At 45.4% G+C, this 71,236-nt stretch overlaps 3 protein-coding genes across 3 annotated transcripts in view; 2 read left to right on the top strand and 1 right to left on the bottom strand.

Annotated features, from left to right (window-relative positions):
• TP53TG5 (TP53 target 5) overlaps positions 1-8,780 on the top strand; it is a 9,152-nt gene extending 372 nt beyond the window's left edge. The window contains exons 2-5 of the mRNA XM_053249494.1: positions 2,508-2,576; positions 2,816-2,955; positions 6,194-6,515; positions 8,636-8,780. Of these exons, the coding sequence (XP_053105469.1) occupies positions 2,508-2,576; positions 2,816-2,955; positions 6,194-6,515; positions 8,636-8,647 (543 nt within the window). The 3' untranslated portion in view covers positions 8,648-8,780. The remainder of the gene's footprint in view (positions 1-2,507; positions 2,577-2,815; positions 2,956-6,193; positions 6,516-8,635) is intronic.
• Positions 8,781-22,883: 14,103 nt separating this feature from the next.
• On the top strand, positions 22,884-47,981 carry LOC128323401 (neuritin-like). The gene is made up of 3 exons (XM_053246453.1): positions 22,884-23,418; positions 24,685-24,850; positions 42,632-47,981. Exons 1-3 carry the CDS (start codon positions 23,370-23,372, stop codon positions 42,855-42,857), a joined length of 441 nt encoding a protein of 146 aa, XP_053102428.1. The 5' UTR covers positions 22,884-23,369; the 3' UTR covers positions 42,858-47,981.
• Positions 47,982-48,727: 746 nt separating this feature from the next.
• Positions 48,728-56,361, bottom strand: SYS1 (SYS1 golgi trafficking protein). The gene is made up of 4 exons (XM_053246452.1): positions 56,117-56,361; positions 53,336-53,604; positions 51,737-51,804; positions 48,728-50,309 (listed from the first exon to the last, which is right to left on the bottom strand). The coding sequence occupies exons 2-4, from the start codon at positions 53,495-53,497 to the stop codon at positions 50,069-50,071; spliced, it is 471 nt and encodes a 156-aa protein (XP_053102427.1). The 5' UTR covers positions 53,498-53,604; positions 56,117-56,361; the 3' UTR covers positions 48,728-50,068.
• Positions 56,362-71,236: the final 14,875 nt, after the last annotated feature.

The following is a 71,236-nucleotide window of genomic DNA, read 5'->3' as shown; positions in this document are numbered from 1 at the left end:
GTTAATAGACTTGCCCTCCAAGAATTTGTCTAAGCCCCTTTTAAAAGCATCCAAGCTAGTGGCCATCACCACATCCCATATTCCATAGATTAATTATGCACTATGTAAATCCATGGATTAATTCCATAGATTAATTATGCACTACGTAAAAAAGTACTTTCTTTTGTTGAGAGCATGCACAGCTCTGAACTTAAAGTGAGGAGTGGTGAATAATGCTGATAAGTGATCCATTGACTGATGTTATCAGATGGGTGATTTTTAATGACAGATATTGAACTCTTTTGTAGTTCAAAGATTATTATGGGGCTTTCGTTCTTTGCCTCTAATTAATAGTTCACACTGATGCAACCTGGTAACTAAGCCTAGTAGTCTAATGGACGATGTAATAACAACACTGTAGAGTCGGAGAACTCCAAAGCCATAGCTTTTGTAGTAGGATAGAAATGGGCTACCTAAGAGGTCCAAGCTGTTGTTGGGAAAGCCGTGCATTCTTTCTTGACTCAAATAAGCCGAGTTCTGTGTGCCTTGAGTGAACCATGAGATACCGTCTTATTGATTCACAGCCTGCCAATCATAGAGAAAGAGCAGTTGTGTATACCCCTAACTTTAGCAGGGTTTTTACTTCTCTGGAATTCTCGGATGGGTTTGCCTGCTCCCATATACTAAGACTTTCATTGGAGTCTAAGTTCAGTATGCCCCCACCTTCTGAAGTGAGATCAGTGGATACCATGGAGAGGGCTTTCTTGGAGTGCCACTTTGTTTGTGGTCCATCCCTATATCCATTCATTTGGTGCCTCCCATAGAATTTTTAGATGCTAAGTAAAAACTTAGCTGTTCACTCAGACATTTGGCACTGCTTACATTATAAACAGTTGGCTGGTTTAATCTGCTGCTTCTCTTCTGAGTGTGTTTTTATAGTCTGTTCTTTTTTCTAAAATTGCATTTTAAATTAAGTTGTAGGCCACCTTGAGGCTTTACAGACAGGGCTTCTACCCTGAATCTCCTTCGGGAGAGAGTGTGTGCATTCACACACCAGCCAAATGTACCCCCAAGTCCCTTCAAGATCCTTGGACCCACTCCACAAACGAGTTGGGCTTTGTCTTGCGAATTTTAGCTTATCTTCGAGGTAATTCTGGGTTTTTAAAATGCTGGTTTTAAGCTACATTTTCTGAAAATGCCATAGCAAATAGATAGAGGCACTGAGGTAGAATCATTAGCATAGGAGGGATACTCTCTTTACAAATGCAGATGTAGCTCTTTAGTAATCTCTTCCCCCCACCCCACATTGGCTAGAAGGAAAACACTATTGGGCTATTCTCACGATCAGCAAAAATCGGGCTAGCCTCCACTAGCCCGATTTTTGCTGATCGTGAGAACCACCGGGCTCGGCTGCGAGCCCGGTGGTTCTAGAGTGGGTTACCCGCTCAAGTACCCCTCCCCTTAGCCCAGGTTTGTGGAGCAAGCACTCTGCAAACCCAGGCTATCTGATCGTGAGTAGCCATGGAGTAGCTCCGTGCCGTGGCTACTCATGAGTAGACCCCCGGAAGGGAGGTGAAAAGCCGCCTCCCGGCTCCAGGGGTCTCCCCAGTATGCCCTGAGCGCTCGTGCAGGGTATACTGGGGCTTCCGGGGGCCGCATGGCCCCCGAGCTCCCCAGCCCCCACCAGCTCCATCACAGAGCTGGCAATCGTGTGGGCGGCCGATCCGGCTGCCCAGGTTTCCCTCCCCGCGCACCCTGCTGAACTGGGTCTCACTGATCGTGAGACCCAGTCCTATGTGAACTTGCATCAAAACAAAACCCGAGCGCACAGAGGAGGGGCTCCTTCCCTCAATGCTGCGAGTGTAATTTGAAGTGGCTTAGCGCAACGTTTACCCCACAGCATGAAGCCATGTGCGAGTAACTCCCTTGAGAACTTTGAGCTGGAAGGCAAGGTAAAAATACTTCCAAAGTTCTCAAGCATGATTCTGCACTTGTTGTTGGACTACAGCTCCCATCATTTCCAGCCTCAATGGAAGGCCAGTGTGAGTGGGGATGATGGGAGTTGTAGTTCAACAATGTCTGGGGACCCAAGTTTGAGCCTGGTGTTGGTAATCCTGCTCCACAAGGTTAGGAGAGCCAGCCAGCTTTGGGGAATGAGGCTGTCTTAATTATAACATAATTATAACATAATTATAACATCTTAATTATAATGTTGTACTGACATCTATCTGTCTATCTAAATCTATTTATTTATTTTTACATTTATATCACACTCTTCTTCCAAGGAGCCCAGAGCAGTGTACATGGTTGTGTTTATTCTCTCGACAACCCTGTGAGGAAGACTGAGAGATAAGTGACTAGCCCAGAGGGTTGCATGGTTGAACGGGGATTTGAACTTGGGTCTCTCCAGTCCTAGTCCAACACACTAACCACTACACCACATTGGATTTCATAATACATAAATGTAATATGTGAGTGTGTAGTCTTTTGATTCTCCTCTAACGGTTCTCCATTTTTCTCTTTCTCAGATCAACATTGTGGAGAGTGGGGGAACTCACTCGAGCAATTTGGCACACATAAGGAGCCACCTGAGAAGGGTAAGATGCCATTCTTTCCTTTACTCCCAAAGAGGTTTAAATTATTTGACAAATCCTAAATGAGCTTGGATGTTAAGCAAAAGTGCAACTTCATTATCAGCAGTCTACAGAAATTAGATCCAAAAGAGAGATTCCAGCAACAAAGCCTGATTCCCTGGGTAGCCATTTAAATGATGTATAAATTGGCAGAACACTAATTTGTGAACTTCCTCTAATTCTCACTTTCTATGTCTGGGTAGATACTAAAAAAGTTGATTCTGCTCAAGATGCTCAAGAGCCAGAAGAATCGCAGAATCCAGTGGCTCTGTGACTTAGCCCACAAATACCAGAAGATGCTAGCACTTGGGGGCCCTCTGGACATCCCAATTTCCCCCTCAGGGTAAGTTATCATAGATAGGAATCTATGTGTATGCTGTATATGTCTGCATATGGATCTATTTGCTAGACTAGAAGTCTCTGCAAGTCTGTGAGCCCTTTCTCACGATCAGTAAGAAGGGCTTGAGGGAGGGTGATGGGGAAGGCTGATAATCCATCAGTCCTTGCTGGGTGCGGTCTCCACGCGGAGAGTCCCGGCCCCTGGAAATCTCACAATGCACTGCACGAGTTCACAATGCATTATGGGGATCCCAGCAGAGGTGGTGGTTGCCTGTCACTGCTACAGCGCCAGCTAAAAGCAGCCCATGTTTATTATTGATTGGTTGATTGATTGATTGATCAAATTTGTACACCAAACTTTTGTCTCTGGGAGGTTAATAAGAGCACAAAACAAGTTAAAAACACATAGAAAAACGTAAAACAATTTAAAAATTTAAAAATAAACCTGCGATTAAAACCTAAAAAATTTAGGAAGCTGAGAAAGCTTGGGCGAAAAGATGGGTTTTCAGGTGTTTTTGGAAAATTGCCAGAGATGGGGAGGATCGTATCTCAGCAGGGAGTGCATTTCACAATCTCGGGGCAGTGACTGAGAAGGCCCGTCTCTGTGTAGCCACTAAACGAGTTGGCGGTAACTGGAGACGGACCTCCTCAGATGACCTCAATGGGCGATGGGGCTCATAACGAAGAAGATGCTCTCTTAGATACCCAGGGCCTAAGCTGTTTAGGGCTTTATAAGTTATAACTAGTACTTTGTATTTTGTCCAGAAACCTATTGGCAGCTAGGGGTGTGCACGGAACCGGGCCAGTTCGGTCCAGCCCCCCATCGAACCCTCCCCCCCCCAGTCTGGTCCGGTTCCGGACCGGTCCGCGAATTGTTGTTGGGTTTTTAATTTTTTTTAAAAGTCAATGAGAAGTACCTGTAGCCCCTTCGGGGGGGGGGCTTCCTGAAGCCGTGGGTGGCGGGGTCCCATGCGGGTTCCCTCTCCCCCTGCCGGCCTTCCTCATCACTGCCGCAGCTGGTTATGTAAAGCATTTTCCGCCCTTTTGGGCCTCCATAAGAGCAAGCGGCCGCCATTTTGGCAGCCTACAAATTAATAGGTGTAGTGACAACTCATGGCACCTTACTCTATGGTGCAGGCAGAGGTACCATTGAAAAAGCTGAGATGGGGAAGAAACAGGCTGAAGTTGCAATCCTATGAATACTTACCTGGGAATAAGCCATACTACCATACCATAATAAGCCATAACACCACACAGATTACTTTTAAGTAAACATGCATAGGATTGGACTCTCAGTGTGGGAAACTATGACCTTTTTGCTGGTAGATCCCTAAATGTTATCTTCCCCAAGAACAACATGAAATGGGATTCCCCCAATGCAAAGTTAAGGTGGTTGTGACATCAGCATAACCAATCATCTCCCTTTGCCTTCTGCCTTATATGCATGTTTGAAAATTCTAATCTCATAATGGCCTGGTTTATTCAGGAGACAGAATAAAGTGATAGGATCCTGAGATAGGGATGGGGCTGCAGTAGAGCATTCACTTTGCATGGAGAAGGTTCCAGGTTCAATCCTGGGCATCTCCAGGGCTGATGAAGCCTGAAACCTTGGACAGTCACTGCCAGTCAGTGTAGACAACACTGAGCTAGATGGACCAATTGTCTGACCCAGTTTAAGGCAGCTTCCTATGTTCCTATGAATTAATAAAGTAAACATAAAGTGTGCCGTCAAGTCGATTTTGACTCCTGGTGTCCACAGAGCCCTGTGGTTTTCTTTGGTAGAATACAGGAGGGGTTTACCATTGCCTCCTCCCACGCAGTATGAGATGATGCCTGAGATTGATATAGTACCACCAGTGAAGATTCGAACCGGCAACCTTCTGCTTGTTAGTCAAGCGTTTCCCCTAGGGATGTGCATGGAACCGCAGAGGCGCGGTTCGGCTCCGAGGGGGGGGTCTCGCATTAAGGGCAGGGGGTTGTACTTACCCCTCCCGCCACTTTTCTCCCTCCAGTGCTCTGTTTTTCAACAAAGTTTTGTGGGTGGCAGCATTCCTCCCTGCCGCCCCTGCCCCTGTCGTTAGCAGGAAATGGCGGAAGTAGCCACTACGCATGCGCTCGCTACCGTGCACGTCCATCGTGCACATCGCATGCACACACAACGTGCGAGGTGCACGGCGGATGTGCATGCGGTGGCGGCGGGCACATGTACAGCGGCTACTTCCACCATTTCCTGCTAACAACGGGGGCAGGGGCGGCGGGGAGGAATGCTGCCGCCTTCCAAACTTTGTTGAAAAATGGAGCACTGGAGGGAAAAAAGTGACGGGAGGGGTAAGTACAACCCCCCGCCCTTAAAGTGAGACACCCCCCCCGGCACTGAACCGCCAGACCGGGCCACGTCCGAACCGGTTCAGAGGCCTCTAAAATGGCCTCTGGACTGGTTCGGGCACATCCCTAGTTTCCCTGCTGCACCACTTAAGGTGACTAAATTAATAAAGTAGATCGTACTATTTCAGGCTGCAGGTGGCGGGTGCCATTTTGGAATCCTCCCCCATGTAAAATAAAGCCTCTCCTGGAAGCAAAAATCTAGCACACTAGGGAGAAAGATGCCAGCCTACCCCCTTATATTGACAGAAGGTTTTATGTTGTTCTAACAGGGTATAACTGGGCGTGGGGTGGGGAGTGAGCCTCCTCCTGCAGTCTGAAGTGGCACTGCCCATTCTACCACCTCAGAAGGTGACTACCTCATTCTGCTGCATGTGTAGGCCAGTGGCAAGCTGGGCCATGATGATGCAGATCTCAAACATCTCCATGTTTCGGTGGGCCCCTCACAATGGAGGACATAATATTATTTCACCAACCAGTCTAATATGGTGGAACAACTTAGTGGCAGCCCCATGGCACCTGCTCTCCTTTATACTGTAGAGTTTTCTAGCAGGAACACAACTATTTTGCTCGGAGTTGCTTTCTCAATACAGTCTTTTGGAACCCTTTCCAACTGTTCCTCTTCCAAATGACGGTCACCCAGTCAGTGGGCCCCCATCCTCTTCTCTTCTGCTCCTGTTTCTTGTCCCATGGTCTTTCTTGCTTGCTCAGAATTGCTTCATTGTTAGAGCCACAGATTGTTTCCAAGGGCAGTTCCAGGGGAGCAGCAAGGAGTGGGCCTCACTTTCCATGTCCCATGGTAGGTGGAGCACAAACAATGCAAATGCAGCACAACACTTTTCATCTTGCTTTTGTGATAGGATGAATGTCACCTCCGAGAAGCCTCCCAATCCTGACGCAGACATGGTTAGTGAGCCTGTCATGGATGTTGACGAGGTTACTCTTGACAAGGAGATTGATGCCAGTGCCACGTCTGAGCCACCCCTAGAGTCCACGTCTTCAGAACTGTACAAGGCTCTCTGCTTGAAAGGCCTGCCTCAGCGGCTTCACATGCCTGCACCCAAGATGCTCTGTAGACCATCAACTTTGAGATGGACCAAGCCTTGCTGCACCCGATCATGTTACGAGACTCTGGAGCACATCTTCACTATCCACTACTCAGAGTGTCCAGATGCGCGTCCTGTAAGCAACCAGACTTTGATTGCTCTTGCCTGGGGTAGAGAGAGAGAAAAGGAGGCAAAACCTCAAATGCCTCATTGTTGGCCTGATGTGCTTTGGCAAGGCTTTTATCAAGAGCTCGGGTTCCAATATTTCTCCTTGTAACTAAATTCTAACACAGAGTCTAGATGTTGCTGAACTACAGCTCCCAGCACCCCCAGCCACAATAAATTGTAGCAGGGGGTGATGGGAGCTGTAGTTCAGCAACATCCAGAGTACCAAAGATTGGGAACCCCTGAGTTTAGTCGCAAGGAACAACAGATGACTTCTTCTCTTTAGCCTCTCCTAACCACCAAGATATACTGAAACAAGAGACCTTGATAAAGGCCTTGCTAAAGTGCATCAGACAGGCCTATAGTTCATCTCAGAAGCACTGGAAGCTTCTCCTGCTTTTTTATTTAGCTTGGTGCCTCTCCCTTTCCTTTTTTTGGCTGGGGTAGAGACATTTCAGGGATGCTGCCCCTTGATTTTGCTGGTCTTGTGGTAGCAAGCATGAACTGTCAACTTTGCTAAGCAGGGTCTATCCTGGTTTAATTTGAATGGGAGACTACATGTGAGTACTGTAAGATATTCCCATTAGGGGATGGGGCCACTCTGGGAAGAGCACCTGCATGCCTGCATGCAGAAGGTTCCAAGTTCCCTCCCTGGCATCTCCAAGATAGGGCTGACAGAGATTCCTGCCTGCAGCCTTGGACAAGCCACTGTCAGTTTGTGTAGACAATACTGATCTAGATGGACCAAGGATCTGACTCCGTATAAGGCAGCTTCCTATGGTCTGACTCTGTATAAGGCAGCTCCCTATGTTCCTATCTCCCCCATATACAGGACCCAAGTCTGTTTCTGAGTCTTGTCAATATCCAGAGTGCCAGGGGTGTAGCTAGGGGAGAGGGGGCCTGTGTTCATCCCTCTTCCCGGTGGTACCTCAGAGTGAGAGAGATAATGAAGAAAATAGGGAGAGGTGGAGCTGGGGGCCCCCGAGTTCTTTGAACCCATCCACTCAGTTATAGCGATGCCCCTGCAGAGTGCATTACTTTAATACACTGTGGGAATGTTTCCCAGCTACTGTGACATCTTGGCAACATTCCAGTCCTGCTTGGTCCTGAATTGGCCCAAATGTGGGTCAAGAATTTATAGGAAGCAGCCCATGCCTCTGTAGGTGGCAACTGGGTTCAGTGCTGGTCAAGACGACTTCGGCTAATCAAGTGTAAAAGCAGCCCAAGCAGCAGCCACTGAGTGTCTCCTTGAACCATGTGGTGTTCTCATTCCTGGTAATACAGTACAGTATATACACAGTTGTTTTATAGCTGCTTCCCTTGTAAACACAAAGCAATTTTATGTTTGTTTAACAAAGCTTTATTCAGAAACCACTCCATTTTTCTTCTTCTCCTTCCCCTCATTCTTCCTTTTTTACTCCACCCCCCACATTCTCTAGAGCAGGGATTCTCAGTGTTGGGTCCCCAGATATTATTGGAGTTCAACTCCCATAATTCCCAGCTACAGTGGCCTTCAGCTGGGGATTATGGGAGTTGAAGTCCAATAACATCTAGAGACCCAAAGTTGAGAATCCTTGCTCTAGAGGATCCCTACAGGGACAAACTTCTAATTAATGAAACATAAAAGATTGCCAGATAGAATACAAGTTGCTTAACCAAACTGGCAACAGGGAACAAGGGCTTTCTTGCACAGTTAGTCCAAGGGCACCCCAACTGCATTTTATATTTCACACAGTACACCTGGTGGTCCCTTATGTGTGATGATGCTACAGTATTTCTTTTGCACGTGACAAGTGGAAAGTCTGGGGTGAACTGGCCTGCTGCAAGGCAATGTTTAGACAGATGTTTAATTTGCCCCAGTTGGGTGGGAAAAATGCTTTTTCCAGGCTCAGAATGAGGGTACTTGCAGTTTTAATGTCCAAAGTGGAAAGGAAGTTCACAAGAGGTCTAAACCTCTTCAGTGAAAACAACAATAGCGGTGGTGGTAGTAGTAGTAGTGGGATAATAGTGGTACTTTACAACAGTAATTTGAAAATCCACACATCTGAGAATCCTTTTTTTTAAAAAAAACTGTATCTTCTCTTTTATCAGAAACAAGACTGATTGGACTGATACTCATTTCAGACATTCTGAAGATATTGAGAGGAGCCTTGAAGCCATAGATCTATTCAGTGTCCTATTGTCTCATATTCCTTTGCAATAAAGGGGATATTGAGCATCCTTGGACTAAAACTTGTCTCTGGGTTGCAATAAAGTGTTTGTGTGAAAAGGATTACAGCCTTTATCTCAGAGCAAGCTCACATGAGGGAAAGAAATGCTGAATCATCCCTGCTGAGCTGCCTGGTCAGGCTTCTCCTAAAACTATTCTGTTTATCAGTAGGTTCAAAATGCTGCCACCACCACCCTTTTTGTTTACAGAAACTCTCTGGGCTTGGGGTGGGATAACCCGGGGGGGACTCTTTTAATTAATTAATTAATTAATTATCAAATTTATACCCCACCCAAACTTATGTCTCTGGGTGACTAACAACACTTAAAACACATACAAAAGTTAAAACAGTTCAACATATAATCAACACATATAAAAGTTAAAATAATACAATAATTTAAAAACCATAAAATTAAACAAACAATATTTTTTAAAAACCTGAGAAAGTGTGGGTAAAAAAATGGATTTTCAAATGTTTTTTAAAAATTGCCAGAGATGGGGAGGATCGTAACTCAGCAGGGAACGCATTCCACAATCTCAGGGCAGCAACCGAGAAGTCCCGTCTCTGTGTAACCACCAAATGGGTTGGCGGTAACTGGAGATGGACCTCATCAGATGACCTTAATGGGCAGTGGGGTTCATAGCAAAGAAGACGCTCTCTTAAATATTTGGCTCTTGGGCAAGTACAAAAATCTTCCACATGCAATCCTACACATGGTGAGAAAACTGATAGCTGCTGCCTGTTTGAGGATATGTTTGCATCAGAGAAATACCCCTTCAGGCCTCCCTTTTCCTGAGTTAAATACCAACTTGGAGAGGCTTGTAAAAAGAAAAGAACTTTTTAAAAAACCACCCCGTTTTATTCAATTACTACAGGCTGCTTCCGTCTGAAGCTTTCTCAGCTTTTAGATACAGTTAAGAATACTTAGTAGCATTCCAAAAATAGGTTGTCTTAATGCATACTTAAATATTTTCAGAGGCGTTTGCAGTGCCCTAGGTGTATTGAGTGTAGGCTAGTGTTTCTTATTTCAATTACATTGCAAGTAAACTATAATAGATCAGTATCCAGAATATGCAGAGCACACACCCAAATAAATATAAGTTTCTAACACAAAGTCTGACTAAACAATTTCCCCCCTAAATTAATCTTCCTGAAGCCCAAGCCCAAGATTCCTTTCCAACTCATCAAACTACTGTTGAGAATCAAGCCCCTGTAGTTCTATCTATTGCCACATATCCCCCTTGCTCCTCCAGCACAACACCTCCTTTCTTGTTCCCAGAATTCCCAGCAACAGCTCTCTACAGGGACGTACCATTAATTAGGCAAAGGGAGACAAATGTCTCCTGGCCCACAGCATCTGAGGGACCCCAAGGCCAGTCTTTGCCCTTTCTCTCCCCCCCCACCCCAATTTCTTAATTCTTACCCTTTTTGCATTGCTGCGGGAGCAGCAAAGTGGCCCAATATCCACTTTTCGTTTGCCTCCTGCCTGCCTCCCAGCGTGGCTGCTCCCGGCTGTTCTCTGCGCCGACTCATTCACTGAAGCTGAGAGCATGCCGGTTGAATGACCTCACGCAGGCGCAGCCAGCACAAACAGACAGGAGTCAGGCTGGCAGCAGCAGCGAGAGGGAGTGCTGGAGCTTTGAAGCCGGCTGAGCTGCTGGCTGGAGGCTGCATAAAAGCATTGTTTGTGTTGCTGACAGACTGACTCACAAGATGCCAGGGGGTAAAGTCAATGCAATTTGAGGGCTGCATCCTCCTTGTTCTGCTGTGCTGACTGACTTTCAAGAAGGCAAGGCAGGGGGAGGACGGTAAAAGAAACTTGGGTTTTTAAAAGTAAGCATCGGGTGGAGAGAAGAAATGGAAGGTGAAGAAGACAAATGAAAACAGAGGAAGAGATGATGAGAAAGGGGTGGGGGCTGCCTTGGTACTGAGGAACGGAAGGTAAAAGGAACTTGTATTTTTAAAAGTAAGCATAAGAACATAAGAACAGCCCTGCTGGATCAGGCCCAAGGCCCATCTAGTCCAGCATCCTGTTTTGCACAGTAGCCCACCAGATGCTGCCGGAAGCCACAGGTAAGGGTTGAGGGCGTGCCCTCTCTCCTGATGTTGCTCCCCATGATGGTGGAGGTAGAGAAAACAGTTGGTGTTCAATGTTGGGGTCTTGCAGTCTGAGTCATCCATTTGATAAGGGTCTAAAGAGCTGCTGAATAAATGCTTTTTTTAAAAAAAGACTTGCATCAAAATAAGACTTTGCAAATCAGTTGATGATGGGGATTTTTTTTTTAAATAAAGCTGCCTTTCTCTCCTGCCCCTGAACTGCTTACTACTTAAATCCCAAGAAAATGGGATGACTCCATGTATTCCATTCTGTTATCTGGCTTGAAATCAAATTAGTGGAGGGAGAGAGAGACTATTAGAGATTGTCTAAACTGATTGCTGGTGGGTGACTTCTCTTTCTGTTTGGCATAAATGGCATTGGCATAGCTCAGAGCAGTGTTTGTATTATTCTTTCTTCCTACTTATATTCTTACAACAATCCTGTGAGGTGGGTTAGGATGAGAGAGAGTATCTATTTTAAGGTTGTCCCCTGAGCTTCCTGGCTAAGCATGGAAGGATTTGAACCCAATTCTCATCCAACACTCTAACCAGTACACCACACTGGCTTTTAACTAAGTAGGGTACTGAGTTAGGGTACAAAGGAGACTGAACTTCTTATTTTAGCTATGAAACAAGTACTGGCGTGGCTAAACTTTATTAAGGTTGGGTGGCATAAACTAAAACACACACACACACACACACACACAATAAAACAGTGTTTTTTCATAGGGGCACCTATGGAATCTTATGTACACTGACTCCTTAGTAAACTTGTGTTCACTGGGATGAACTCAAGACTTTTTTTGTCCAGGACTGAATTTGTTCCCTATCAGTTAGTTGAGATACGCGTGAAAATGTGGAGTGGAAGAAAGGAAAAAACTGTGAAATCAATTTTTTCTTTCAAATTTGTGGATATGTGTTTATGTGTGTGTGTACACTTGTATCTATAACGGCAGACAAAATTTGCACACATTGCCTTGATACTGCTGCCCCAAACAAATCTCATTCTGCACATGGATGAAAGAAAACTAGCTGGGCTGGGCACAGAGGATCTGCGCCTCCGGTCAACCCCCACCCCCACCGCCCTCCCCACCGGCATGCTCAGCTTTCCGGCTGGCCGCTCCCCCTCCCCCCGCCGTCTGCTTCCTCTCCCCCCTCCCAAGTTTTTAGCTTGCGAGCTGGCCGGAAAGCTGGCCCACCACCTCCTCCCAACGCCTCTTCCCGGTGGCCGGCCCAGGCCAGCCCACCAACTTCTCCCACCTCCTCTTCCTGGTGGGTGGCCGGATCAGGCCAGCCTGCCACAGCCTCCTCCAGCCAACCGGTGGCCGGGCCAGGGCTAGGCTGGCCCGCCGCCACCTCCTCTTCCCAGCGGGCAGCTGTGCCAGGCTGGCCAGTGCCTCTGGCTGCCCAGTGGCCAGGCCAGGGCCAGGCCAACCAGCCACCGCTGCCTCTTCCTCCCGGCGGGGAGCTGGGCCAGGCCGGCCCACCATTAGCTCCTCCGGCTGACCAGGGGCTGGGCCTGGGCCAGGACAGCCTGCCACCACCTCCTCTGGCCGACCGGCGGCAGGGCCAGGCCAGCCCACTGCCGCCGCCATGGTCTCCCATCCCCATCACTATCCCCAGGCAGCTGCTCTTGTGAGAGCTACCACGCATGGGATTAGCGACGGGTACGTTTAAGAGAATTAAATATATAGATAGGTGGAACACTGGTGCTGAGGGCTGGCTGACAGCCAAAGCAGAAGAGCAGCAGCACAGGGGGAGAGAGGGGGAGAATCCGAGCAGAGGGGCAAAGAGCCTCCGTGTGAAACAGGATGCTGGACTAGAGGGGCCTTGGGCCTGATCCAGCAGGGCTGTTCTGAGGTTCTTATGGGCAGACCAAGAGCCCTGTGGCATGTTAAAGCAGAAGCAGGCATTGGGTAGATTGGCAACAGAAAGTTGATGATTCCTACCAATTTAACAAGAGCCAGTTAAAAAACAAACAAACCCCCCCACATCTCTACCATGGCTGACTTGTGCTAATTGCTTCGCTTTCCGCTTTGGTGTTCATTACCAGCATAGTTCCCTTTAACGAGGTGTTTGTGCAGTTCTCCTTTCCAGTGTTTTGTGTTAGAATCCTAAATCTGCGTTAACTGTGGTATGTGTTTGTCTGTTAGGGATCATGGGGCTCTAGTTCTATAGAAGAGCACATGTTCTGCATGCAGAAGGAAGCGGCGTGTGTGTGTGTCCCAGTTTCCATCCATGGCATCCTCAGGTAGGGTTGGGACAGGGCCCCTGAAATCCCGGAGAGCTGCTGCCAGCCAGTGAAGACAGTACCGAGCTAGATGAACCCCTGGTAGGACTCAGGCAGCTGCCTCTGTTCCTAATTGGGACCCCATGCAATGTGCAATTGGGCAAGACAGTTCACACAACTTCATAGAGAAAGCCCCCCACAGTATTCAAATGTTTTTGCTAATGAAAGTCCGCATAAATATACTTGTTTTGTATTATTACATTCTTGCTGAGTGCAGTTGCTGTTTGTGCCCTCAAGAACCCATGTGTTAAAAATACTGAGTGTGTCTAGTGTTCTTCTAGAAAACAACCTATTAGTGTTCATCAGCTTCCTTTAAGAGGAGGACTCAGATGCGGATTACTGAGTGGGCTGGGCGTTGAATCAATTCCATGCAGGCTCACTATTTTTTAGTAGCATACAAAAATCATATATTAAAGTGGGACAGGGCAGCCACTTTTTCCTTTGCCCCAGTGGCTCCCTGTGTACTGAGATCTGTTCTGCACCTAGTAGAAGGCGAAGGAGAGGAAGGCAGTGAGGGGCCCATTTTAAAATCTCGTCTCCCGGCCCACTCCAACCTTGGTACGCCTCTGGCTCTCTAGATCCCACCCCGTACTGGTGGACTGATTGGGTGATCTCTGTAGGTCACCAGCCTGTCAGTCAAGACAAGAGTTCAATTCTGCTTAACTCTTTAGCGGTACGGGAGCCTGGTCACTACAGTGTGTGTGTGTGGGGGGGAGGGAACAGATTAATTTAATTTGCAAACATGAAGATTGCAGATTGGCAGTCCCTCCATCTTGCACAGTAATGCAGTGGCTGTCTGGGGATCTGGTTGGAACAACAGTTGCCCATGGTTACTACTGAGGAGATGTCCTTATAGAGAACTTGCTTTAGTCCCCATTAAACCTCCACCCACTATAGAACCTGATCAGGGCTGGATTATGACAAATTGAGATTATGACAAGTTTAAACGTCAAGCCTAAAAGACTTCATAGCAGGGGGGAAAGACACCCCCCCCAAAAAAAAACACCTATTGTAACAAAAAGGACAATTAAAATTTAAATAATAAACCTTTATTTTTACTTGACAAAGATGCAACAAAAAACTAGTCAACTAAACAAAACAGTTATCTTGCAATCAGCCTATTTGCATTAGAAGTACAGGTGGCCCTTGTTATCAACAGACTCATGGATTGCGGTTTTGCGTATCCGCGGTTGTGTCTTAGAGACCCATTTTCTTTATCCGGAGATAGAAAAATAGTTGAAATCCGCCTATACACTGTTTTGAGTGGCTGGAAATGACTTCTGACGGTCATTTCTGGCCGTCATTTTACAGCGGACAGCCATGTTGTGGCTCCTTTAAAAATAATTTATTTTTTGGCGAATATTCGCACAAGTTTGGCTGTTCTTGGGCTTTGGAGGGGCATTGTTGGAGAGCTGGATAATAAGGAACTGTGATTTTCTCCTCTTATTTCTTGCCGCCTTGCTCCCCTCCCCTTTAAACAACTGAAAACAGCTCTACGTACAATACTCCCTAGGCTAGGACTTGGGGTTCTGTAAAGTTACATATGTTGTTATTTGCAGGAGGCTCAAGACACTCCAAGGATCTGTCTGGACCACAATAAATTGCAGGCTTTCCCACAAGCTTTCTCACAGAGTGATTTGGCTGGCTGTACACACAGACCCACAGAGATTCACTTTCTTTCCATGTTCTTATTCTCTGGCTGCAGAGATTTTAACCATACTATTTTTGTGGTGATTGTGGGTTAATCACTGAATGCAAGAGTAGCTGGCAGGTGATGCTGCCAAAATCACATGAGCTCCTGGACCCTGCTTGATGTGTGGCGGGAGAGTAAAAATGTGGCATGAAGGAGCGTGGAATTCTGCCGGTCTGTGTGTACAGATAGTCAGACTATACTGGCAGCATATAGGAAAGATTTCAATTTATTGCAGTCCAGAGAGACTCTGAAACAAACCCACAGTCTTTAGCTCTGCTTTCTTTTGCATCTCTTTAAGTGCATGCAGTGCCACCTAATGGCACAGTGGGGAAATGACTTGATTAGCAAGCCAGAGGTTGCTGCTTCGAATCCCCACTGGTATGTTCCGCAGACTATGGGAAACACCTATATTGGGCAGCAATGATATGGGAAGTGCATGCAGCCCTGTTGGGTTCCCTTCAGAATTGTGTGGGTGGAGTTCGTTTTTTTGTTTGTCTTGGTCTTGTGCATGTTTACAGAGTCTTGCTGGTTGTTCTGGTTGATTAAAGAAGTCTGTTGCAGACATTTCATATCCTAGTCACACTTCTAACCAAGTATCTGGTGAGGTGGGACTACCAGAATGATAGTCACCCACAGTCATAGGTAAAGGTAAAGGTGTGCCGTCGAGTTGGTGTCAACTCCTGGTGTCCACAGAGCCACGTGGTTTTCTTTGGTAGAATACAGGAGAGGTTTACCATTGCCTCCTCCAGCTCAGTATGAGATGATGCCTTTCAGCATCTTCCTATATCGCTGGTGCCCGATATAGGTGTTTCCCATCGTCTGGGAAACATACCAGCGGGGATTCGAACCGGCAGCCTCTGGCTTGCTAGGCAAGTCATTTTCCCACTGCGCCATTAGGTGGCTTATACAGTCATAGGAAGACATTACAATTCTGAAGCCTGGTGGTCAAAGCCAATGGGCAGCCAAGCCTTCAACAATGCACATCTTAAGTATTCAGTTAGAGTGGCCAGATAATCTGAGGCTTTTCTGGTTATGGGCCATGAGATTTTTCAGCCTACTTTGTAAAGGGAAGAAGACTTATGATACCATTGTGTCAATCTCTCTCTCATTCTCTGTGCCCCCTTAAACCACTTTGAGTGAGTTTTGGCTGAAAGTGATATAGAAGTATTTTCACAACAACAATTTGATTTCATATACAGTACAGTATAAACCAAATGTACTGTATGGGGGTGGGGGTGGGTGGGTCCTAGGAAATTCTTATGGGGGTATTTTTATTTCAACCTGCCATCTTGAAACAAGATGGCAGACACTTAACCACCCCTTTACACCAACCCTTATGGGTTGTAAAGGGGTGGTATAAAAAAATGGTTAAATGGCTGCCAACTTGTTTCAATATCTTGAAATAAGATGGCAGACTGAAATAAAAATACCCCATAAGAATCTCCTACAGCCTCCTCCCCTGCACTGTACCTTTGGTTTATACTTATATTTGGTTCTCAGTTCAAAGTCCACGAGAAGGTTTGCTAGGGGATCTTGATGGGGGCATTTTTATTTTGACCCACCATCTTGAAACAAGATGGCAGCTATTCAACTTATTAGGACTCCCCCTTTACAACTCAAGCGTTTGCAGTTCACTACATGCCAGAGTCCATGGGAGGAATTCCTAGGTGATCTTCATGGGGGTATTTTTATTTTGAGCCATAATTTTGGAAGGAAAAAAACCAGCACTGGTGGCTACTCATTTTATTAGCACCACCTCTGATTACAACTAAATCTGATTAAAACTGACTACAGATGGTGATGCATCCTATCATGATACCTCCATGGAGTGTGGTAAGATTCACGTGCCGAATGAAGTGGAAAGTCGGCTCCACTAGCATTTCTGGTTTTAGCATCAAATTCTAGGCCTCTACGCAGAGCTGTCTTAAGGAAGGGCTAGGAGAGTGGTAACCTTGGGCCCTGTGATTACAGGGGCCCCATGCTGCAGCACAGCAACAGAGGCTCCTCTAGTTCCAGCCAGGCTGGAACTATATTGATTTATTATGGGAGACCTTCCAAACTATTTTTGCCCTGAGTCCTTCAGAAGCTAGAGGCAGACCGGCATCTATGTCCTTCTCGCCACTACATTTTAAAATGCATGAAGGACACTGATGTCATCATAAGACTCATTCTGAGTGTACTGTAAAGTTCAACTATAACTGATATAGAAAAGAGTAAACTCGATTTCTCCCTGGAACTACAAAAGAAAGCCAGCAGATGGTGCTCAACTTTTGCACTAGACAAATATAAAATAGCAGGAATGTTGTCTGACATACCGTGCAATGGCACATGTACATCACAACAGAATGTTTGCGCAGTAGTGCAAGAGTGCTGTTGCACTAAATGCAAGAATTGCACCAACGCAGCTGCACAAATGACGATCCTCATTTCCAATGGCAGTCAATTGCACAACTGCATTTGTGTACTTATTGCATTTAGAGCAACAGCACTCATGCATGAATGTTACACTGAGGTGCACATGTAACATGTAGTATGTTAGTTGCTATTGTGCTTTGTAGAGTGAAGAGATCACCATATTTTGCTTAACGTTCTTGTTTGCTTAGTACCATATTTTACCTGAATACAAGACAACTCTGAATTTAAGACAAGCCCCTTTAAAAATAGAGGTTAATACAGGTTATACCTATATTTACCCAAAAGGAAGAGGACTCTGAATTTAGATGACCCCCTGATTTCTAACATCAAAGAACTTGGAAAAACCTTAGTTGAGGATTCAGGAAAATACACTAATAAATACTGGAGAGCTAGCTCAAGATACTTGGCCAGAAGAGGTTTTCTTCAATGGGCATTGATGCCTGGTGCCTACTGAGCTGGGAAGCACTCCAGATGCTCAAGTGGGATAAACTGCTGGCAGTTGCAATGTAGCCAGCAAAATATATTCTAGGCTGAGCACTGCAGGGAGTCATTCGCACATGGTTTCATGCTGCAGGGTAAATGTTGAACGAAGCCACTTCGAATTACACTCGCAGTATTGAAGGAAGTAGCCCCTCCCCTTGGCTCTCGGTTTTACTTTTGATGCAAGTTCAGATGGCATGCCTCTGTGTTTCCCTTCTAGCCAATTGGGTGGGGGTGGGGCGGAGATTACTAACGAGCTACATCTGCATTTGTAAAGAGAGTATCCCTCTCATCATGCTAATGATTCTATGTCAGTGCCTCTCCCTATTTGCTCCAGTTTTTTAAAAAAAGTAGCTTAAAACCAGCATTTTAAAAACCCAGAAATACCTTCAAATGAGCTAGAATTCGCAAGACAAAGCCCAACTTGTGTGTGGAATGGGTCCAAGGATCTCGAACGGACTTTGGGGTAAATTTGGCTAGTGTGTGAATGCACACACTCTCTCCCGAAGGAGATTTGGGGATAAGCCCTGTGTGTAAAACCTCCAGGTGATTTGCAAGAAAGAGTCACGTTACTAGTTGGCTCCAGGGGACTACTCAGACTGATGATGTTTTACACATATCTGGCTGAGTGCTTGCCTGCCACTCACACTCACCTTGTATATCTGTCAACAAACAGTTTTTTACCCAAAGCCTCCAGAGCGCTTTCCAGATTAGACCCTGCAAAGGGGTCATGACATATTTGCGAAGTGTGCTTCTGCACTTCCTGTGCTGTGATACCACAGTCCCTGCGTTGTCAGCAGGGTGCCATTCGCATTTCAGATGCCTTGTTTCGGATTTAATTGCTGCGATTTATTGCTATAACGTTGTATGTCCGGCATAAAAAGGTTGCTGTATTTTCCGGTTGTTAGTTTTTGCAAGACTGCTCCCCCTGCTGGTAGCTTTGCTCTTTACATTTTGAATGTGATTTGCCTGAAACAAAGCGTTTTGCCGCTGTTGAGCAGGTAATCTGGAAAGCACCCTGGGCGCTATCTTCACACCAGTAGAGCTCTGAAGCTGCTCAGTATTTTGGGTGTAGAGGTTACATGCTTTTTGTATAGCTACTTTGTATGATGCAGTTGTAGACCCTACTGTGGAGGATCTGCACCGCTGCTACCACGCGTCACGGATCTCCCAGTACTGCTACCACATGTCACTGCCCGGTCTCAACCAGTCCCATGAATTACAAGTTTAACCACTACCACCAAGTAGACTTTTAGGCTTTTTCTAGCTGAGTCTACTACTACAGCCTTCCAAACTTCTTTTGTATTTTAAAAAATGCTTTGATAGATTGGTAAAAGGCTTTAGCCGTGGGGTGGGGAAAACAGAATCTACAATTTTTCTTCAAAAATAAACGAGGAATTTTACTTTGCAATTAGTTCACTTTAATTCAATAGTTGCTTAACAAGATGAGTACGAAGAACCATCAGCCAAAAGAGCACAAGGAATAATAAAAATGTGGACAAACTGCATCCAACTGAACTGACTCTTCCTGTGCTTTTCAGTCACTTCAGACACTTTGGCTTTTCCTTGTTTCAGCCTCAGGTCCTGTTCTTCTTCACAGGTCTGAGGTTCAGCCCAGTCTGGTTCTTTTTTTCTGGTGAGTGGTTTCAGCTCTGCAGAGACGCTCCAGTCTTCTGCAAGTGATTTAGCAGCTCTTGCTAGAGCACCAGCCAGCTCTGATACTCTATCAGGCTCAGCAGTGTAGGGAAGCTGGCGGCTGACATCAGACGTGGGGGATGTGGTCTGCCTCCCAAATGGGGCCACGTGGCTCCGTTTGGAAGGGAGATTAGCCCGTGCGGCGTTGGACAGTGTGGGCCGGAGCAGCTCTCCCTGGAGAGCTGATCCGGCCATGCTGCCAATGCAGCGCAGGCCAATCTCTCTCCTAAACGGGGCCGTGCAGCCCCGTTTGGGAGGGAGATCGATTGGCAATGAGACCAGGAGCGGCTCTCCCTGCCTTTAAGGCAGGAAGAGTCACTCCGGCCATGCTGCAAACGCAGTGCAGTCTGATTCTGGCTCCAAACAGGGCCGCTTGGCCCCGTTTGGGACCAAAATAACGCTCCCCGCGTCTGACATCAGATGTGGGGGGGGCGTGTCTGGGGCCGCACTCGCAGCCCCTGATTGGTGGCGGCCTGCATTCTTTGAACCCGTTCTCCCAATGGTGGCTCCGCCCCTGATCAGGCTATACGGGCAATTCCTTCCTTGGATTCTTCTCTGATCCATGCTCACCAACTTGTCTTCTGACTTTGACTCTTTAATCAATAATCTTCTGAATCCCAGCTCTGAACTACGCTGTGCTAAAAGCAACCTCCTTTTATACACAAATCTCTTCAACACCTTTTTTAAACAACCCAATCAGCGTAAATAAAATTCCCTCTATTTTTCCAAACACAACCAGGGATGAAGAAATGTTGGCTCCATTGATCAGCCAGGCAAAATATCTTACTCGTCAAGCTATGTTGGTACATTGCCGTTCAGGACTTTTTTCACTCGCCAGGCATCATTTTCCACTTGTCACAGACTAGTGGACTAGTGGATTTCTGCAGCTCTGAACCAATAGAATCAAACCTCCCTTTCTCTCCAAAATCAAACCAGTATATTTCATCATCCTTAATTGAACAGCTTGAGCAGAAGCTATGAACGTTTGACTCTGCCCGCTTTCTTTGCAAGGCAAGTTACACATACAATCCTTTTTTTAAAAAAAAGAGTGTTAGGAATATCAATGCAATAATACAAGGGCTTATTTGCAAAAAGAAGATGTTGGGGCCTCGTTCCTCTACACCTACACTGGCTGCAATGTACACTCCATTTCTCTCCCACATCCACTGTGTGTGTTCGCATGCAGTAAAAATAGCATTGGAGAGGCTCAAGTGTGATTTTGAGTGCTTCGGAATACAGCTTGCCAAATGACAAGGTGAAAAAGCAAAACAAAACAACCCAATATGTTTGTGTGTGCCTGCAACAGCAGCCTGATCCACGCAGAGATCACCTTTTCAGGACATGGCGATAAGCATGGCTGCTTGCTAAGTTTAGTTGCTCAAGCTGCTGTTGAAGGTACAGGAGCAGAGGCTGGCAGTCCGATCTGAGAACCTAACAGTCTCACTGCAGGAGCCCCTTTTAACTTGGAGTGCATGAGAAGGAAAAATTTCAAGGTTTCCTGTTGCAGAACTGAGTTAATGCTGACATACAGAAGGTGTAGTCACAACAACATACATTTTGATTCTGGATTAATTAATCTCGAATAACTAGTGTATGTACTCCTGGTTCTGCCCTCTCAAACTCTAAACAGTTCAAATTCACTAGTGTAGGGCTGGGATTCTCAACCTTAGGTCCCCAGATGTTGTTGGACTACAACTCCCATCATCCCCAGCCACAGTGACTGGGGGTGATGGGGGTTGTAGTCCAACAACATTTGGGGATTCAAGGTTGAGAATCCTGGCTAGTTTATGCCTAGGATATTTTACTCTTATGAAGCTATACTTTCACCAGCCTTGATGAGTGTAGAGAAAAGTATGGTTTTGGCTACAACCCTGTGCACACTTACATGGGAGAAAATCTCATGGAGCACACAGTAGGATTTGCTTCTGAGTCAACACTGGATTGATTTATGTGGATTGATTTATGACATTTCTTTCTTGCCCTTCTTCCAAGAATCTTAAAGTAGCATTTTACTAGTAGATGGTGAGTGGGAAGTGCATTGTTCTTATCCAGCATCTTCTCCTCACAGCAACTCTGTGAGGTAGACATGGCTGAAGCCACTAGACTGGTCCAGGATAATCTGCTGGATTTCATGGCTGAGTTGGAACCTGAACCTTGGTCTCCCCTGTCGAACTCCAAAACTCTCCTCACTATGCCACATTGTAATTCAAAAGCAGACACTTCTAAATGGCATTCATTTTATTTTTGTCCCATCCTTCCATCAAGGAGCTCTAGGCAACATACCTAGTCTCCATCCCCAAGTCTTATCACAACACTTTGAGAGAGGTGAGGCTAAGAAATGGTGACTGGCCCCAAATCACTGTGAGCTTCATGACTGAGTGGGGAATTGAACCCAGGCTCCAGCCATAGTCCAACATTATACTGGCAAGATCATGTGAGAGTTTAGCAGATGCTCAATAAATATCTCCCAGTGATATCAATGAGGCTGAAATGTGCTGAACTTTGGGCTGGATCAAAGTATATCTAGGAGTAATCAGCCCAGATTTCACTGGTTTTAAGAACGTGGAGCCTCCAGTTCAGAAGCAGTCTAGCTCTGAACGTCCATTGCTGGTGGGAGGCAACACAGGAAAGGGCTATTGTCCTCAAGCCTTGTCTGTGGGCTTCCTAGGGACATTTGATTGACTGCTGTGGGAAGCAGAATGCTGGATTTGACAGGCTGTTGGCCTGGTCAGGGGTGTAGCTATCATTGAGCAGATGGGTTCAGAGAACTCAGCCCCCCCAGCTCCTGAGGGGCCCTCAGACCCACCCCTCCCCATCTTCTTCATTATCTCCTTCACTACGAGGAGCCTCCGGGGAGAGGGGTGAACATGGCCCCCTCTCCCCCAACTATGCCCCTGGGTCTAGTGATCCAGAGCTGTGCAACTTTGGCCCTCCAAGCTGAGCTGTTGCTGGACTACAACTCCCATCATCCCTGACTATTGGCCACTGTGGCTGGGGATGATGGAACCTGTAGTCCTGATCCAAACCACTTTCATAGTGACTCAAACAAAAAGCATCTTGAAAGCAGAAGACCCTATGAGAGGCGGCCAACTGGTTACTGTTTTCAGGGGGTTTTGCCGTTCAGGTGGTGGTTTGGCGTGGTGTGCAGTCTTGCGAATGAGCTGCAACCGGCATCAGGACTTAGTTAGAGCCCAGGAAGATCTGGAGAAGCTGTCCTTGCCAAACGAGGGGAAGTCTGAGGGGAGAAGGAAGTCAGGACCGACGACAGCCCGAGGGCCGACGTGCTGCAGCCCTGCTCACCTGTCCTTATCCCCCAGGTTGCCACGCTAAATGTTTGCATCCCAAAAGAGCTCCCTGCGTCCCAGCATCATCCCATTTCCCACACACTTCGAAGTTTCACTCCACCCCTGCTCCCACATCCGCGCACACTGTGGAGGGGCAAGAAGAAGCTCTCTGCGCCCAGTAGTTGTCTGGCTACTCCTTTCTCCTCCCTGGGCGAAAAAGCGCCTTTCCTCGGTGGGGGGAGAAAAGGTGTGGGCTCCAGGGAGCTGCTGAAGAGAAAGCGAGTGGGAGGAGGAGCGGGCTTCTCCAGATGGACTGAGCGCACTCTCCGCGCCAGGGGACTGGAGGAGGGAGCGAGAGGGAGCCAGGGAAAGGAGGACAGCCCCGCCGAGCGCGGCTGGGTGGACGCGCCGCCGGCTCAGCTCTCCCTCGAAGTTGTTGCCCCTCTTGCGCTGACTTCCCTCATCGCGGGGGGGAGGCAGCGAGGAGAGAGAAGGCAGCGGCACCGAAGGAGGCAGCGGAGGGGCATCCTCAGTGCCGCCCCGCACCCGCCCCGCGCTCCCGAGGAAATGGGCTTGCGGGTGGCACGCGGCTGATGCCAAGGATGGAGTCCCGTCGGAGTCCCTGAACAGGGCAGCGGCACGACACGAGGAGGCGACGGCGATGGGGCAGGCGCTGGGCATGGGCGCGGCGCTGCTGCTCGTCACGCTAGGTAAGTGTGCAGGCATCCCGAGCCGCAGCAGCCCGGGGTGGCGCCTTGCTTCCAGGTTACTTACAGGGCGGCCCCGGGGTGTACCTCGCCTTGGAGACCCTCCTAAGGATGGATGAAACCGACGTCTGGTGTAGCGGGTCAGGTTCACGGGGGGTCCACTTTGATCCCAGTTTAAAGGTTTCTCTTGAACTCGGGAGTGGGCATCGCTCTCAAGGTGCGTGGTGCTCACGGCTCTCTAGTGGTTCGGTCTGTCTTAAGGTGGAAGGAAGGAAAGATATTTAAAATGCTCCCCCTTCCTCCTTCAGTTCGGATTAGTGGTAGGGGGGAAATGCCATTTATAGAGTTGCCAGCTGTTCCCTTCTTACCAGGCAGAAATGTAATTGCCATGTGCAGGGGGGTTGCCAACGTTTTTGCTGGCAAGCTTCTGTGTGTCATTACCAGCAGTCAAACAGCAGAAATTTAACAGGTGACACACTTTTTTTTTCTTGGCGCGGAGATGAGGTGATCGAAGGAAAGCTTCACCTGCAAAATTTCTACCTCTCAAGCAACTGTTAAAAGCACAGGAGCCCAGTCAGGAAAGAAGCTGACAACCATCCTGAACTATATATATATATATTTAAATTATGCTCAGCAGCAGTTCCTGAGGAAACATCACCATGAACAATAATTGGCCAAGCTGTCGGCAAATTACAGCAAAAAACTCAAGCTGACCCAACTGAACCTTCGGTGAATCTATCTATTCTATTTAGTAACTTCAAAGAATTCAGGACAGTGTTCATAATCTCCCCACCATGTTATCCTCACAACCAGCCTGTGAGGTATGTTAGGTTGAGAGATAGTTCTAGTCCAAGGTCACCTGACGAGCTTCCTAGTTGAGGTCTAGGTCCTCGGCTTTAACCCAGGTATCGCCAGTCTAAGTACTATACCTTATCATACTGCCTCTTGTCAAGGACATATACAGGTATTACATATATAATAGACATATACATGTTATGTATGTATGAATGTATTTTTACATTTATATCCTGCTCTTCCTCCAAGGAGCCCAGAATGGGATACATGGTTGTGTTTATCCTCACAACAATCCAGTGAGGTAGGTTAGGCTGAGAGAGAAGTGCCTGTCACCAAGTGAGTGAGTTTCATGGCTGAATGAACTCGGGTCTCCACGGTCAATATCTAACACTCTAACCACGACACCGTGCTGACTTTTCTCTTGAGAGGATTATTTGCATCAGGACTTTACATACGCCCCCTTCCCATTTGCAGGGTATCTGCTCAGGTCACTGACTGCGGAAACACAGTGTGAAAACATCTACCAAGACTTCTCGGACTGCATCTTGAAACTAGGAGAAAACATGGCTAGCTACGAGGAAGAAGAAGGTGACGAGGAAGAAGAAGGGAGCCAGATGCAGGGGCTGTACACTGTCTGCGGGTGAGTGGCAATAAACTCCTTGACCTACAGGCACATCACATCATGATACTCATCCACAGTGCTGGGATGAGGGCAGGGGATGAATGTTAGGCATAAAGCTCAAAGGCTGTCACACTGGACATTTCAGTTCACATTGTATTTGTGTTGTGTGAGACACATAGGAACATAGGAAGCTGCCATATACTGAGTCAGACCATTGGTCCATCTAGCTCAGTATTGTCTACCCAGACTGGCAGCGGCTTCTCCAAGGTTGCAGGCAGGAATCTCTCTCAGCTCTATCTTGGAGATGCTGGGGAGGAAACTTGGAACCTTCTGATGCTCTTTCCAGAGCGGCTCCATCCCCTGAGGGGAATATCTTGCAGTGCACACACAGAGGGGCTATTCACACATGCATGCAAAACCGGCCTAGCCCAGTTTTGCTGGGGTGTGTGAACTGCCGGAAGCTCTGCAGCTCCTGGCAGTGGCAAACCCGCTCAGGGAACATGCCGCTTAGCCCAGGTTTACCAGGCTAACTGATTGTGTTAGCCTGGTAAACCTGTTGTGTTAACTCCATCTGGAATGGTAGAGCCGCGCAGCACCGATACACGAGTAGCCTCCCAGCCAGCGTCAGAAGCCTCCCCATAATGCACTGTGCACTCGCATCGTGCACACTTTATCTTATGTAACCAGGATGGCTAGCAGCAATGAGTAAAACTGGTCATGTCCAGTTCAGTACTCTCAATTTCACACCTACATTTAAAAAATAAATACATTGCTTCAGTCAATTACTAAATGGCAGAGAAGTCTTCCTATAGATTGGAAAGGAGTGTGGATTTGGAGTCTTTTCAAAAGATGGCCCACATTCTTTCCAGGGCCCCCTGATCACGAGATTATTTGAGAAAATGAGAGCAATCGGTTTTGCAGTGTGGAAGATAAGAGCTCCACATCTCTTGGACCATCTCTCAGTGTCAATTCCTTATTTTTTTAAACTGAAGCTCGGATGAGCGATGTACTTTGCATTGCTGGGGGGATGTTGCAAGATAAATGTATACAAAGAGCTTTACATATAATAATTATGGATAATAATAATCCATTTGTAAAATGCACCAATTGGAGGGCAGAAACCTAAAAGCAAAGCAGTTTTGAGATAGGGTGGAACCCACTGCAGCGACTGATCTCTGGGAAAACTTGACCCAGGCCCCTAGGGAGGAGTTTCTTCAGTTTGAATGTATGATTTATTAATGTCATGTTATTAATGTTAAGAATATTTATATACCTATTTATTTATTTATTTATTTATTTATTTATTTTATTACATAGACCACTCCATCCAAAGGCTCTGAATGGTGCACAAGTTTAAAAAGACAAAAATGAACACCATTTAAAACACACTGCTTAAAACAATATAAGCACATTTTAAAAACAATTCAAAACCATTTAAAACCAATTAAAATACTTAAAAACAATTTTAAAACCTTGGAAGGCCAGGCAAAACAAGTACGTTTTTAGGGCTCTCTTAAAGGCCAACAGCGAGCCTAAATTGTGGATATCTGCCGGGAGTGCATTCCATAGGCCAGGAGCAGCTACAGAGGAGGCCCGGTTCCAAGTTGCCACCAGACATACCGGTAGTAACTGGAGACAGACCTCTCCAGATAACCTCAACGTGTGATGGGGATCATACAAAAGAAGGCGCTCTCTATGGTAGCCTGGTCCCGAGCCATTCAGGGCTTTAAAGGTAATAACCAACACTTTGTATTTTGCCCAGAAACATATCGGTAGTCAGTGCAACTGTTTTAAGACAGGCATAATATGGTATCTCCGGGTTACCCCAGAGACCAGTCTGGCTGCCACATTTTGAACTAACTCAAGTTTCCGAACTATGTACAAAGGCAGCCGCACATAGAGTGCATTGCAATAGTCAAGCCTGGAGGTTACCAGCAGATGCACCACTATTTTGAGATTGTTCTCTTCAAGGAATGGACGCAGCTGTCGAATCAGCCAAAGCTGATGAAAAGCGCTCCTGGCCATAGCCTCCACCTGAGATACCAGGGTGAGGCCTGGATCCAAGAGCACTCCCAAGCTGTGTACCTGTTCCTTCTGGGGGAGTGTAACCTCATCCAGCACAGGAAGATCTAACTCATCCCTCAAATTCCGATCCCCCACAATGAGCAGCTCCTTGGATTCAGCTTCAATTTTTTATTGCTCATCCAGCCCATTACTGCCTGTAGGCAGGCATTTACGGAGTGAATGCCATTTCCTGATTATGATGATAAGGAGAAATAGATTTGGGTGTCATCAGCATACTGATAACACCCTGCACAAAACCTCCTGATGACCTCACCCAGCGGTCTCATGTAGATGTTAAAAAGCACTGGTGACAGAATGGAGCCCTGAGAGATTCCATATAATAGCTCCTGTTTTGTAGAGCAACTGTGAGCAAGCTCCACCATCTGGAATCTGCCTGAGAGATAGGAGCGGAATTACTGCAAAGCAGTGCCTCCTATCCCCACCCCCCCACCCCCAGGCGATCCAGAAGGATACCATGGTCAATGGTATCGAACATCACTGAGAGATTCAAAAGAACCAACAGAGTCACACTCCCTCTGTCGATTCCCTGGTAAAGGTCATCCATCAGGCTGACCAAGGCAGATTCAATCCCATAACCCACTCTAAAGCCAGTTTGAAATGGGTCTAGATAATCGGTTTCCTCCAAAACTGCCTGGAACTGGTTAGCTACCACTCTCTCAATCACCCTGCCCAACCATGGGAGATTAGAGACTGGCCTATAACTATCCATCACTGAGGGATCTAGGGAAGGCTTCTTAAGAAGTGGTCTAATCACTGCCTCCTTCAAACAAGGAGGCATCCTACCCTCCCTCAGCGATGAGTTAATGATATTAACTAGGCCATTTCCAACAGTTTCCCTGCTAGATAGAAGCAGCCAAGTCAGAAAGGATCCAGAGAACAAGTTGTAGGCCACACCACCCCAAGCAGCTTGTCCACGACCTCGGGCATCACAGATTGAAACTGATCCAATCTAATACTGCAAGAGGGACGGCTGGACACCACCCTAATAAACTCTGCAAAAACAGTGGAGTCCAAGTCAGCCCCAATACAAGAGATTTTGTCTGCAAAGAACCCATTAAAAGCATCACAGCAGAACAAAGTATCTGGGGACTGGTTTGAAATGGAAGGAGCCTGAATAAAACTCCTCACAACCCAGGACAGCTCTGCTGAACGTGAACCTGCAGAAGCAATGCACGCCGACCAGAATTGGTTATTTTGCCGCACAAACCCCCCAAAAAGTCCACCAAGGGGTTTACATAAGAAATGTAATGAGAAAAAGAATGAGAATATAAAGAGGGTCACAGTCTCAAAACTAACATAAGGAAGACACTCTATTGTGCTGGAGAGAAACTGGTCCACATATCATGCAGCAAGCCGCAAACCCAAGAGGGATGTGAATGTGTTGCTTCTGTGGCACTTACCAGTCTGTCCATGCTTCTGTGAGCACAGAAGAGGCTCAGTGCGAACAATACTGTGCAAAGATGTGTGTCATGGCCACCCCCCCCCAACTCCCATAATTCCCAATGGCCATTGGGTGCAGTAGCAGTAACGTACAGCAGGGCTACACAACTTTGACCCTCCAGCTGTGGTTGACTGCAACTCCCACCATCCCCAGCCACAATGGCCAATTAGGAACACAGGAACATAGGAAGCTGCTCTATACTGAGTCAGACCATTGGTCTATCTAGCTCAGTATTGTCTTCACAGACTGGCAGCAGCTTCTCCAAGGTTGCAGGCAGGAATCTCTCTCAGCCCTATCTTGGAGATGCCAGTGATAGAACTTGGAACCTTCTGTTCTTCCCAGAGCGGCTCCATCCCCGGAGGGGAATATCTTCCAGTGCTCACACTTCTAGTCTCCCATTCATTTGCAACCAGGGCAGACCCTGCTTGGCTAAGGGGACAAGTCATGGTTGCTACCACAAGACCAGCTCTCCCCTCAAATTTGCTCAGGCGTAGAGCCTTTGTGCCAGTGGCCCGTGTGTGGCCGCGGCCCCACTCACTTCGCCCCCCGCATCTGATGTCAGACGCGGGGTGTGTGGTCTGGCTCCCAAAAGGAGCCGTGCAGCTCTGTTTGGGAGTTGGAGTCCAGCCAGTGCTGCGTTCGCAGCGCCGGACATTTAACTCCCGAAGGGGCTGCGCAAATGCAGCACTAGCCCAAGTCTAGCTCCCGAAGGGGCTGCATGGCCCCTTCGGGAGTTAAATGGCCGACCCTGTGTTCACAGCACAGCCAAGAGCAGTTCTTCCCTACAACGCAGGGAAGAGCTGCTCTTGGCCGCGAACACAGCAGCCATTTAACTCCCAGACAGGGGCCACATGGCCCCCACTCAGGAGCTAAACCAGCACCCCCGTGTCTGACATCAGACGCGGGGTGTGTGTTGGGGCTGCGAGGCGCAGCCCCTGATGGGGCGCAGCCCGGGTTCTTTGAACTCATTTGCCCAATGGTGGCTTTGCCTCTGGATCCGCTCTCGGGATGTTGGAAGTTGTCATTCAACAAAAACTGGGGGGCCAAAGCTGTGCAGCCCTAATGTTCAGCATTGTTTGCAGAGGGCCTCTCCTGCGTTTGTGAGAAGTACGGCCGGACTGCACCAGTGAGCGCATAGCAGCCCTCTTGGGTGTGCCGCGGCTTGCTGTGTGGGTCACTTGTTAGGTTAAGCAGAGAGACAGGCCAGAGAGCTGCCACCATCCAGCCCCCTGCTGAAGAGGCCTCCCCCATCCTCCTCCAACTACCACCACAGAGCAACCAGGGACTGTCTTGCTCTGAGGGGAGGGGAGATGAAACAAGTGAGAATAAGGCCCATGCAAAGAAGCAAACATGTGGCTTGATAAATTGTTCTTTATTTAAGTTTTTTAAAACCGCTTTGGGAGGTTCGCCTGAAAAGCGATATATAAATGCAAAACAAACAAACAGGGACAGCTACACGCCTCCTTCTAGATATGGGAAGTCATCACTTTAAAAGGTACCTCTTTGCCCAGAGAGCAGCTGAGCTGTTCAAGTGCCATGTCATCATATAGGTTTACATGTATGCATCAGTGCATTTGTTCATGTATAAGCAAACGAAAAACACATTTTATCCCTCTCATTTTATAAAAGGTTTTTCACTTTAAGGATAACTGCAGTGCCTTGTGCCTCCCACATCTGGTGACCCTGAACAGTTGCAGCCTCTAAATCCTGCCTTGCCCTGACTTGGCTTGTGTTTGTATTCAGCTTCACAGTGAGAGGTTTGAAGTTCAGGTGGATGTGGCCATTTATTTACCTGTAATCTAATCAGGACCATGTGGAAGGCAATAAAGGAGCAAAGCGTCAAGGTGATGGAAGTCTAGCCTGGAGCATGTCTGGCTAGAGGGCCTGATTAAAACGGAGAGGCAAGAAATGAAGAGTTTGCTGAGATAAATGGATGTCATGGATGGTACTGAGTATGAATAGGTGGCAGTGAGAAAGCCAAGGGAGAACTCAGGAGGTGCAGGGAGCAATCAAGGAAGCTGCCGGTGCTCTGGGGAGGCATAAACCAGCCAGGCCCCCAAGAGAAGAGAAGAGCTGAGATTAGAAAAGCAGGAGTGACTCTATTAATAAGAGCAGGAACTGGCAAACTGATAGGCCAGATTAGGGTGGCAGTGTGGTTCATACAGCAGGTTAAGGGGTTAATGAAGGAGCCAGGAAGGTCTTGGAGGAGGAGGAGGGAAGTTGAAGGAACATGGGAACGGAATTCTTAGCCTTATAGAATGTTACTGCTTGGTAACACATTGATCCAGGAAGGAGATGGCATGAGAAATGACCAGTCCACTGGTCCAAGCTTGAGCACATGAGCTGTCCAGAGCTAGTCAAGTTCCTGTTCAGACTAATTCCTCTTCTTGTCCAGTATTTATTCCCACATCCAGTTTGTTAATTTGTGAAAGAAAATGAAGCTTTTAAAAACATCTTTTACAAGATGGTTCAAAAAGAGGGAGCGGGAAATCCTCAGCTACAAACAACCACCACAACCCTCAATTTAAAACACAGAACTAAGATTGAACAGGGCTGTTTAAAGCCCACAAAGGGAGGAAATATACCGTATATACCCAAATAGAAGGTGACTTGGAATGTAAGATTATGCCTTAAACTATAGAGGCTAAATACAGATTATGATGCCTGCCTCCCCCAATATTTGCCCCTGGTGGCGCAGTGGTAAAGCTGCCGTCCTGTAACCAGAAGGTTACAAGTTTGATCCTGACCAGGGGCTCAAGGTTGACTCAGCCTTCCATCCTTCCGAGGTCGGTAAAATGAGTATCCAGAATGTTGGGGGCAATATGCTAAAATCACTGTAAACCGCTTAGAGAGCTCCGGCTATAGAGCAGTATATAAATGTAAGTGCTGCTATTGCTATATTTAATAGGAAAGAACTAAGAAAAAAACTTGCCTTAGATTCAGGCAAATATGGTAACACTGAAAAAATACTAGTCTTAATGGACAGCACATTTGCTATGTACCTGTACCCCTGCTAACTAAGCAAAGAGGTACCTTTTAAAGTGGCGATTCTCTTCTATTGAGCAGTGGGAGAGCAACTGTCCCTATCCAACACCAGCACAGCATCCCTCCAGAGGCTGTTGCTGTTGTCTGCCTGGTCTTTTCTTTTTAGATTGTGAGCCATTTGGGGACAGGGAGGCATATTTATTTATTTATTTATTACTTTTCAATGTAACCTGCATTGAGAACTTTGTTTGAAAAGCAGTATATAAATATTAGTAGTCATAGTAGCAGTAGTACCAATATAACTGTGATGCAAAATGGTAGTAAATGGAACTGAGACCTCTCTAAGATTGAGATCACACCTGCCTGACATCTAGGGATGCAATGTTTAATTTATCAAATGGTTAGATCAATCCATTAAAACGATCATAATTGATTAAAAAGCTGCCCCTAATTAATCAGGCAACAGATCTTTTAACCCCCACTCCCAATTACTTATAATAAAACTAAAGATGGCTAATACAACAACAACAACAACAACAACAACAACAACAACAACAACACATCTTTATATACTGCTTTTCAACAAAAGTTTCCAAAGCAGTTTGCGAACCCAGACCCAGATAATGACAGGACATGCGTAGTTGGAAGAAACTAGGGCCACTTTATTAAATACAGTAATTACAAAACCTGCAACAAGGAATTGAAGTGCGGGTATCCCCTATGTGGGTCAATCTCATAGAAGGTATGCCCACAAGAGGGCAAAGGACTAGGCCTTGATTTGGCTCAGTACCAGTCTGAACCTCATCTCAACCATGAGGTTACCCCCGACAAGGGGATGCATGCCAGGCCACCTCAACCCAGGTCACGAGGCACTGAGCGGCGTTCACTGGCATGCATCTGAGTGAGAGCGGATCCAGCCTGAGAGTTGTGAGATTACCAAGCCTTCCTCTGTATTCCCACTCACCAACAGCCCTCCACCTTAACATCAAAGCAATTAACCTACCCCGACTCGCACTCAACTGCCGCAGAAGCGAGGCAAACCTCAGTTTACCCCCGCTTACCCGACCCATCAACAAGTTTACTAATTCCTTGCTGCAGGTCCAGGAGGAAGATATAATCCCATGGTCCGACAAATGGACGCCATCTGGCCAAAACCAGGAAACGTCCTGAGCTAAAATCACACATCCACCCATAACTACCACAGCACGGCCAATCTCATGGTTAACCCCATGTCTAGCCTAATTAAAACACTGGATGCTACCATGGCCCCACCAATGCAACCTTGGAATCACATTGGATCAAACGAAGATGAGATCCAGAAACCAAGGTTTCAGTCTCCGAAAATTGTTTGTTGCCTGCAATATGAGAGTCTTACTGCGAAGTAAGTAAGTGTCATTAACCCCAAAATGAATCACCAATACGTGGGGAACTCCCCTCTTAGAAATATACTTAAACAAAGTTGGAAAAAACTAAGTCCATGTCATTTCACAACAACTTTGGCCATGTCAACAAGGCCTATCTGGGTACCCATACTGGTCATGTGAGTGTGTTCTACTGGCCCAGAACACGTAAATGTGCCTGTATATCAATACCTGGTAAGGAGGTCGCAGAATTCCTGAAAAACGAAAGAAATATCAATATTGTGAACACCATCATCATTTACGCTTCAAAGGGTGAATGTACCACTGACAAGCCAATGAGCACCACCATCCTATAGCCCTAATCTGAGCCTCTGAAATGCCGGCCACAGCCACCAATGATGCCGTTCCTGTACTAAAAGAATGAGTGCAATAATTGGCTGGATATCAAGACCCATTTTACGAATGGCTTCCTGGACCACCACCCTAAATTGGTAGCGTGTCAATGGGGAACCATCCTCATGACTAAAGAATGGACCCTGCCCATCACCTTGCACCCTTACAGTATGTAGTTGGACAGTGTTTGAACTAGGCATAAGTTGGCCGGGGTACTAACAGAAAATTTAACACTGATCCTTTTCCGCGACAAATAGTTATTTCCACCCATTTCCCCATGAAATACACATCCCGTTGTTGAAGCAAGTAGGCAGAGGCATCCCGCTTAGATGCTGCTACCATCTCGCTATCCGCATGGCACCAAAGAAGGCTGTCAAAATAGCAGCTCTAAATAATAATACTTCAAAATTTGAAAATATATATATTATTAAGATAAGTCAACAACTTGCTCATTATAGGAGGTGAAATGGGCTTGCGAGTGTTGGGGTGGACCTGTGATTCATGGTCCCAACCCTCCCGGGCCTTATGGACCCTAAAATCAGACATTGAATCAGTTACCCTAATGACCTGATCTCAGATACCAGAGCTGCTAACCTACCACCAATGGAACATGAGGCCAGATCACAATCTCGCAAGTGCACACAAAAGTGTAATACATGCTTGACTGGGACCGGCTAGATATCGGTCAAACCTGAAGTATTCCTAAAGTTGGCAAACTCTTGCACTGCAACAGTATAGCACTTTATGGTACTAGGAGCCAAAGAAAGATGGATTGCCCACTCAATTTCTAATTCCCAAGGTTCCAGAAGTCTTCTGGAAAGATGTCGGGATCCTCCCTGGCCGAAGGTGCTAGGTTCTGAAAGCGGTCCACCTGCATTCGAGATAAGGCATCAGTGATACTATGATCCAAACCAGGGACATGTCTGGCCATAAACAAAAGATTGTTGCATAAACAATGTAGAGTGAAACACTTTACCAGACACATGACCCGAGGCTTTCGTGAGTCCCTGTGTTAATTACATGAACAGTAGCCTGGTTATCACACCAGAATTGTACAGTATGATTCCTAAATTCAAGAACCCATATGTGGGCAGTGACCATGATAGGAAAAAATTCCAAAAATGTCATGTTGTGTATACACCCTTCTCGACCCCAAACAAGGGCCATCTTGCGGAACACTAGCGATTTTGTAAATAGATGCCAAATCTCTGACTGCCAGCAGCATCAAAGTGCAACTGGTGCGCCGCCTCCAACAATATTTTAGACCGCCAAAGGGGAATACCTTTAAATCCCAAAAGGAAATCCTACCAGACCACGGCTTCCTCCTTAATATCCTGATTTATCATAATGTGATGATGGGGAGCTCTAATTCCCTTAGTAGATGCCTAACAAAAGCTCTGCCTGAAGCTATAAAGTGGCATGCAAAACTTAGATCGCCTATTATGCTCTGCAAATCTTTAAGTGGAATCTTTTTAAATGTCAGTAATGGTCTCAAGAGCTGTTCTAAGGCTGCCACCTTGTCCATGGGTAAACGGCAACACTGCTATGGTATCAATTTCTATGCCTCAAAAAGTTAGGCAGGTAGCTGGGCCCTCTGTTTTCTCGACGGCTCACAAGACAATTCATAGAACGTCTCCATGAGATGTCCACACATTATGATTGATTCTGAGCCTCAAAAGAGGAAGTCATCAAAAAGTGTACAACTGAATGGCTGCTGGTGCATTCCCTCAAGGCCCAGTCCAAAAAGGAACTAAAATGCTTGAAGGCCGAGCAAGAGATTGAACAACCCATCAGAAGGGCGCAATCCATGTAGTAAGTGCCATCAAACATAAATCCCAACAGATCAAAATCATCAGGGTGAATAGGCAATAAGTGAAAAGCTGATTTAATGTCACATTTTGCCATAAGGGTGCCCTTCCCTTGGGCTCGCACCATATTAATGGCAGATTCAAATGAGGCATATTGAACTGAACACAAGTTTGGCGGAATTGCATTATTAACCTAGCTACCAGCGGGGAATGATAAATGGTGTATTAAATGAAATTCCCCCGCTGCTTTTTAAAGAACCACTCCCAAAGGAGAAACCTTCAAGTTAGGTATTGGGGGTTCCTTAAAAGGGCCACAAACCCACCCTTCTGTAACCTCCTTATTAATCTTCTCACGCACAATGTTGCAAGAACATCCCCTTGGAATGGTGACCACTACGGATCGAACAGTTGTGGCAAAAAAGGGCATTGTTGCCGGGAACATGATCCCGTAACACCAAACTCCCAGCACGGCTGCAGGCCCAAACCTGGAGATGACTGCCTTTTAGGGGCAGACTGAACAACCAAGTGCCTACTGTCAGAAGGCTCCCCAATTCTAGGATGATTGGGGAGCATAGTCTGCAACCACAAGGTTGGCTGGGAAATGTCCCATGGAAGGGAGGGAAATGAGGCCAGCCCGATTTTGCGGGGAGATGAGGAGAGAGCCAGGTGACTTCCAGGAGCTGGGCGGCTCAAGTTCTTTGAACCTGTCTGCCCAATTATTTCTCCACCCCTGTTAAAACCATACAATTAATGGGCTAAGATTTCTTTAACTGAGTGCCATCCCTACTAACAGCTATTTGAACATGAAAATAAGGTAATTTATTTTGCTGAACTCCAAACCACACACGTTCTATTTGGCCTTCCTCCATTCTGATCCCACATCTGCACCTTGCTGTTGTTGTATATTCGGATCCACCACTTAGCTCTTTGTGTGCAAACCCTTGTCTACCAACTACTAATCTCTGGGTTTTCTCTCTCTCCTTGTCCTGCATATTTTATTACACAGGAACAGGAGTGCCTGTGTATTCTGAGTGGAGAGGTAAAACAGCAGTCGGTCATGTTATTTCACCCAACCCCATCCCTGACCTTCTGCGGCTTCTCAAAGCAAGAACAGGCATCTTGAAGTTCAGAATCATCTGCTGAACAAATGTGTCAGGGTTTTTACAAATTGAATTTTGTACCAACTGCCTGTATGTGACTGGCTCCACATCCCTAAGTCTCTGTTTTGTGCAGGTAGTTTGCAAACAAAACAAAAACCTAGTTCCCAGAAGCCTTAAATCTGCCCATCCTTGCAGGTACTGCATAGAGATAATGGAATATCGTAACACATTTCCCACATTTGGTGGTCCAGGATTTAATTTCTTGTCAGTGACAGTTTCAGAACATGGAGTAGAGACAGGCTAAGAGACTTCAGTTAGTCCTTTAAACCCATAAAGGGCAAAGAGAATGTGAGTCCAAACCAATAAAGGGCAAAGAGAAAGGGTATACAAATTGAGATAGCATCCCATTCTGAGCTGCAACAGGGGGTAAACATACTATAAGCCAGGGTTTCTTAACCTTGGGCCCCAGATGTTGTTGGACTACAACTCCCAGAATCCCCAGACATGGCCTTTGTGGCTGGGGATTCTGAGAGTTGTAGTCCAACAACATCCGGAGGCCCAGGGTTAAGAAACCCTGCTATAAGCCATTAATGCAAAGTTCACAAATGATTCAACAATATATTCACTGTCCCTCTATACCCAGTGTTGGTTGATTGGCGCCCCCCCACCCTTTGAAACGAGAGGTGCTCAAAGGTCTGTCCCCCAGATCTAGTGTGGAGTGTTGGACATCCCTACTCAGCCGCTGGGTGATCTTGGACTGGCAATCTCTCTCTGAGCCTAGCCTATGTCACAGGATTGTTGTGAGGCTAAAATTTGAGGAGGGGCATTGTTCAGTTGTAGGTCACATCCTTTGCATACAAAAGGTTCCAGGTTCAATCTCTGGCATCTTCAGGTAGAAGGATCAGCAAAGACCTTTATCTGAAACCTTAGAGAGATGCTGCCACCCTGTGTAGACAATTCTAAGCCCGATCGACCAAGTGACTTGGTATAAGGTAGCTTCGTAAGTAACTCTTCAAGCTCCTCTCACCTAACCGGCTTCCCCCAGGTGTCAAAATGTTTAGTAAAGAAATGTTAACAAATCAGATAGATCATGGCAGCCCTCTGTGTAATTCAGATTTCCATGTTGCACAGGCAGAGACACTCACAGGGGGCAGGTGCTCAGGAACGCTTATGTTTGAATTGACCCTTAGCAATCTTTAACTACCCTGCCATCTCACAATGAGGTCACCATGAATCCATTCTGATTTTTGGTTAAACAGTATTAGGTGCTAAGAAAATAAATTAAATGTGTGTAAGACTCACAGTGCACTTCACACAGCAGCATTATGAGAGTCATGGTTGAATCTTCTTCTATAGGAAAGTAGTAGTAGTAGTAGTAGTAATTAAAAACAACAACCAACTTTATTGGTTAGCTGCCCAATAACATCTGGGCAGCTCACATTAGAGGATTCTTTGGACATATAAAACAAGATGTTGGAGAGAAGATTTGCAAAGCTTTCTAGCCTAGTTTCTCCCTAACATGCTAGTTTTTTACGTGCAGGGAATTGGTTCATATGGAGAAACACTCAATCACATGAATCCTGCCTGCAAACTGAAACAACACACCCCAAGTAGAGGTTTACCACCTCTGTGAGAATAAGGGCCCAATGTGTTAGTGTGTTAGTGTGTTAGTTAGTTAGTTAATCAGTTATGTATTTATTTATTACATTTTATATCCCGCTGTTCCTCCAAGGAGCCCAGAGCAGTGTAATACACACATACTTAAGTTTTTCCTCACACCAACCCTGTGAAGTAGATTAGGCTGAGAGAGAAGTGACTGGCCCAGGGTCACCCAGCAAGTATCATGACTGAATGGGGATTTGAACTCGGGTCTCCTGATTGCACCTTTATATTTTGCATTTTGTTTATTGGAAAGTTTTATCCACCTTCGTAAGAGCACAGGAACATAGGAAGTGGCCTTATACTGAGTCACATGATTGGTCCATCTAGCTTAGTATTGTCTATACCAGGCCTGCTCAACATAGGCCCCCCAGCTGTATTTGAACTACAACTCCCATAATCCCCAGACACAGTGGCCAATAGGGATTATGGGAGTTGTAGGCCAACATCTGCAGGAGGACCAAAGTTGAGCAGCCCTGGTCTACATTGACTGGCAGCAGGTCTCCAAGATTACAGGCAGGAGTCTCTCTCAGTCCTACCTGGAAATGTCTGGGAGTGAACCTGGGACCTTCTACGTACAACCATGCAGATGCTCTTCCATTGATCTATGGTTCAGTCCTGTAAAGGGAATATTTTACAGCGTTCACATTTAGTAATCCAAATTCAAATCGAGGCAGACCCTGCTTACCAAAGGGGGAAATTCATGCTTGCTACCACAAGACCACCTCCCCTCTTTCTGATTTTCTCACAGAGGCCCCTGTCTGGCATTGGGCATAGTATTCAACATCCTGAGAATCTCAGCTTTCATTTGTTTTTAAAAGTTTCTAGCCTTCAGCACTACATGGATAGATCTGAAAATGTGTGGGCTATGCCTGGCAAAATGCCCAAAGCCAGGAGAGGGGCAAATGGATTTTTCTGTGGTCAGGAAGCTGATCTCCATTGCTCCATCCAGTTTTTCGTTGCTTCCTATGAGTAGGAGAGGCAGGGTAAGTTGTGCAAAGTATGTACGTTTATGTACTTTACTTCAGTAGCATCCTTTATATAGGATATATCCATGGAGTCCACCTTTTCTTTATGCACAGACTGCTATTTTTTAATGCAGACTATACAGCCAGTGTAGAATCCAGAGGAAAGAGTTGTGGTATGCAAGGACAAGACAAGTGGAGTTGAATCAGGAACATTAGCAGGTTAATGAGACAGATATTATTTACAGAGAGGCAAGTGCAGTCTACTTTCAGAACTCTTGCTGCTGGCTGTTTGTTAGCCCCGCCTCTACTCCAGGACTGCAATACAAAGCCCCACTCAAAGGCTGGCCTGGATCAAGGAATGGATTAACCAAAAACACCACACACAGCACCGATTGCTCCGATGGCAAAACTGTTATGCTTGTCCTGTGTTTCAGCCCACCCCAAAAAGATCCTGGGCAATCCCGGGCCTTCCTTGCTGCAATCATGTAGCTGAAAGAAGATGGTTTCCCGAGGACCCTCCTTTTCCACAGTTTGCTCTCCAGAAGTGAGAAAAGGCCGGTCAGTGACAGGAATGGAGATCAGAATAATTGATGCTCCAGAAAGCAGCGTAGTATGAAATCAGCAGCATTTGTTTTTGAGGTATACTTGTGCAACATTCCCCCAGAGTCCAACACTGACAAGTCACATGACCATGGCCTGTCTCACTGAACAGATGGAGGCTGCAAAAAGAGAGGCATGCTGGGAACTGCAATCACTCAGCTGAAAGGCAAAAACTGCTATTGGAAGTGGACACTTCTTCTTCCTCCATTCCTTGTTCTCCCTTTTCTTGCTGGACACCAGATACTTTTAAACTACTCCCTGACTGAACTGCTTTCCCCCTTACGCTGCTGCAAGTTTCAGCGGGCAGGTCTCTTAAAAACCCAAAATGAGTTTTCACTTCGTTTGGCACCAGCCTCTCTCATTATTATTTCAGGTCATTTATTCTACCACAGTAGTTCTATTTAATGAGCCCTTTGCACCTGGCATTTGGATAAATGCTCTGAGATTTAAAAAAAGAACACCAGTGTTGTGATTCATGATTGCATTTGAGTGTTTGGGGCTAAGTAGGACGGTTCTCCAATCTCCACCATCGATGTCTTTTTTCGGAAACCTCTGTTTATGTCAGAAGCTGGACATTATAATCCAGTATTCTTCATTGTAAGGCCCCCATCATCCCTAAGTGCGGCTTAGGTTTACTGAGCTGAGCCTGTGTGAAGCCCAGGCCAAAGCTGAACCCCACCGCCCAATGAGATCATCTGGAGAGGTTCGTCTGCAGTTGCCACCGGCTGGTCTGGTGGCTACTCAGGGACGGGCCTTCTCCATTGTTGCCCCGAGGCTTTGGAACACATTTCCTGCTGAAATAAGAGCCTCCCCATCTCTTACAACTTTTAAAAGGGCAGTCAAGATGCATTTGTTCACCCAGGCTTTTAATTAGATAGTATTTTAATTGTGTTTTAATAGTTTTAACTTTTTAATTTTAATTGCTGACATGTTTTGGCCTTTTATTGGCTGTTTTTGTTGTTTTGTGGACCGCCCAGGGGACTTGCGTTTTGGGCATTATAGAAATGTATTAAATAAAATAAATAAATATTCTTGCACAGTTCCCCTGGCACCATGAGAACACCACCATTCTCATGATCTAGTGCTGCACTTTGCCCAGTGCTGGGAGGCTCCTTTAAGGGAAACAGAGCCCACTTGAGTCCCTGCACCACCTTGGAAGGTTTGTACAAAGCGCTGGGTGGTGTAGCCCTTCCCAATGCTTTCTTCCTAGAGCTCTTAAGAGAGGGCTCCATCTCTCTTAAATGGCCCTCAAGCACCGAGAAAAGTGCAGGAGAGGAGAGCTGGCCTTGTGCTGGCAAGCATGAGCTGACCCCCTTGCTAAGCAGGGTCTGCCCTGGTTTGCATTTGAATGGGAGACTACATGCTTGAGCTCTACAAAATATTCCCCTTAGGGGATGGGGCCTCTCTGGGAAGAGCATCTGCATGGTTGCCTGCAGAAGGTTCCAAGTTCCCTCCTTGGAATCTCCAAGATAGGGCTGAGGGAGACTCCTGCCTGCAACCTTGGAAATGCAGTCTCTAAAAATTAAATGTCCAAGTGGGTAGGTGGATGTATCATGTCTACAGTATATAGCTCTGTTGATAGGGCACCTGCTTTCCATGCAGGTCTCAGATTCAGTCCTTGGTATTTCCAGACAAGGTGGGGAAAATACCTCTTTCGGAAATCCTGGGGAGTGTATACAGTTGTGATCTAGATCAGGGTTTCTTAACCTTGGGCCCCCAGATGTTGTTGGACTACAACTCCCCTCAGCCACAAAGGCCATGTTTGGGGATGATGGGAGTTGTAGTCCAACATCTGGGGGCCCACGGTTAAGAAACCCTGATCTAGATGAACCACTGGTCTGACTCAGTACAAGGCAGCTTCTTGCTTCTGTTTTTGCCTGTCAATTGGTGCACAACACGAAGGCCCTTGGCAGAGCACAGTCTATAGCAGGTAGAATCCAGGCCTTCAGCTCTGTGTAACAGTGGGAGTGTGACTTGAGCATGAACCCTGGGTATGAGAATTGGTTGTCACAAGAATACCCCTATTTTCATCTGCAAAATGTTGAAGAGTATGGGTAGAGATGTTATTGTATGTTTTTAACTTTTGTAAACCGCCTTGGGGTTATCTTTTTAACGAAAGGCAGTATATAAATGCAAAAATAAATGCAAAAATAAATAAATAAATAAATAAATAAATAAATGTGAAGGCCTGGGAGAAATCTGGGAGGGGAAACCCCATTTCATCCTCCCTTTTTTCCTGTGGGGGGGACTGTTTTGTTTTTCCTCAGGAAAAAAAAGGAAAAAACAGTCCCCATCCCCCCTGGATTTTCCCCAGGCCTTCACATCTCTAGGTATGGGCCAGTGGTGGCTGGAGGCGGCTTGAACAGGGCAGGTGGAGCAGAAGGTGGACTTTATCTTTCATGGCAGGTAAATGCTACTGTCTGCTGCTGCTGCTGCCCAGCATCCTGAAGGATGACAAGCTGCCCCCACCACTCAGCTGGTCAATGTGCTTTCACAGTGGCCATTTGAGGGGGTCAGCATGGCAGGGGAGGCCGAGCAGAAGTCCGACTTCTGCTTGGCCTCCCGTACCCTGCAGCTCCCACCAGCTGCCACTGGTATGGGCTTGGCTGTGGATTATCTGCTGGGGTAATCTGGAACAATGTGCTCTTTACTACTGGTTTACCATTTGTGGCACATTTGTAGTCAGACTGGTATATTGTGCCCTGGCCACACCCGCTACACCTTCACAGGCATGTCCTCCTTTTCACTGGTGAAATCCTGAAGAGGACGGTGCTCCTCCCAGACTCTTCCCTTGGGCTTCTTCTTGCCCTCATTTCTTGTTCCAGGGGCTCCTGCTACCCTTGGCCAGAGGCTCCTCCGGCCATCTCCTTTCCTCGGCCTCTTTCTTCTGAGGAGCTGAGTTGCTCAGCCAAAGGTGGCCACTCAACTGTCCCCCACCCCACCCCTCTGTGCCACACACCTTGCCTAGCACCACCACCACTTGCCCCACCAATTCCTTCACACAGCAGTTCCCAGCCTTGGGTCCCCAGTGTTCCCTTCATCCTCAGCCACAGTGTCCTTACAATACAGCCAAACAAAATGAAAAACAAAGACTTTGTCATTGCCCCCCAGCCCTATCAGTTAAGTAAACAATGCAGTTCTTGACTGCATTGCCTGGGAGTTGGTAATGCTGGGCTGGAACTCTGGACCAATTAAAACATATGCTCCTAGACTTTAACTCTCTGTTCTCTAAGATGAGCATTCCAGAAAGGGATAGAGCAGTGCCGGTTATAAGCTCATGAACAAACCATTTGGGTGTCAAGGTAGATGCTCTTCTTTAAAGATAGGCAGTGTCCTCCTGTGACTTCTCTGCTTTGCTTCACGGAAATTAACAGTCTCCTCTTTATCCTTTTGCTGCAGATATTGGGATGAGTTTCACAGTTGTGCTGTGACTGCCCTTTGGGAGTGCCAGAAGGAGGCAGCAACTATCTGGGAGATGCTGAAAAAGGAATCGAGAAAAATCAAATTCCAAGGCAGTCTATTTGACCTCTGCGCATCTGGCGACTCCCAGAATTTCAGCTCTGTGCAGATTCCAACTATACCATTATTAAGTATCACACTGATGGTCACTTGGCTTAATTTATAAAGGGAGTGCAACCCTGCAATTCTGTACAATTGTACATATGTTTCCAGACAATCGATAAATATGTTAGGTAGTTTATTTTCAGTGAGTGCTTGGTTATGTCATGTGGAACACATATGTGGAACACAAGAGGAAAATCCACAATGGATCCTGATCTTTAGCATATTCCAGTGATGTGTGTTATCCATAGTAAGTCTGGCAATTGCTCCAGCGTGAACTTGACCACTTGAAGTGCACTTGGACCTCAGATTTAAACTGCTGAAATGCTGTTCCTGTGGCACAAGGAAAGTGGCATACAGTGAGGGAAATAAGAATTTGATCGCCTGCTGATTTTGTCCGTTTGCCCTCTGACACAGAAATGACCAGGCTATAATTGGAATGGTAGGTTTATTGTAGCTGTGAGAGACAGAATAAAAACAAACCCTCAAAAGCCCAGTGCCCAAAAGTCAGCGATGGATTTGCATTGTAGTGAGGGAAATAAGTATTCGATCCCTTCACAAAAGATGTCTTAGTACTTGGTGGCAAAACCCTTGTTGGCAATCACAGAGGTCAGATGTTCCTTGTAGTTGGCCAACAGGTTTGCACACAACCCAGGAGGGATGTTGTCCCACTCCTCTTTGCAGATCCTCTCCAAGACAGAAAGGTTTCGAGGCTGATGTTTGGCAACCCAAACCTTCAGCTCCCTCCACAGATTTTCTATGGGATTAAGGTCTGGAGACTGGCTGGGCCACTCCAGGACCTTCATGTGCTTCTTCTTGAGCCACTCCTTCGTTGCCTTGGCTGTGTGTTTTGGGTCATTGTCATGCTGGAATACTCATCCACGACCCATTCTCAATGCCCCGGCTGAGGGAAGGAGGTGCTCACCCAAGATCTGACGGTACATGGTCCCGTCCATCGTCCCTTCGATGCGGTGAAGGTGTCCTGTCTCCTTAGCAGAAAAACACCCCCAAAGCATAATGTGTCCACCTCCATGTTTGACGGTGGAGATGGTGTTCTTGGGCTCATAGGCAGCATTCCTCCTCCTCCACACACGGCGAGTTGAGTTGATGCCAAAGAGCTCGATTTTGGTCTCATCTGACCACAACATTTTCGTCCATTTCTCCTCTGGATCATTCAGATGTGCATTGGCAAACTGCAGACGGGCCTGTACATGTGCTGCCTTGAGCAGGGGGACCTTGTGGGCACTGCAAGATTTCAGTCCTTCACGGACTGAAATTGTTTTCTTGGTGACTATGGTTCCAGCTGCCCTGAGATCATTGACAAGTTCCCCCCGTGTAGTTCTGGGCTGCTTTGTCACCGTTCTCATGATCATTGCAACTCCATGAGGTGAGATCTTGCATGGAGCCCCAGACCAAGGGAGATTGACAGTTATTTTGTGTTTCTTCCATTTGCGAGTTATCATGCCAACTGTAGTCACCTTCTCACCAAGCTGCTTGGCGATAGTCTTGTAGCCCAGTCCAGCCTTGTGCAGGTCTACAACCTTGTCCCTGACATCCTTCGACAGCTCTTTAGTCTTGGGCATGATGGTGAGTTTGGAAGCTGAGTGATTGCTTGCTTCTATGGACAGGTGTCTTTTATACAGGTACTGTAACAAGCTGGGATTAGGAGCACTCCCTTACAGAGGGTGTTCCTCATCTCAGCTCATTACCTGCATATAGTGAAAAGACACCTGGGAGCCTGAAATCTTGCTGGTTGATAGGGGATTGAATACTTATTTCCCTCACTACAATGCAAATCCATCGCTGACTTTTGGGCACTGGACTTTTGAGGGTTTGTTTGTTGTTATTCTGTCTCTCACAGCTACAATAAACCTACCATTCCAATTATAGCCTGGTCATTTCTGTGTCAAAGGGCAAACGGACAAAATCAGCAGGGGATCAAATACTTATTTCCCTCAGTGCAAATGCTTTCTGCAGCTTGGTTGGGTTAGTTGGATAGTCTTTTGTAAAACTGCCAGTCAAGTTCTTCTGTTGACATACTCACACATGCACACAACCCTCCCTTAAGACATCATTTGGTGCAAATTTGGAGCTACTAGAGGGCATCCTATGTAGACTGAATTCTTGAAAGCCATTTTGCTCTCAGCATTGATTTCCCCCCAGAAAAGCCATTTCACAAGGATTCATATCAACCCTGAAACAATCAAGAAAAACTCAACATGTCACACAGCTATGTTGCTACAGTAATCTGGCCATGCATAAGTATGACTTATCTGTGTAATAGAGCACAGTTGCTTCTATCTTTCTTATGTGATCATTTGTTTGCCTAAATAAATGAATTATCACATAAGAAAGGTACAATCAACCATGCTAAATAAGTTGGATTACCGCTTCAGCCTATTCCTTTGAAGAGCTCTGGAATTTTTGCACTCTTTTATATATGCATTTACAAGAAACCCATCTGTACCACCCATCTTTTTTCCTGACAAACAATTTTTCTCTTCCTTTATTTGCCCAGGGTGATGTGAGATTAAGTAACTGCTGTCAGTGCTTCTAAAATGCATGGAAATATTTGGTCATCAAGGACAGGAAGAATTATCAACCGTTTTCTGGTGAAAACTACCTTTTGGGGGATATGCCAACTTCTTTAGCAGACTAGTCTGCTTGAATGCATGGGAAAGTGCACAATCCTGCCACCTCCTCATGCATTCAAGCAGAGGTTCTCAACCTTGGGTCCCCAGATATAGGGCCTTTGGGGCTGGGAATGATGGGATTTGTAGTCCAACAACATCTGGGGACCCAAGGTTGAGAACCCCTGCATTCAAGGATTTTTCCTCCCTGAAGAGGCTAATGTATTACTACCACATTATTTCTTTTGCACATTCTTGTCTGCTCCCTTAGTCTGCAGAAGCCCATCTCTTGCTATTCATTAAAATGAACTTCGGGTCATTCAGCTCAACATGGCTTCTGCTCCCCAGTTTCCTTACAGACAAAATTTAACAATGTTGAATGAAATGACCAGGTTGACGGATAGATTCTTGGCACAAGAGCAGCTGCTGAGGAAACTCTGTCTGGGAGCAAGCCCTAGAGTGCCTGCACGGAACCAGATTCATTAAGAAAAGGAAGCCATCTGCCATTTACCTGCTCTGTGGCAGGAGAAATGCAGCTGAAAGCTGCTCAAAATACATAAGGAAGATGGATCTTCCAAGGCTGGAGATAAAGGAAAACAGGGCCAGCCTTTAAATAAGTGTGTGGGGGGGTGCGAGATCCCACTCTTAACATATAATACCTCCATTCAAGTATAGGATGTCAGTTTTACTGCACAAAAAAGCAAGAGTTAAGTCCTGCATTTACATGACACAAATTAGTAGTATGCCTTCACATTACTTGTGCATGCTTTTCTAGAGAAGCATGGTCTGAGGGATCCACTAATCAGGGACTCCTCCATGGGATGGGAAGGCATTCTGTACATTCTCTGAAATAAACTTCATATCTGTTTCTTTAAAGCAGGCCTGCTGAACTTTGGGTCCCAGGTGTTTTTGGACTGCAACTCCCATAATCCCCAGCCACAGGGGCCAATTGCCAGGAATTGTGGGAGTTGTAGACCAACATCTGCAGAAGGGCCGAAGTCAAGCAGCCCTGCTTTAAAGAAAGGTTATGGCCAGGGCAAGAGGTAGTGGTGAATAAAGGGGGCAGAACTGCAAGAGTTGCTGTAAACCACCCAGAGACTTGCATTTTGGGCAGTATATAAATGTTTTAAATAATAAATAAGACCAGGAAGGCCAGTTTTTCTACCCACACTAGTAATAATCCAAGGCAGTAAAGATAAAATCTATAGGCTAACCCTGATTTTCCCTCTCTCACACCACCCCCACTTCCTATGTATGACATCTTCTAAATAAGTACTAGTCCTTATGGTTGCACAAGAAATGCAAAATGTGGGCAAAATGCCTATTGCGTCTCCAAAGTGAGGATGGCTGCTGAATAGCATGCCCACTGATTGGGTTTTTGGGACTTGTATATAGCTGCTCATCCCTTTTCCTGGAAAGCCAAAATAAGTTGTGCAAAATGGTAACAGTTGTAGAATTATTCAACATAAAACAAATTATGTAAGTTTGCTTGGTGCATAGGCACTGCAGAATTCAGCTCAAATCTTGGTGCCATATTTTAATTTTGGCATGGAGCGCATTCAGCCCTGCCTACAAGTTCTGACTAGTGCTTGATACAATAGCTGACATCCAGACTAAATTACCTGAGTTGAATAACTCCTGAGTAGTTAGACTGGGTAACAGACTGGATATCAGCCAAATTTAGCTAAACAGCTGGGTTGTTGTTGTTTTTTAATTGCCAAATAGAGAGCCTCAGTTTGCTTGTATCCTAGTCTACATCTGTGCAATCTGAGAATTTGTGCAGAAGGCACAATGAGTCTGCAAGAGATTCCTCCATTGCCATATTAGGACTACTCTCACATTTCAAACTGTTTGAACTTTCAGCTGGAGGAAGAGTTCCGTGTAACTTGAGTTTGCACAAGATTTTGTGAACATTCACTGGCTGTAATAAATCACACTTAGCATGCATACAGTGACTTCTGAGTTTTCAAAGTGTTTGACACACATTATCTCAAAAAAGCTCACAACCAGTTGTTCCCTTTAACAGAGCTTCTCAGAAGTTGTTGACAACAACTCCCATAATCCCCAAGCAAAAGCCACTGCAGCTGAGGATTCTGGGAGTTGTAGTCAACAACATCTGAGAATCCCTGTTAGAGGGAACACTGCTCACAACAATCCTGTAAAGTAGGCCAGTATGGCGGGGAGGCTATGAGTGATTTCTCTCAGACTAATTCATGGTTGAAGTATGCTCTGAGCTGGGAAATTCTTAGCTTGCATAGCTCACTCTATACCAGTGGTCACCAAAGATACAATTTACTGCCCCATGATAATATTTTATTAAGAGGATGAAGACGTCAGGCATTGATGCTTAGTTGTGAGAAAAAGAAAGGGGGGATCTGGCAGAAAATGGAAGCAAAATCAAGGTAAGGCTAGTATTGTATAGGAAAGGCTTTGCTGAAGGAATGGATCTTGAGCATTAGCCGAGTTTCAATTGTTTTCAGCTCTCCTCAGTTAAGTTTTACTTCATTCAAATGCTTCTGTCCTCTCACAGTAATAAAAAATGGTACATCAAACAAGTATTACCTTTTCTGGTTTGTACTGATTGGTTCTACAGAATGAACACAGCACCAACTGTCTTTAATAGATAATACCTTTCAGCAGATTCTCCACCTTGGGTCCCCAGATGTTGAACTACAGCTCCCGCCCAAGTTGTCGAAAAGCCACTGGGAGTTGTAACTCAACATCTGGAGGCCCTGCCTTTCAGGTGTTTGAAAATATTCCCACCGTGCCCCACCTGATCAATGGGAGAACAAATGCTTGGCACATGCAATCCCCGGCATCCCCAGTTAAAAGGAGTGCAGTATGGTCAAGAAATCCCTCTGCCTGAGACTGTGGAGAGCTGCTGCCAGTCAGAGTATGGACCAATGGACTGAGTATGGACTCAGTAATAGGCAGTTTCATAGCTAAAATGCTGCTATATTTGAAAGGGATGGTTTTTCATAATGTCCAAATGAGGAAATGGATGTTTTAAAACCATTTTCAACAGGAACTGTAGCTTTTCCAGTAATGTTATAGCTTTCTAAAAACAAAACAGTGCCACCTGTTGGAAAAATGGATAATATGTAACTATTATTGAACATAATATACAACATGTTCCTAATAAAACACTGGAAGTGAGGATTTTGGCTCAGATATGTCCATCAGACCAAAATAATGTCTTCTGCCTAGTACTGTAACCTGAAGATGCAGAACAAATACTTTTTTCTATATGCCAAGGGCTGCCACCTGCAATTCAACTATAGCAGCAACAGAAACCAAACAGGAGCATTTTCAGAGATGGTTTACCAAATTCTGTTTGCAAAAATTATCTCTCCAGTCAATACAAATCGAGCATTAACTTACCAATATAACTTATACAAACTAACAACATTCACAAATATGGATGTACAAAGGAAAGGTCAGAGGCAGGTCTGAAAGGAAATAAAGTTCACTGTTAAAAATCCAGACCATTCCGTTGACAGGTACAGCTGGACAAGTGACAGACTGGTCCTCCCTTGCGAAAGGAGGAAGTTGTTTGGGTTGCATGAGACTCAAGATGTTAGGTAGCGATTCAGGCCTCTGATCAAAGGAGACAATGGACATCTTAAGCAACACAAGTATTTCTTGGTGGTTCAGTTAAGAAACGAAATAACGGTTCTGTTCATGTTCCCCCAAAGCGCCAGATTTCTTCTAAGCATCCTTTGTTATAAATACTAGAATTTGATTCTCAGAAAGAAAGCCTAGATCTCCACGGCAATGCACTGGTTGCAATGTATGACAAAAAGGCTCACCTGCAGCACCTCTAGACACCAATTCAGCATTTTGCTATGAATGACAGCTAGTCCTCCATGTTAGGTACTGCAACAGGGCTAGGAGACTGTGTGCTCTTTAGAGCTGGTAGATTTAAGGTTTCCACGTTCTACTGATATTCTGGTCTGACTGCTCCTTTCCCCCTTGCCCTGCTGCCATGTAAAGCAGTAGCAGAACCCTACCTGATCAGTGAGCTGTAATGCTTCAACGGAAAATTACAGTCTTTATTCTTATTTTAGACAAATAGTTTCTTCAATCCAGTCAACACAGCCACTTTTCCTCATTGCTAACTGCAAGAGTAACCAAGCCTTCTGGGATCACAACTGCTGACTGAGAAATACTGTACTGAGTCTTCAGATATGGTTTTGATCTCCTTGATGTTTAGTTCAAGAGAGCCTCTGGAGTAAAACATGTGTACGATGTTTGGGGAAAACTCAAGTGACATTTCCACCATGCAATTCTTGAAGCCTAATGTCCAAGTGATGTCTATTCCTCAGAAAAGAACAGCTCCAATAACCAAACCCAGCGCTCACCTCCCAAACATGCTCAGCTGCTCCGTTTTGTGATGTGATGTCCAACACGGAATCTTCTCTGTGCCACTCGAGTGACACAGACATGTCTACATGTGTTAGAAAGTGTGCTACATCTGCTTTGCTCAGCTTGTCCCATAGGGGTATTGCAGAACCTCATTCTTACAGTCAGTGTTGTTGTTTTTTTAAAGATAGAATAGGCTGGGTTTCCTCCACTGCAATTTCACATTCTATGTCTTAGCACCAAGATGCTGAAGCTGGTCAGGAGAGACGGTCCATCTGAGAGCCTATACATTGGATTTGGGGGCTGAGTTTAATGGGATTTCCTTCAGTTCTGTTCTCATACAGAGGTATTCTCCAATCACAGCCATGAGTGCTGTGCACACAATATGTACGAGCCACCACGTTAAGGCAGTTGGAAAGTGCTTGTTGTAAATCCAGCAGCCTAGCAGGTGGAAAAAGTGAACAGTGACAGTGAAGTCCAAGCACTGCTTTCCTCGCCGGATGAAATACAGCAAGCCCACAGCACTGTGAAAAGTGGGGAGAGAGGGGGAGAAGAAAGGGTTATTTTAGCTAAAACTGCAGCATTCCGAGAAAGAGGAATAGATAGAGATCTGAAATTATTGCATTTGACCTCCACAAGCTGTCTATGTTTTGTATAACCAAAGAAAGACCCATCTTATGCCAGGGCTGCTTCAATTAAGTTATTACAAACAGAGCTAGATGCACATAAGTAAAAATATGGAACTCCAAGGTTAGAGCATTCTGTTCTTTTCATTTAGACATCAGCTATTTTAGGCAGCTTAAAAAAAATAAATAACCAAACACATTTGAAATTTTCATTAGCAATCTGACTTCACTCCCTCTCTTGGCTGCTCTAAATGGCATGACGCCTCTCCCACGTACCTCCCTGCACGAAAAATGGGGAGCATAAATACTCAGGCTCATAGGCCCTATAATAATAGACGACAGCAGCTAAATATTTGACTGGTTATGTCAAATCAATGTGTGGAGGTCCTTTTCCTTCTCGCCCCCTTGCTGTACTCTGCAGCCTTCATCTGTACCATTCCACTCTGCTTATTCTCTCTCCCAATTCTCCTTTCACTCTTTCCTTCATTAGTTTGGATAACCTTCTCTTTGAACCCTTCTTTCCCTCCTCCCCCACACAGGACTTTGTAAAAGAAAAAGTCAGGCCTGCACAATAGGATGTGAGTGTAATTCACACATATAACATGAGCTGCTACCACACACACCTGCACATTTTCCTTATATGTGCACAGATACTTTGTTGCCTAGAGTCACATTCCATGACATCTGGAAACCTACGCAGAGTGGGAAAGAATCCTTAGAAATGGGAATCTGATTGCACTACGACAAAGGAGCACTATATTAATTGGTGAAGACTCTGTGGGGCGTAGCAGTGGAGTCTGCGGGACGCATCTTTGGCATGGGGAGGAGAAATTAGTACACTTGATTCGAAGTGGGGGTTTAGAGGAGCCTGGACTACTCACTTCACTTTTTACACTTTTATCAGTAGCTTGTAACTATCTAGAATAATACAATTTTTGCATGACTTGAATTTTGAACAGCACAAGTGTTCTTTCAGAAGTGCCCATTTTGTGTCTGGTTGCACTTAAAAAAAAAAAAGTCCTGCCTCCTTGCTTTTGTAACTGCTGCCTTCTCATATCCCTACTTCCTTTTCCTATGCTCTTCCTCCTCCTCTTCTCCCCTCCCACATCGCCTCTGAGCAGTTCAGCCAATGGCAGGCCGAGACTTAGGGCAGTTTAGCCAATCACTTTCCGCAAATTTCACCATAAGAATGCCTCTGTTTTCAGCAGAAGACAACTCATCACAAGGCATGGTCTGTTACTTAATCACTGCAAAAGATGCCTGTCTTAAAAGTGACACACAGTAGTTAGAAGTGCCAGAGACGCACTTCTTACCAACTGACTTACCAGGTGAGCGCATTCAGGACAAAAGCCATCATGGATAGTCTCCCAGGTGAAGTAGAGAACCCTAAAGTCTATACAAGGCAACAAAAAAGAAGCAGTCATTGGGAAAACACAGAAATTAGCTCAACATCTGCTCAACTCTTCCCCTGCTACGTAACCCACTGACTTCAATGTTTCTTGACTTCAAGAAAGCCAAGAATGATTCTTCTAGGAAGGTTTGTTTATATGTTTTAATAATAAATACAAGTTAAAAGAGTAAATCACCCAATACCAAATCAAATGTATCTTAAGGGTAACAGGTTTATACCCTTAATGGTATTGCAATTTATACATTTTGGAAAAGTTGCACTATGGCTGAATTTGGTTCAGTGTGTCTCAGAAGCACCTGAAATCCAGCTTCCACAAAACAGTCCTCTCTTTGTTTTGAGGCTAAACCCCCTCATTTAGAAACTGTATAATATTATTCACAATAGACAATTCCTTGACTTTTGATAATCAACTGCTAAAATAAATGATCTAAAGTACAATCTAATGGTTAAAGTTTTCTACACGTGGATTTTTAGGGCAGATCAATCATCTCTATATCTCTTCATCAGCAAAACTTAAATGAGGGATTGAGAATGAGAATGGCTAACCAGCTTCTTGCCAGGGCACATTAACTGTGGTATTGACGAGGTCAGCACGTCACAAGAAGTCATGAGCCACAAAATCCATAAGCTGGACAGTCTCCGTTTTGGAGGCTGAAAACCAGCAAAGTTGCAGGTGAGACAGGCCCATTTCCTACTATTCCAGACACTAGAAAAACAAGCAGAGCTGGAGGTTCAAACATAACACGGGATCAGATTAGGTGGACCAGCAGAGCAGATTCTGCTTCAATCATGACCTCTGTGCTTCACATCCATCTCAGCTAGGAAGATGACAGGAAGAGGGCTGTCATTTGTCCTGATTTTTAACCACATGGAAACTGAAGATCTAGATCTATTCAGCACCCTGTGGAATAGGCACATAGCCTTGGTTTTCCTTGTTGACTCCTCTCATCTGCAGCACCTCCCCGCAGAATTCAGTCCCTCTCCAGATCATGTTGCTTATCCCTGCAGAACAGAGGTTCCCAACCTATGGTCCTCCAGATGTTTCTGAACGACAACTCCCATCATCCCCAGCCACAACATTATAAACATACAGCCCTTCCTCTTTGTCTTCCACAGCAAAAACTGTAGCCCATAGCCTGGCCATTTCTTGCTTTAAGTACAGCAACCTTTCCTTTCTGATCTTCTATTCTCTCACCTTTGGCAGCCTGCCTCCATGCCATCACAATCATGATCTCAAGCAAGGAGTTCCTGCTATGGCCCATGCCTCTCCTTTCATGCATTCAGTCCCAGTCTCACCCTGCTGATGGGTGGGCGGGCTTGGAATCTGGATCATGCCCATGTTTGACCCCCCCCCCCGCCCCCACTCCCCCCAGACTGACTTCCCTGGCTATCAAAGTCAGCAACCTTAGACAGGAACCACATGAAACATCAATATTTGTCCTCAAAACTATCTAGTTCTCCATTTAAACTGCCAGGAGTTCCCCCAGTGCCTGGTCAAAGTGAAACTTCTTACCTCATAACTGAAAATCTGGTCAAGGGAAGGGCTGCTCTGTACCAGGCTGTCCACCAGAGCTAACCAAAGCCCCAGTGAGCTGTAGTAAATCGCTTGCATAAGCACGATTTGGGAGACGATGAGAACAGGATCCCAGACATAACTGCGGAACTGTGGAGCCATCTCTGAAGTGGGGCCCCCTGGCCGACTATGCACAATCCAGCAATGTCCCACAGCAGTAAGCGCACATGTCAGTGCTTAGAGACAGCAAAGAGGGATCCCATCAACACCTGAAATGGAACAGAACAAAGAGTAATTCCAGACAAAGCCCTTATGGAAGGGACCACCAAACTACCCATGCTGAAAACCAAAGAGTAATGTTGGCATTCATAATATTATCACTCCTTGGGTATCTTTTCCCCAAAGAAGGCACTTGACTATAAAATCAGCATAGGGAAAACTTACAGAGAGAGAGGCAGGTTGGGACACAGCACAGCACTGCAGATGTGGGTGGGGAGGGGATGGCTTTCTCAAAGGACATACAACAAATTCTTACTTAAAGACCATGCAATAACAAACATGAGGGATTCCAAACCTGGTAATCCAGATTCTAACCCCATTCTCTCTTCAAGGCTTTGAATCTTGCAGAGATATTTCATCTTTGCAAATCCCCTACTAATTTGGCAAAGAGGCACCTTTTAACGTGGTGATTCTCTTTATTTAGCAGGGGGAGAGTAACTGGCCCTATCTACCCCCAGCATAGTACCTCCAGTGACTGTTGCTGGTGTATATCTTCTGTTTCTTTTAGACTGTGAGATGGACAGGGGTCCATCTTATTAATTAATTATTTCTCTGTGTAAACCACCCTGAGCCATTTTTGGAAGGGTGGTATAGAAATCAAATAAATATATAAAAATAAATAAAATTAAATGAGGTACCCTGAACCCTTGGAACAGGGCAGAAAGGGAAGCAACATTAAGTGATAAGCAAGCAGAGGTCAGCATTACTTAAGCCCAAGGTGGACTCCTGGACCTTGAAGAGTTGCATAGGCAACACAATGTTACAGTGATGGTGCAAGAGCCACATTGGGCAAACTGCTCTCTCAAAAGGTTTACAAGTCCTTTTAGGATCTTAACATGTCATCAACCCTGACAGGAGATGCTACAGAAATATGGTGCTTACTCCATGGAATGGCAGGGATCCACATTAGGAAAGAGCCCTTAAATGGCCAATATTACTATATATAGATCAACACATGAGCACATGCCTACCAGTTTTTCTAGGAAGAGCTCCCGTGTCTAACAGCCACACAACAGCCAAAAATTGGATAGGTAAAGCTTCTCCATTGTTGTATCACTCTACTGGGGAAAAACTGTACCTGAGCTGAAAAGGGCTGCTAAATTGATCAAGGGGGCTGAAGGATCTTATCTGCAAGAAAAGGCTAAAGCACTGGAGACCCTTTAGTTCAAAAAAGGGTGATTAAGGTTGATATACACACACACCAGAGGCAGGAATTATAAAGTTATGCATAGTGTAGGGAATGAGAATTGAAAAATACCCCCCTCACTGCCCCATATAATACCAGAAACTTGGGGTCATCCAATGAAACGGATTGGGAGGAGAATCAGGACAAAAGAAAGCACATCTTCACACAACACATAGTTAATCCATGGAATTCTCTGCCACAAAATGTGGTGCTAGCTATTGACTTAAATATCTTTAAAGAGAAGTTAGATACATTTACAGAGGATGTGTCTATCAATAGCTACGTCAAGAGGGCTATGTGAAACCTCCATGTTTAGAGGCAATACACCTCTGAATAACAGTTGCTGGGAAGCAGGAAAGGGTTATTACCTCCATACTTTATGTGTGAGCTCCCACAGGTTACACAGGAAGCTACTTTTTATATACCAAGTCAGGCCATTGCTCCATCTTGCTTAGTATTGGCTGCACTGACAAGCAGCAGCTCTCTAAGATTTCAGACAGATCTTTACCAGCAATACTCAAAATGCCAGGGATTGAAGCCGGGCCCTTCCCTCTGCCTGCAAAGCAGAAGCTCTTCCACTGCGCTATGGCCCCACCTCAAAAGATGTGGTCACCTATATGCCACCACCTCACAACAAAGCTCAAGGTACATAAGTTACCCAGGCAGCCTCCCGTCCAGGCAGTGGCCAGACCAAAGAACATAAGAACAGCCTTGCTGGATTAGGCCCAAGGCCCATCTAGTCCAGCATCCTGCTTCACCCAGTGGCCCACCAGATGCCTCTGGGAAGCTCACAGGCCAGAGGTGAGGACATGCCCTCCCTCCTGCTGTTACTCCCCTGCAACTGGTACTCAGGGGCACCCCGCCCCTGAGGCTGCAGGTGACCCATAGCCACCAGACTAGAGGAGTCCGAAAGGCTACCCAGACCTGCTTAGTTCTGCCACGGTGTCTACATCATCCTGAACCCTCAATCAACCCCCCAGCCCGCGGGGGTGGGGGCAGAGCAGTTGTTTGGCTACTGCGTGAATAGGGGCCTCGTTCCGTCAGATTCAGCAGGGATGCCCCCGCCTGGTCGACTTTATGTTGCTGCCCCACTTTAACACGAAGCTGCTCAGACTAGCAGTGTGGAAAGAGGAGAAGTGGCCGCCCTGAAAGTACAGACGACCCGCCAAGAGGAGACATCGCCGCCACCCCCCACAAACTGCACCGCTACTGCTCGGACCCTGGGGAAAGCCCAGACCCTCCCTCCGCGGCCTCGACTCCCGCCCGGCGAGGACCCTCGTTTCCTCCTCGAGCTTTGCCCCCTTCCTCCTCCTCACCTCCGATCCCGCGCCGCCCGGGCTCCTCTTTTCAGCTCGCGGGCCAAGAGACAATCGAGATCCAAACTCGCCTCACTCCCAGCCAGGCCCGTCATCGCAGCTGACACTCTTCGCGCGACCATAGAGCCGGCGCCCAGCCTCCTAGAACAGCGCCCAACTCGGCATTGCATGTCGAACCACCCCAGAGAGGAAGCTCCTCACTCGCCTAGACTAGAGGAGGGTCACCACAGACAGGAAGTGATGCAATACCATTGTTCGGAAACGTAGAATCATAGTGTTGAAAGTTTTATACCGCCCAAAACTTATGTCTCTGTTACAAAACATAGTATCCCTTACTGGCCGAAAAAGGAGCTGGATTTGCAGCCTAACTTTCAGTGCGAGTACACAGCATTTTCATAACAGAGGTGGCAAGGTTAGAGCGATACCTGTCTATGCCTAGAGAATCATGACGAATGGTGGCGCGGAGGGGGAGGTGCGTCATGTACACACTCTAGCGATTTGCTATCTCTATTAAGTTTGATTGAGTTAAAGGCAGGAGAGTTGGGTCACTAGCTAGTTCTATGGTGTATGCGCGTTACGGCGATGAGTCAGTGCGATGACTGTTTCGTATTACGTCAGCGAGGGCTTCCGTATTCAGATAACGGAACTCAGAGCGTCGTTGTGGAAACTGAGAACATAGAGATAGAGATTGTAGAATGACGCTCACTCCCTAGTTGTCTATTTGACTTGAGAGTTCTCCTGTACACTTCAGAAGGATACTCTGTTTGTCTCTTGCTGTAAAAACAGCAAAGGGTTTTGTGGTATTTTAAGGACTGAGACTTTAATTGTGGCACAGACTTTTGAGCCCTTCATCAGATGCATGAAGCGTTATACTTAGTTGGCAGGCAGGCATGTGCAGACGTGGGTGTAGATTAAAAATAAAAGGTAAACAGTGCGGAGCTACATGATCACGAAATGTTAGAGGTACAGTCCGGAAAAATTCTGTGTAAATCTAAATGTAAGGAAGATAAGCAGAGTGACCATTCATAACAGCAGTTACTGGTGACCTATGGTTGAGGGGATAATGGAGGTGAGAATTTTTGCTAGATTGAGCATCATTTTACTGTTTGTTCTCAGCATGAAAAACTTGCCTTTAAAAACTCTCAAATTCCCAAGGTTTAACCCTAACCAGTTCATCCAGTTCAGCTCCTATGCAAGTGGAGCATTGCCAAGGAAGAGAGCCGCCCAGAGACGTACGTTTGGGCAGGGTATAAATTAAATAAATAAATAAATAAATAAATAAATAAAGTCCAACACAGATGCATTGGACTTCAGAAGAGGAAACTTCTCAAAAATGAGGGGACTGGTAAAAAGGAAGCTGAAAGGGAAGGTCAGGAGGGTCAAATCACTCCAGAAAGTATGGAACTTATTTTAAACCACAATAATAGATTGTATAGCAAGAAGGAGGGAAGGTACCGTCAAGTTCAGGAGCAGGCCAGTGTGGCTAACAATTCGAGAGAGGGAAGCTATAAAAGGGAAGAGGTCTTCCTTCAGAAAATGGAAGTCCTGCCATTTAAGGGGTTGTTTCAGCCCATATCACCTCATTCCACCTTTCACCCAGACCAAAATCTGTCTTGCAGATAAAGAAACTGTCAGGTTGCAATAATATGAACACTTACTTGGAGCTTTGGCATGTAAAGAGAAAAATATGCAATCTGAATGGGGTACCTATAGGGACTTGTTATGTTTTCAAGAGAAGGGCTGTAAATTAAAAAAAACCTAATCAAAGTACAAAATTTGGTTAGTAACTGGTTTCAGTATCATCAGCTAAATGAAATTTACAAGAAGGATCTTAAAGTTGGATTTGAGGATCAAATGTCGAGATTCGAGAAGGAATTGTGTGAAAATGATGAAAGTTAGTCTCTAAGATGTATAAGTTGTTGCTTTTGGAGGAGACGAGATGAAGTGGTTAAAACGACTATGATAAAATGGGCTCAAAATGTGGGTCATAATATAGATATGGCAGCTTGGGAAAAATTATGGAAAACTGATTTAAAGTTCACTGCATGTTATACTTTAAAAGAAAATTATTTAAGATGATGTACAGGTGGTATTTGACACAGAAAAAATTGGCATTAATGTACAAAAATGTTCCAAACAAATGTTGGAAATGTGGACAATGTGAAGGAACTTTTTTTCATATGTGGTGGTCATGCAGAAAGGCAAAACCCTTTTGGGATATGATATATAATAAGTTGAAGAAAAAATTTTAAATGACATTTCTTAAGAAGCCAGAATCCTTCCTGCTGGGAATAACGCAAGGATAGTTCTCCAGAAGAAACTTAACATTTTTAATGTATGCAACCACAGCGGCTAGAATAGTATATGCACAGAAATGGAAAGATAATAAAATGCCCTCAAAGGAAGATTGGTTGATAAAATTTTTGGAATACGCTGAGATGGCAAAACTTAGCACTCATAAGGGATGAAAACTTGGAATATTTCAAAGAAGATTGGTAGCCATTCTTATTTTACTTAAAGAACTATTTTTCCAATATGGACCTTTCAGCAGGGTTTGGAATTTAGTAACAACAGCAGGTTGAGTAGGGTAAAATCGAGTTTGCAGTGTGGGGTATATGTGTTTTGAATTATTATAGCAATGGTAGATTTGTATAGCCAATATGAACAGTGCAGATTGTTAAGCAAGAAGTCAACATTTACTTAATTAAATGTAATTGGATTGTTAAGATATTGTAAAAACCAATAAAATTTTAAAATGCAAAAAGAAAGAAAGAAAAAAAACTTACTTGGAGGCTTTACAAACAGGGCTTCTACCCCAAATCTCCTTCAGAAGAGAGTGTGTGAGTTCACCCACCAACCAAACTTACCCCGAAGTCCTTTCGAGATTCTTGATCCCACTCCACACACAAATCAGGCTTTGTGATGTGAATTCTAGCTTATCTCAGTGTATGTCCGGATTTTTAAAATGCTGGTTTTAAGCTACTTTTTCTGAAAACGCCGGAGCAAATAGGGAGAGGCACTGACTTAGAATCACTAGCATGATAAGAGGGATGTTCTCTTTAGAAATGCAGATATTGCTATTTAGGAAAACCCCCCTCACCACCACCAAATTGGCTAGAAGGAAAACACGGAGCATGCCACATGAACTTGTTTCAAAACAAAACACGGGAGAGGAGAGGAGGGGAGGGGCTGCTTCCCTCAATGCTGCAAGTGAAGTTCGAAGTAGCTTCGCTCAACATTTACCCCAAAGCATGAAGCCATGTGTGAATAACTCCCTGGTGTGGTGGTGGTGGGGAATGACACCATTGGACATAGTATTCTTAAAGGTAAGGTAAAGTGTGCTGTCAAGTCGATTTCAACTCCTGGTGTCCACAGAGCCCTGTGGTTTTCTTTGGTAGAATACAGGAGGGGTTTACCATTGCCTCCTCCCATGCAGTTTGAGATGATGCCTTTCAGCATCTTCCTATATCGTTGCTGCCCAATATAGTACCAGCAGGGATTTAAACCTGCAATCTTCTGCTTGTTAGTCAAGTATTTCCCCGCTGTGCCATTAGGTGGCTATAGTATCCTTACTTCTGAGTAAAGATGCATAAGTTTTGGCTGTCAGGATGAGAGGACCAAATAAGTATATATAAATGGTGTCCAGCATCTGGAAAGCAAATTGTGACTTGTGCAGCTGACTTGGCAGTTTGAGGGATGGGGATTTAGATCAGGAAGATGGGAAAGGAAACATTAATATTTTTCAGAACTAGAGCTTCTCAAAGCTGTTTTAAAGGAATGAAAAAGTTGGGAGACATGTTGAGGCTGTTGGCTGTGATAGCTCACTGGTGAGAGTGAAAACGCTCTGTGCGTGCTCACAGATGATTTTTAGATTATTTTAAGATCATCCAGCATTCAGTTTGTGTTTTTGTGTGTCCGTCCCGCCTGGACCAATATGGACCAAACCGGGACACATAGTTGTAGGGACACATAGGGACACCTCATTGGTGTTGTTTGTAATAATGTCATCCACCCTGAGCCAAGATGGTGGACGCATTAACTTTTGAGGTGCAACAGGTCTAATTTGAACCATATTAAGTCCAGTTGTGGGATAATGAAAGGAAAGTAGGCAGATTAGTTCTTACTAGAACAACTTGTTCTTTATTGTTACTTTAGTATCTTCCAGGCTGAGTCTTCTTGATACTGAAAAGAGTTTCTCAGGCTGAGGCTTGACAAACCCTGCCACCAATCATGCTGGCCAAGTCTGTTCTTTAAATACACACCCACCCACAATGTCTGCATCAGCAGTTTATGGACATTGATTTAAAACTAGCTCTCATCTGCTTTCTGTGCCCCCATTAGCAATGTTCTTAAGTGACACATTGCTGACTAAAATGTATTCCTAACATTATAACAAAAACCATAGCATTTTTATAGTGTCTTTTCTAAGTGCTTCATGTACAATTGCCTTGGGGTCGTGGGGTCTTCCGTGCTAGAGATCTTCAGGAAGAGACGGTACAGCTGTCTGTTGGGAATTCTCGTTTCTGGATGTCTTGCATTGAGCAAGGAGTTGGGCTAGATGGACTACAAGACCCCTCCAGCTTTATTGCTCTATGATCTCAGTCAGAACAGCCCTGTAGGATGCTCAATATTGTCACTGAGAGATAAAGCGACAGACAAAAGATAGGATCTTGTCCAATTCCCCCCAAGAAGTTTGTGGCTGAGAAGTTTGCTTCTCTTTTTGACACAGAACTCATGCTCTTAACCCCTGTGTTTGATTTTATTTAAACAGCTTTATTTAATCAGTCTCATATTCTCACCTCTTTTGAATCTTCTGTGTCTCCTAGTCGTTTACTTTTTTCTATCCAATTTAATCTCAAATGCTATGAAGCCATAAGAAAATAAGAACAGCCCTGCTGGATCAGGCCCAAGGCCCCTCTCGTCCAGCATCCTGTTTCACACAGTGGCCCACCAGATGTTGGGCCACTGTATAAAAACCATAAATAATTATATTAAAATGTTTCTTTAAAACTTTTTTTTTTAAGTGGAGGAAAAATATTTTTGATCAGGAAAATTTAGAAAGCATAGGAATGTAGGCTTGGAAGGTTGTAGTGAACCATCTGGTCTACCCCATTCCCCTCCAGTCTGGGATACAGGTAAGACGGCAGACAAGCATTGGCATAGGAACAGGGAAAGAGGAGATTTCAAAGGCTCATTAGAGCAAGCATTCTTAACCTATGGGTCCATTGTGTAGGTCCAGGTGGTCCATGGAAAATGTACTGAATTTGCTTCCTGATGAGCCAGAATAGTTAGTGCACTTGCGCTTCAAAAGCTCACACGTCCACCATCTTGGATCGAGGTAGATGACATCATCACAAACTACACCACTGGGACATCTCTATGTGTCCATACAGCTGTAGCAAATTTGATTCAAATAAGTTAGACTGGCCACAAGTTAGTGCACTTGCGTCTCAAAAGTTTGCGTCTCAAAAGTTTACTTGAATTGGGTTGGATGACGTTGTCACAATCTACGCTGTTGAGGTGTCCCTATGTGTCCCTACAGCTGTATCAAATTTGGTTCAAATTGGTTAAACAGTTCACAGATTAGCCCACTTGCGCCTCCAAAGTTTACGTGTCCACCATCTTGAATTGGGATGGATGACATCATCACAAATTACACCATTGAGGTGTCCCTGTGTGTCACTCACTGCAACAGTATCCAATTTGGTTCAAATGTGTTAGACAGTCCACAAATTAGCCCGCTTGCACCTCAGATGTTCACGCAGCTGCCATCTTGAATGGGAGTGGATGACATTGTCACAATCTACACTGTTGAGGTGTCCCTATGTGTCCCTACAGCTGTAGCAAATTTGGTTCAAATCGGTTAAGCAATTCACAAGTTAGCCCACTTGCACCTCCAAAGTTTACGTGTCCACCATCTTGAATCAGGGTGGATGACATCATCACAAATTACACCATTGAGGTGTCCCTGTGTGTCACTCACTGCAACTGTATCCAATTTGGTTCAAATGGGTTAGATAGTCCATAAATTAACCCGTTTGCACCTCAGATGTTCACGTGGCTGCCATCTTGAGTTGGAGTGGATTATGTAATCACACACCATGCCATTTGGGCATCCATATGTGTCCCTACAGCTGTAGCAAATTTGGTTCAAATCGGTTATGCAGTTCACAATTTAGTCCACTTGCGCCTCAAAAGTTTGTGTCCACCAAATTGGATCGGGGTGGATGACATCATCACAAACTATGCTGTTGAGGTGTCCCTTTGTGTCACTCACTGCAACTGTATGCAATTTGGTTTAAATCAGCCCACAGATTAGCCCGCTTGCACCTCAGATGTTCTTGTGGCTGCCATATTGAATTGGAGTGGATGACATCATCACACACCACACCATTTGGGCATCTCTATGCATCCCTACATCTGTAGCAAATTTGATTCAAATTGGTTAAGCGGTTCACAAGTTAGCCCACTTGCACCTCAAAACTTTATGCTTCCGCCATCTTGGATTGGGGTGGATGACATCTTCACAGACTACGCCGTTGAGGTGTCCCTATGTGTCTCTACAAGTGTACCCAATTTGGTTCATATTGGTCCAGGCATTGTGAAGTTGATCGTGGGGGACACATGGAAACGCACAGAATGCCGGTTGATCTCATAAGCCTACTGGAAAGTAGGCTAAAAATAGACACATTTTGAATTGTAGAATTCTTTTTCAGGGACAGCCAAATCTATCTCATCAAGGTATTGCTGAAGCAATCTTGCATGCTGTTTGAGTAATATAGCCTATCAGTCAGCTGACTTTTTTGTTGGCATTACTATATAATTAGTTTATTCTTTGGGATCACTTAATATAGTCAGCATCCTGAGAGGTAGCTTTGTTGGTCTATTGCAGAAAAAACAGCAGAGGTTTGTGGCATCTCACTTACATATTTACTGTAGTGTAAGCTTTTGTGAACTAGATAGAGCATCCTTCAGAAAAGCTCACAATAAGTATGATAGCTTTAAGATACCACAAGACTCTATATAATCAGTTGCTATTATCAGATAAGATACACAATAGGCCTTAATCTGGTGCATTTTCAAGGTCTTTCTTCCTGGGACAGGGGCACCACTGAACTGCAATCCTGTGCACAATTATTTGGAAACAACACTGGGACTTACTTCTGAGTAAACATCAGTAGCATCAAGCTGTCAGGGTGTGGTTTCTGTCTGTTCTCTGAAGACTCAAGGGAGGTGATTCCACATTCCTTCTAACAGCAAACTCAGGTGGTTGAGTGCCAGTCACTTAAATGAAACAGGGACTCCCCCCCCCGCCCAGCAAAATAAGATAGTGGTCTGTCTGCATATTTGGATGATTCCCTAGATATACAGAAGTATATGCATTTGTAAACTGAAATAAAAAGACGTATTTATTTTTTTAAATGCCCCTGCAAGTTTCCAGGGACATTGAGATCTTAGGATCTATAGAATGTTGAAGGTTCTTGACACAATGTCAGTTAGTGTGTTTGTGTGTGTTTATGTGTGTATGCATACACACAGGAAAGGAAAGTGGACTGTTCCAGTGCAAATTTTTGCCATGTGATTTGTTATATTTCGGCAAGTTTCTCTGAAGGAAATGCTGAAATTTCATCACCTGGTACATTTGACACAGTGGTCTGTTTTCTGCAATAGTTTGGCTCCTTACAGTTCCAAAGTCCAGAGGTTGTTTTTTAAAAACTTTTTTCCTCTCTGTTCTGTGGTGTAACCTCTTGAGTTTCCTCCCATATGCTATCCAGAGGCTTGCCTAAGAATGCTTAGTGAGTTATGCCAACAGTGCCTTGTTTCAGTCCAAAATTGCCTATCCCTTACAGGATGCTATTTGTCCCTTACGTTCAGCTAATGGGAAGAATCAATGGCTCAGATCAAACCAGTTATTTTCACGAACAACACAATAATTAATGAGCTGATCCAACTCCTTTCTCTTCTCCCTCCCTGCCAGAATACTCTGTGGTTCTGGTGGGCTGCTTAGGCTTAGGGTTGCCAACTGTGCCCCCAATACTGGACATTAACAAAAACATGAACATTAACAGCCACCAATGCTCACCACATTGAGGTATTAGGATCATGGAAATAATGCAAGCGATGACTACGAGATAGTGCTCATGTGGGAAACCTATTTTTACTGGCTAACAAAGCTTCCATGAGCCCCTTCTTGTGATCGGAGAAAGGGCTCAAAAGGAGTGAGGGGAGGAAACCTCAAAATGCTTGCCTCCTTCTCAGACAATCTCCCTGACATTGGTGGGCAACGGATCGCCTGCTCAGACGACTGCTGGCTGCTCCTGGCAGCATGGAGGTTTGGGGGCTGGGAGACCCCCAAACTCCCATAATGCACAGTGAGAGTACAAGGTGCATTATGAGGATCGGATCTCCTTGTCGCCGACCAGGAGCCCCGCAGTCTTCCAGCAAGCAGCCAGGGCTGGCAGACAATTAAAAATGGGGTTAAGAGAGCTGGTCTTGTGGTAGGAAGCATGACTTTCCCCCTGAGCTAAGCAGGGTATGCCCTGGTTGCATATGAATGAGAGACTTGATGTGTGAGCACTGTAAGATATTCCCCTCAAGGATGGAGCCGCTCTGGGAAGAGCAGAAGGTTTCAAGTTCCCTCCCTGGCTTCTCCAAGATAGGGCTGAGAGAGATTCCTGCCTGCAGCCTTGGAGAAGCCGCTGCCAGTCTGTGAAGACAATACAGAACTAGATAGACCAATGGTCTGACTCAGTATATGGCAGCTTCCTATGTTCCTATGTTCCAAACCTCATTTAAGAGGCTGGCCTCTTTGCAGGGTTTGCCGTCATGCTGCTGCTGGGAGCTGCACGGCTCCCGGCGGTTCTTACGATCAGCAAAGACCAGGTTTGGCTTTCCTGGCCCAGTTTCAGCTGATCATAAGATCAGCCTTTCTTTCTAGAAAACAAAATGACATCACACCCATTTGGCTAACCATAGTTCTCTGACTAAGCAGAGGAGAAGCAATCTCAGTTGTCACTTATACCATAGTTGAAGCTGAAAGTGGTAAAAACACATACAGCTCTCAGACTCGCAATTACTCCTGCATACTCCCTCTGCCTCACGTCCCTTATTCGGGCAGTGGGATGTTGGCAGCCCTAGCCAGATCCAAAGCAGGGGCCAGGGACAGTCCTTTCATGAGGTGAAGTGAGGCAGCTGCCTCAGGTGGGATGCCATCAGAGCAGCTCTCCGGGACTGATCTGACCCTTGCAAGATTTGCAAGGAGTATCTCTCCTCACATTCCTTGCAAAGCTTGCAAGAAGCACGAGGAGAGAAGAGGAGGCTGCTGGCAACCTGCCCTCCTCCCTGCCCCCCGAGCCACTTTGCAAAACTTGCAAGGTTTGGTTTTGAAAGAGGACCGGACCCTCCCAGGGTCATGGGGCAAGGCAGCACTCAGTGCCTCACTTGAGGTGCCACAATGTCCTGGGCAGCCCTGCCAGCGGCTTCCTGATTTCTGGCTCGGCCACATAGCCACTAGGGGGGTGCACACACTGGTTCGGCACACCTTTTCTGGGGCACTGAACCGGTTCGGAAGTCGCATTTCCCCCACTGCCGCTCTCTCCAAAAGTGTCGGTGCAGAGCTGCAGTGTACCTCCCTGCAGCCCCAGTGAGCGTTGCACCGGAAATGGCCAATGCGCATGCATGCGTATGTGTGTTGTGCACACACGTGTCAGCCATTTCCGGTAGGATGCTGCTTACCGGAGTTGCAGGGAGGTACGCTGCAGCCCCACACCAACACTTTCGGGGAGAGTCCCAGTGGGGAAAATGTGGCAGGGCAGGTAAGGGGACCCTCCCTGCCTCTTAAAGAAACCTTCCTGCATTCCAGGAGTGCATGAACCAGTTCATGCACATCCATATAGCCACTACACTATATCTGCTCTCAAATGATCATCCCTTGCAAGTGGCATCCACGGAAGGCTAGGTAGGTGTAGTTTCCAACGTTTCCACCCCTGCTGGCTGAGCAAAGAGACACCTTTTAAAGTGGTGATCCTCTTACATTTAGCAGGAGGAGAGCAACTGGCCCCATCCGACCCCAGCACAGCATCCCTCCAGTGGCTGTTGCTGGTATATGTCTTATTTTTCTTTTTAGATTGTGACCCCTTTGGGGACAGGGGACCACCTTATTGATTTACTTTTTCTATGTAAACCGCTTTGAGACTTCAGTTGAAGACTGATATATGAATATTCGTTGTTGTTGTTGTCATCATAGTAGTTTGATCTACTCCCTCACATGTCTTCCATTCTCCCCATTTATGAAATGTTTTCCCCAGGGAGGTAACCCTGGTGCCAACTCGTAGGTCTCCTCAGTGCCAGGAGAAGACCTTATTATCTGCCCAGCTTTTAATTTCTGGTGAGGATAGTTCTCATGCTGCTGCTTCATCTATTATGTTTTATCATTGTTATCGTTGTTTGTAAAATGTTATTGTTAGTATCTCGTAAGCCACCTTGGAAATGTTTTATATACATGTGCAAAATAATTAAATGAAACATTAATTTGCAGCCCTTCCCTCTGCCCCTGTAGAGAACCAGAGGGTACCATTTTGGGGAAACTGCCCTGAAATGCCGGTGCTCTTGATGTTGTTCTGCATTGTTGTCACTAGGTGGCAACTCTCTCCTGTGATCTACTTGTGGTTTGGGTGGCATCTCAGTAGCTTTGAAGACCTTGCTGCATAATTAGTTTTCAGTATAGGAAGTGTGTGGTGGTTACTCCTGAAAGCTTTCCTGGGGACGTTTTTGCAGGTTGTGTTTCTGTTATGTGGACATGTCCTTTCCCCTGCCCCAGATGTGTTATATTTTCTGTATGGAAAAGACTAAAGCTCTTAGTTGGAAGTTTCGAAAGTGGTTGATTTGTGGCAAGTGGTTCTCTTTGGGTTCAAGTAGTTGACTTTACTACTACTACTGAAGTTTTCAAGGCATCCCAGGCTCTTTACCAGACACAGAAGTTGTCACTTATGCTTGGGAAGAAAACCTACTTGCAAGTTCCTTCTCATAAGCAGGGAAGAGAGGGTTCAGAACAACTAGTGGGCATGGCTTGGGGACACCCTTTATGTGGCAGAAGGAGGGTGAGACTATGGAAGAAGGATCTCCTGAGCTGTCCTCAAAGTCTGAATATATGGAGAAGGGGGTGGGGCAGTGTTCCCTCTAACAGGGCTTCTCAGATGTTGTTGACTACAACCTCCATAATCCCCAAGCAGAAGCCATTGCAGCTGGGGATTCTGGGAGTTGTAGTCAACAACATCTGGGAATCCCTGTTAGAGTGAGGGAGATAATGAAGAAAATAGGAAGGGGTGGATCTGGCGGGCCCTCAGGAGCTGGGGGCCTGTGAACCCTTTCGCTCAATTATAGCTACGCCCCTGAGAGGTAACACTGGACCCACCCATGTGTGAGTGTGTTTGTGTGTATGATGCACCACTCCGCTCAGCACATTCATAATTCCTATCTGTTCAACTGTCCTAGCACTATCGTTATATGATGTACATTAGTATGTATAATTCAAGCTAGGAGAAGCAGCACCAGACATATTTACAATGCTATCTCTATTTTGTTCTGTAAGAGTAGGGGCTACGCAGCATTTCTCTGGTACAGATTGGTAACACACCCACCTTACCACCTTTCTTGTTTGCAAAAATTGACCAGAAAAGTTTTACCCGTTGGGAGACAATGAAAAATTGATTCGTATTCTTAAGCTCAAGGGTTCTCAACCTTGAGTCCCCAGATGTTGTTGGACTACAAGAGAAGGTAGAGGAGAGCTGGTCTTGTGGTAGCAAGCATGACTTGTCCCCTCAGCTAAGCAGGGTCCACTCTGGTTGCATTTGAAAGGGAGACTAGAAGTGTGAGCACTGTAAGATATTCCCCTCAGGGGATGGAGGCGCTCTGGGAAGAGCAGAACGTTCCAAGTTCCCTCCCTGGCTTCTCCAAGATAGGGTTGAGAGAGATTCCTGCCTGCAACCTTGGAGAGACCGCTGCCAGTCTGTGAAGACAATACTGAGCTAGATAGACCAATCGTCTGACTCAGTATATGGCAGCTTCCTATGTACAACTTCCTTCATAAGACAAAACAAATTTTTTTTAGCCAAGCTTCATTTGCAAACCAAAATAGGAAGATCATTCAAATTAAAGTCAGGATCATATCTTCTAATGGGGGCGGGGAGGTTACAACATGAGAACAATTTCTGCCTCTTGATATTGTGCAGGGGTTGGAAGATAGGTTGGATGTTATCATGCTGTAAAGTTCTCATTTGAAAGGTCAAACGTGAGAAAATACACAGTAGAAAGGGGTGTTGCAAGATCCTGCTTTATAATTGGCAATTCCTACACAGGGCTCAAGCTTTAATGGGTACAGCGACTTCACCATGGTCCAGCCCAGGCTGCAAGCCCATTACCATGTGGTGTCTCTGTGTGTGTAATTTGTAGGTCATGTCTGAGGATGTCTATGAAAATGTATTTCCTTGTATCTCTCAGAGGTTTTCCAGATCCCGTAAGATCTGCTGAAGCCAATCAAAAGCTGGATTAGAACAGAACAAGCAACATTCTGAACAGACCGCTGCTGGCTCAGGTTACCCACTAGAAGAGAGAGTGAAAGAGAGAGCGAGCGTTTGTACAGAATATGCTGATTTGTCATTTAAAAGACAGAGAAGAGTGCTTCAGTTTACGTGACATATCCTCTCAAAAATGACATCCAGCAAGCCTTTTTGGTGCATAAGAAGGAGAAGCTGACAGGATATGACAGCCTGTTCTTGAAATTCCCCGCTATTTTGAAAGCAGTTTGTCATGAAGCATAGTAGGCAGCTGTTCAAGGAAAGCACAGCCCCAGATGCTTGACATTCTGGGCTGTCTATGTGGCCCTGCTCCCATGTGATGAAGCTGTGAACACGTCTCCCCAAAATGCTCCACTCTTTAATGGTGTGAAAGCACAGTTCATCCAAATTGTCCCTTTACAAGTGCTCCAAACACTATTTTAAAGTAGCTCAGGGGGAGACATGCATACTCACTTCTTAATCATGTGGGAGCATCGCTGATCAGAAAGTATCATTCAAACTGGCCCATTGAAACAACATCTTATGGAACTCTTCTTGAGATTCTTTGGATTTGGGTCTATGCTTTCTGATATACAAGGAACCCTTGAATATTGCAGTGGTAACATTCCATGAAAGTACCGCAAAAATTAAAACTACGATATTCAAAACTTAAAACTAACTTGAAAAATGAGTTTAGGTTCTTGTGAGTTCCTGAGAAGCAGCATAGGCTGCTTGTTTGTTTTAACTTTTAAATTCCCAACCCAGCAAATGAGCAGCCTGTGCCACTTCTCAGCTTAGAAGGTGTTGGGGATTTAAAAGTTAAAGGGGTTAACCCAGCCACTTTTCGGCTTAGAAGTGGCAGTGAGCTGCTAATTGGCTTTAACTGTTAAATCCCCAACCTCTTTTCAGATGAAAAGTGGCACAGGCAGCATTTGCGGTACACAAATTTAGTTGTCATGGGTAGTTTTACTCATTTGAAGAGTTGAGGGTTTAAAATTCAAAGGAATTTGCCCTTTAATTTTTACATCCTACCTGGAAAATCCCCCCAAAGGGCAAAATTACCCTCACAATAATGAAATCTGTTCACCAGGAAGTTGCTCACGAAAGGTCACACCTGCAGAAGCTGAACCCATGATATTTGCAGGTCTCCTATATTGCCATTTGTTGCAGCATCAAAGCACCACCCCTCTTTGTGTTCAAGGCAGAAGTTAGCTAGTTGGCATTTCTCTACCCTCCCTCAACATCCGCAGGATTATTCATCTAATGAGTTAAGACATACAGGTGAAACTCGGAAAATTAGAATATCGTGCAAAAGTCCATTAATTTCAGTAATGCAAATTAAAAGGTGAAACTGATATATGAGACAGACGCATTACATGCAAAGCGAGAGAAGTCAAGCCTTAATTTGTTATAATTGTGATGATCATGGCGTACAGCTCATGAAAACCCCAAATCCACAATCTCAGAAAATTAGAATATTACATGGAACCAAGAAGACAAGGATTGTAGAATAGAACAATATCGGACCTCTGAAAAGTATAAGCATGCATATGTATTCAGTACTTGGTTTGGGCCCCTTTTGCAGCAATTACTGCCTCAATGCGGCGTGGCATGGATGCTATCAGCCTGTGGCACTGATGAGGTATTATGGAAGACCAGGATGCTTCATTAGCGGCCTTCAGCAATTCTGCATTGTTTGGTCTCATGTCTCTCATCCTTCTCTTGGCAATGCCCCATAGATTCTCTATGGGGTCAGGTCAGGCGAGTTTGCTGGCCAGTCAAGCACAGTACACTGTATACTTTTCAGAGGTCCGATATTGTTCTATTCTTCAATCCTTGTCTTCTTGGTTCCATGTAATATTCTAATTTTCTGAGATTGTGGATTTGGGGTTTTCATGAGCTGTATGCCATGATCATCACAATTATAACAAATTAAGGCTTGACTTATCTCTCTTTGCATGTAATGTGTCTGTCTCATATATCAGTTTCACCTTTTCATTTGCATTACTGAAATTAATGGACTTTTGCACAATATTCTAATTTTCCGAGTTTCACCTGTACACCTTACAAATTGTAAGTGAAGATGTTTTCTTTAGTTTAGGCTTGGGAAATTACATGTAGGGGGATTTTGTGCTGCAGGTACTCATCAGAGGTAGCTTGTTGGAGTTTCTCATCCTCCTTAACAGCAGCTGCAGAAACTTAGCAAGCTTCAGTATGTGAAGGGCCCTTGAGTATGGGGTGGTTTTCGGGATACGTAACCCTTTTCTTCCCAGGCTGGATTTTCTTCTTCTATTAGTAATTGGCATTAACAAACAGGGCGAGCCCAAGACACAGAAATAAACAAATTAGAGGGCCAAAAGGTACCTGAGTCATCTAGTCCAAAATCCTTTTACTGAGGTCAGCACCTCTGTGTTAAAAGACCCTGAAAAGATTAGCCCATATCAGGGATGACTAACTGATTGTACATAAGCCAGATCAAGCCCTAGAGTAACTTCATCTGGCCCCTAGTAGCTCTGCCAAATTTAAACAAGGTGAGGGTTTTTTCCTGGATTTTTTGTTTCTTTTT

This window comes from Hemicordylus capensis, chromosome 4 (genome assembly GCF_027244095.1).
Source record: "Hemicordylus capensis ecotype Gifberg chromosome 4, rHemCap1.1.pri, whole genome shotgun sequence".
In the NCBI taxonomy this organism is placed as follows: domain Eukaryota; kingdom Metazoa; phylum Chordata; class Lepidosauria; order Squamata; family Cordylidae; genus Hemicordylus; species Hemicordylus capensis.
The sequence above is the reverse complement of the archived record's forward strand: the minus strand, read 5'-3'. Positions and strand labels throughout refer to the sequence as shown.

Coding starts and splice junctions, on each gene's coding strand:
- LOC128323401 (XM_053246453.1), top strand. CDS start 23,370: ATGGGGCAGGCGCTGGGCATGGGCGCGGCGCTGCTGCTCGTCACGCTA. Junction 23,419..24,684: donor GCTGCTGCTCGTCACGCTAG/GTAAGTGTGCAG, acceptor TCCCATTTGCAG/GGTATCTGCTCAGGTCACTG. Junction 24,851..42,631: donor GGGCTGTACACTGTCTGCGG/GTGAGTGGCAAT, acceptor CTTTTGCTGCAG/ATATTGGGATGAGTTTCACA.
- SYS1 (XM_053246452.1), bottom strand. CDS start 53,497: ATGGCTCCACAGTTCCGCAGTTATGTCTGGGATCCTGTTCTCATCGTC. Junction 51,805..53,335: donor ACCAGATTTTCAGTTATGAG/GTAAGAAGTTTC, acceptor TGCCTTGTATAG/ACTTTAGGGTTCTCTACTTC. Junction 50,310..51,736: donor GTCCTGAATGCGCTCACCTG/GTAAGTCAGTTG, acceptor CACTTTTCACAG/TGCTGTGGGCTTGCTGTATT.